Source organism: Moschus berezovskii, chromosome 9 (genome assembly GCF_049115385.1).
Source record: "Moschus berezovskii isolate FMDL1 chromosome 9, NW_MosBer_1.0, whole genome shotgun sequence".
Lineage (NCBI taxonomy): Eukaryota > Metazoa > Chordata > Mammalia > Artiodactyla > Moschidae > Moschus > Moschus berezovskii.
The window spans coordinates 77,571,402-77,638,739 of NC_142468.1; the positions used below are offsets into that span (position 1 = coordinate 77,571,402).

A 67,338-nucleotide genomic window follows, 5' to 3' on the forward strand; every position below is an offset into this window, starting at 1 on the left:
GCTCATTGTAAGACTATAGGCAGAGTTATGGTGACTTGAAATCAATATTTTGTAAGGATTTATACAGATGATTTGAGAAGAGAGAATTTGAAGGCAGGAAATTATTGAATTAAATAGGTATAGAGAGATCCCTTTGATTAAAGTATTAGCAATGTGTATGTTATTGGGATAAATAAAATAAGAATTCCAAGTAACTATCATTATGAGTTATTTATTAATTGAACAATAGGCTATCTTATTCTACTTAGTTCATCTCTTCAGAGACCCTCCATTGCTGTTCAGTTCAGTTCAGTTCAGTCTCTCAGTTGTGTCCGACTCTCCACGACCCCATGAATCACAGCAAGCCAGGCCTCCCTGTCCATCACCAACTCCCAGAGTTCACTCAAACTCATGTCCATCGAGTCGGTGATGCCATCCAGCCATCTCATTCTCTGTCGTCCCCTTCTCCTCCCGCCCCCAACCCTTCCCAGCATCAGAGTCTTTTCCAGTGAGTCAACTCGTCACATGAGATGGCCAAAGTATTGCAGTTTCAGCTTTAGCACCAGTCCTTCCAATGAACACCCAGGATCGATCTCCCTTAGAATGGACTGGTTGGATCTCCTTGTGGTACAAGGGACTCTCAAGAGTCTTCTCCAACCCCACAGTTCAAAAGCATCAATTCTTCGGCGATCAGCTTTCTTCACAGTCCAACTCTCACATCCATACATAACCACGGGAAAAACCATAGCCTTGACTAGACGGACCTTTGTTGGCAAAGTAATGTCTCTGCTTTTTAATATATTATCAAGGTTGGTCATAACTTTCCTTCCAAGGAGTAAGCATCTTTTAATTTCATGGCTGCAATCAGCATCTGCAGTGATTTTGGAGCCCAAAAAAATAAAGTCTGACACTGTTCCCATTGCTGTAAAAGGAGTATAATTCCCACTTTTTTTTTTTAACTAAAGCCTTGGAAACATGACTTATTTATTCAAAATAATATGGGCAGAAGTTTTGTGCCAGATGTGCCACATTTGAGCAGAAGTTTTAAGATTCAATGCATAATTCCCCTGTTGCTCTTTATCCATCTTCCTGGGTCCAAGGATGAAAAGATGATAGGGACCAGACTGTGCTCATAGATAAAAAGACACAATACTTTAAACAAGTTCATTATCTCCTAATTGTTGTATACATTTAGCATCATGCTAATCATTATCCCAGCAGGCTTAATTTATTATAAAATTAATATGAAATTTCAAAGAACTTAAGATCACAGAAACAATGTGAACAGAACAAATTTGCTAGGCTCACAAAATCTGTTTTCAGGACTTATTATAAAGCCATAGTAATCATTATTGCGGAGAAGGCAATGGCAAGCCACTCCAGTACTCTTGCCTAGAAAATCCCATGGATGGAGGAGCCTGGTAGGCTGCAGTCTGTGGGGTCGCTAAGGGTCAGACGCGACTGACTGACCTCACTTTCACTTTTCACTTTCACACATTGGAGAAGGAAATGGCAACCCACTCCAGTGTTCTTGCCTGGAGAATCCCAGAGACAGGGGAGCCTGTTGGGCTTCCGTCTATGGGGTCACACAGAGTCGGACACGACTGAAGTGACTTAGCAGCAGCAGCAATCATTATTGTGTTTGCCTAAAAAATAGATGCATGGAACAGAATGGAAAGTCCAGAAGAATTTCACATATGTGATAACTGATTTTCAAAAAAGGTACCAAAATAATTCAATAGGAAAGAAGAGCTCTTTTAGCAAAGGACTGTATAACAATTGTTTTTTGTTATTGGATATCTGTATGGAAAGGGGCTTCCCCAGTGGCTCACTGGTAAAGGACCTACCTGCAATGCAAGAGACACAGGAGATGCAGGTTGGATCCCTGGGTTAGGAAAATCCCCTAGAGGAGGGCATGGCAACCCACTCCAGCATTGTTGCCTAGATAATCCCATGGACAGAGGAGCCTGGTGGGCTACAGGGTTGCAAAGAGTCAGACACGACTGGAGAAACTAAGCGCGCATACACATCTACATGGAAAATAAATAAATAACTTCAATCCTTGTTTGTAACTTTATGCAAAAAGTATTTTGAAATATCTCCAGTAAATTAATAAGAAAAAATTTCAATAGGGAAAAAAATTGGCCAAAAAACCCAAAAAAAACTAAATAAGTAATTCCTAGAATAAATTATAGCTAATAACAAATAAACCTATGAAAAATATTTAACAAATAAACCTCATTAATGGCCAGGGAACTGCATATTAAAATAAAAATCAATGCCATTTTTTCTCATCAAATTGATCAAAATTTAGAAGAATATTTAAGGATATTTTGTATCATGGACAGGGCTTCCCAGGTGGTACTAGTAGTAAAGAACCTACCTGCCAATGCAGAAGACATAAGAGATGGGGGTTTGATCTCTGGATGGGGAAGGGCATGGCAACCCACTTCAGTATTCTTGCCTGGAGAATCCCCATGGACAGAGGATCCTGGCAGGCTATAGTCCGCAGTATCACAGAGTCAGATATGACTGAAGCGACTTAGCACACACGCATATCATTGATGAATGTATAAACTGCAGTGTTAAAAACAAACAAACCCAATATCCTGGCAATAACTTCTAAAATTAAAATATACTTTTCTTCAATGTCATTTGACTCATAAGTCTTTCTTTTGAGAATCAATTCATGGAAATAAAAGCAGTGATCCTTTAAACTATGACAAAAATATTTATTTTAACAGAATAAGCAGTGGGAAAAATAAGGGGAAAAAATCTGATTACCTATTAGTAGAGGAATTATTTAAGTTCCAGAATACCCTTACATTAAAAAATACAGCTGTCATGAAAAGAAATACTTGAATTTGAATACACTGCATTGTCTACAGTAAACCATCAAATGAAAAGCAAACTGGTTGGTCACGTGCATCATAGGATCTTAATTTTGTAAAAATCAAACAGTACAGAGTAGACTGACACTGGCCACATCAGGGATTGAGAATAAAGAAGTTTGATGCATTTCCGTCTTTATATGGATTTGGATATTTTTCACTTCTTACTAATTTTGTTTGCAGTAAAATACACATAATATAAAGTTTATCTTTAGTGATATTTAGTATATTCTGAGTATTGTGCAATTATCACCACCATCTAGTTCCAGAACATTTTCTTGTCAATGACTGGCACTATCCCCTTGCATGTTCCAGAACATTTTATCCAAAAGGAAAACCTATATTTATTGAGCAAACACTCCCAAATCTCCTTTCCCCAAGCCCTTACCATCAGTAATCTGTTTTCTGAATGCGTTTGTCTATTCCTGACATTTCATACAAATGGAATAATATAATATGCAGCCTTTTGTGTCAAAAACTTGTACATAAATGTTTGTAGTAACACTATTCACAACAGCCAAAATATGGGAACATCTATAAACTGATAAATGAATAAACTATATGTTGGATAGCCATACAATGGAATATTATTTGGCCATGAAATGGAATGAGGTATAAAATAGTGATACATGCTACAACCTGAATGAACCTTGAAAACATTGCAAGAAGTCACATGTCTTACTCTTGAAACTACAGTTGACCCTTGAACAACATGGGGGTTAGGAGTAAGAAGTCAAAAATTTGTGTGTAACTTGCTAGTAAGCCCTCTGTGTCCACCATTCAACATCCATGGATTCAACCAACCTCGAATTGTGTAGTGTTCTCATATTTACTACTGAAAAACATTCACATATAAATGGACTTTGACAGTTCAAACCTGTGTTGTTCAAGGGTCAACTATGTAACTATGTGAGTGTGTGTGTATAAAGAAATGTATATTGGAGGTGAACAGACAAAAAACAACTCTTCTAGGATATTAAGAGAGATGGGACACAGGCAAATCTCTGCCTCCAATAAGGAGAGAAATGCAGGCAATACAGGAGTCACCAGTTATAAGAGCAAAGACTCTTAGATAGAAATGGCCAGGTAACCAGGACAGGGTGGGAAAATCTGAACTGTAATTGACTAATTGTTGAGGCTCAGTATGGACAACTTTGAGTGTTAAAAACTAGAGGACCTGATCATAGGAGCAAAATTTTATATTATTTATCTCCAAGAGTTAGACTAGATTCTCACAGTATATCAGAGAAAAATCCCCTCCAGCTTCCAGCAGAGGGGGAGAGGGAAAAGAACCATTTTGAAATATGTCAGAGCACACATACACACGTTAACAATGTCTGCCCCAGGAGAAACCATTTAACCAGAGCCTAACCTGATAGGATATTATCAGAGCCCAGCTGACCTAGAGGATGAGGAATACCCCATCTCTAGTCAGCTTTGGCCTTCCGTATGGGAGAAAGGAAAATCCCAACTCTAGCTCACTCTAGACTTTCTATCCCACCCAAGCTGGTAGGAAAAAAAAAAAAGAGAGAGAAACACTTATGAAGTTCACCCAGAAGTACAGGCTTACTGAAACTCTGAGACCTAATCATGGGTCTATAGAAAACTTCCTCTCACCCCTGCATTTCACTACCACATTATTCAAGGCCTGTTTATGGTAGCTCCTTTTACCCAGGTTTGACCATCCAAAAAAAAAAAATTACAAGGCATTCCAAAATCAAAACAACAACTTTAAGAAAAACCCATAGTTTGAAGAGACAGAATAAGCATCAGAACCAGATACATTGGGAATATTGGAATTACCTGACTGGGAATTTAAAACAAATGTTATGTACATGCTAATGGATAAGGTAGACAACATGCAAGAACAGATGGACAATGTAAGCAAAGAAATGGAAATCCTAAGAAAGCACCAAAAGGGTAATGCAATAGATCAAAACACTGAAACAGAAATGAAGAATGCCTCTGATGGGCTTGTTGGTACCCTGGATGTGGCTGAGGAAAGAATATGTTAGCTTGAGGATGCCTCAGATATTAATAGAAACCTTGAAAAGTAAAGAGAACAAAGTTTATAAAAAGAAAAGAGAGAGAATATCCAAAGTCTGTGGACTGCTACAAAAGGTATAACATACATGTGGTGAGAATTTCAAAAGAAGAAAGAGAGAAAGTAACAGAAGAAACATCTGAAACAATAATGAGCCTAACCATAGTCAAAGCGCATTCCCTGCCCCAGGGAAACTGCCCCAGAAGTATTTTAGAATAGCCATGGGCCAAGTCCCACTATGTGCCTTTTGTTTCTCTTCTTTTTTAATTGGTGTGTCTGTCACAATTAACTGATCAGAGTCTCATCATTGTAGGTTGGGTGTGTGGAGAGTAGAACAGAGATGTCTTTTGATTCATATGAAGAAGATCTTCACCCAAGGAACCAACTACACACACATACACATATATGTGGAGCTGGTGCAGAAGAAAAGACCCTGGACTTCTAGCCAAATGGTTGAGAATTTGGGAGTCTTGAAATTTACTGGGCATACTTTTCATGCAGAAGACTGTAACTAATTGTAACCAGACAGTGAACAGAGATAGATTGGAAATCACAAGCAGAATATATTACATCTTCTTCAAATAAAAACTGGACATTTTTCCAACCCCATGGATCTTGGCTGGCCTTGAAAATTGCTTTGAGCAATAAAATTTGGTTACAGAGTTGTGTGAGCTCCAGAGACCTGTGCGAGTTAGCAGGGTTCCAGTTTTCATTCCACTGTACTGGGATACAGTTCCTGTGTAAAGAAGTTCAAACTATAGTAGGTTTCCAAGCTGTTAGATTTTTATCTGATATAAATTATTTTGCATATGATAGTTGATAAACAGTATCTCAGTGCAATTTAATGCCTTTTTTTTTTTTTTTTGGCTGCACCATGTAGCTTATGTGATCTTAGTTCCCCAACCAGGGATCAAATTCTGGGCCCACTACAGTGAAAGCACCAAGTCCTAACCACTGACCCACCAGGGAATTCCCTAATACATTTTCTTATTAAAGTTTGAACATCTTTTATATAGCTTGTACTTATTTGCATCATGCAAAATGCCAAGCTGGAATCAAGATTTCCGGGAGAAATATAGTAACCTCAGATATGCAGATAACACCACCCTTACGACAGAAAGTGAAGAGAAACTAAAGAACCTCTTGATGAAGGTGAAAGAGGAGAGTAAAAAGCTGGCTTAAAACTCAACATTCAAAAAACTAAGATCATGGCATCCAGTCCTATCACTTAATGGCAAATAGTTGGGGAAACAATGAAAACAGTGACAAACTTTATTTTCTTTGGCTCTAAAATTAGTGCAGACGGTGACTGCAGCCATGAAATTAAAAAATGCTTGCTCCTTGGAAGAAAAGCTATGACAAACCTAAGCAGTGTTTTAAAAAACAAAGACATCACTTGGCTGACAAAGGTCCATATAGTCAAAGTTATGGTTTTTCCAGCAGTAATGTACGGATGTGAGTGTTGGACCATAAAGAAGGCTGAGAGCTGAAGAACTGATGCTTTTCAACTGCGGTGTTGGAGAAGACTCTTGAAAGTCCCTTAGACAGCAAGGAGATCAAAAAAGTCAATCCTAAAGGAAATCAACCCTGAATATTCATTGGAAGGACTGATGCTGAAGCTTCAATACTTAAGCCACCTGATTCAAAGAGCCAACTCATTGGAAAAACCCTGATGCTGGGAAAGATTGAAGGCAGGAGGAGAAGGGGGCAACAGAGGATGAGATGGTCAGATGGCATTACTGACTCAATGGACATGACTCTGAACAAACTCTGGGCGATAGGGAAGCACAGGGAAGCCTGGCACACTGCAGTCCAAAGGGTCACAAAGAGCCGGACACAACATAGCGACTGAACAACAACAACACATTTGCACATCTTTCTCCGTTTCTCTGCATGGTTGGTGGTCTTTTTACTCGCTCACTAGCTCTTTATGTATCATTGACTCGTCCTTAAAGGTTAGATTTTTTTCTAAGTTTTCATTTGTGTCAGCTATGCTTTTGCGTTTCTGCCATGAAAACGTTCGTAATCAAAATATTCAATTTTCCCTTATTATTAATGAATTTTGAGTTACAGTTGGGAATGATTTCCTCCCCTAGATATAAAAAGAAAATCAGGTTTTACAAATAAATATGTGTCCAATTTTGAATAGTGGCAGGTAAGTTATGAGGAATTAATGCAGTTCTTTTCCAGGTGGCTATCCAGCTATCTCAAAATCCCTTGTAAAAAAGCATTAATTGCCCCCTACTCATTTTAGAAACTTCACTTTTTATATACTTTATTTCCATGTGCAATTAAGCCTATTCCTTGGTTTTTAATTTTGTTTTTCTAATTGATTTTATATTAATTCATCAATATCATTTGTTTTATTTATGGCATCTTTATAGCATGGTTTCATGCACTCTAGAACTCATCCTTTCCCATTGCTCTATTTTTTAAAATGTTTCCCTGGCTCCTCTTGCATGTTTGAATTTTATTTTTCCAAATGAATTTTGTAGTTAGTTTATCTAGATCAAAGAGGCCTGGTGTAATTTATATTTAAATTGCATTAACTCTATAAATTCATTTAAGGCGAACTGACATCTTTGTGATGTACATTCTAATTCAAGATCATGGTTTATGTTTCCATTTGTTCAAGTCTATATTTTAGTCTTGTAGGAGGGCTTTAAACTTTTCCTCATGTAGGTTCTGAACACTTCTTTTAAGAGTATGAATTTTTCTGGTCTCAAACAGGGAATCACATTCTCATTTATTTTTCAATGAACTGAGAGATAACATTTGTATCCCCCAAGCCAAATAATAGATCCTATTTGTCTTATCTTTGCTGTGGCCCAAGATAAGGATTCTCCCTTACATCTTTCCCATCATATTCACTCCATGTACAGAGAGCATTTAAGAATAATAATGACACTTTATGATCTATCTTTAACCCTGGACAAGATGTGTTGAATGTTCTAATAATTCCCTTGGAACTTGAACATGTGTTAGTTCCTCCAGGGAGTAACTGGTTCTTTTCATGCCATGAAATTTATTGAATCCACTCATATCAGTACAGATGTTAAAAATACAAAGGTCTCAAAGATTTGAGTCTCTTTTATCCAAAAATTAGGCAGCAGATTGACCTGAGGTCACCCTGGAGTGGTCGCCACTGCTTTCAGGGACTAGTTGAGTATCGGAAGGTTAATATGTCTGTGGAAAGAATTCTAAAACCATCTAGATCAACCCACTTCATCATTATCATATGAAGAATCAGAGGTACCCATTAATGCAGTGGATTATCTAATCTTGCATATCTAGGACAAGATTTGAATCCACATTGTCTCAATCCCAAGTCACTGCTCTTTCTGCTACACCAATTTAAGTGTAAGCTATACTGGAGGCATCCTCTTCAATATCAGGTATGTGAGTGCAGAAGCAAACCTAGTTTCTGAAATGGGTAAAGTCAGAACAGTGTGGAATTAGAGAAAGGGCACCAAACATCAAAACAGAAAGTCAAGAGTATGAGTACTTGCCTGTGTAGATTTGCTTAGTATTGGAACAATTTATTTAGAATACATACTTACAGCAGAGTTTTGAGAAGAAAAGAGATGAGAAAAACTTGGTTTGATGACAAGATGAAAGGACTTTGATGTGAATTCTAGGTATACATCATTTCAATTGACTTTCAGTGTATTTTGTAAAGTCTTCTTAGATCTCAGTGAGGATTTCCCTAAGCAGTCTAGTTTTAATGTTTACAGCATATATTGTTTTACGTAACTTCTTCTAGGTTCTCCATTATCTTTCTCTGTCTCTACAGGAATCTGTTTCCAATTTTTTCTAAGTGAACTCTAGAAATAGGAAGTTTCCTGCTGCCAACTGCTTTGGTGAAAATCTATAAAATCCAGCAGTTAAAAAATAGCTGACTTCAGGCAGCAGAGTGTTTAAGAGATTTTGTATTTACCATATACTTGGACCTATATGAAGGCTTCAGGCTTTAACCATATCACGTTCATGAGCTTTTGAGGTATATGGCATTGGTGGCATAGAACAGGATCATACATGCCTGCATAACTAAAATGGAGAACTAAGAATAAGAGGTTATTTAATTTTTATTCTGAACCATGGCTAATAGAAAATTGAAACAGACTGTTTCTCTGTATCCATTTTTTTCAGGTTGTATTCCCTTACCCCAGTCATTGCAAAAAAAAAAACCAGTGCCGCTGGGGAGGAACAAGATGGCAGAGGAATAGGACGGCGAGACCACTCTCTCCTCCACAAATTCATCAAAAGAACTTTTGAACGCGAGTAAAGTCCACAAAACAACTTCTGAATGCTGGCAGAGGACGTCAGGCACCCAGAAAAGCAGCCCATTGTCTTCGAAAGGAGGTAGGAAAAAACATAAAAGATAAAAAGCGAAACAAAAGAAGTAAGGACGGAGCTCTGTCCCGGGAAGGGAGGCTTTAAAAAGAGAGAAGTTTCCAAACACCAGGAAACATTCTCACTGGCGATTCTGTGGCGAGCCTTGGAAGCTCAGAGGGCCACATAACCCTCTTTTTTTTTTAAGATTTTTTTAAAACCCACAGATTACCCGCCAAACGGTAACTCCCAGCGGAGAAGCAGCGCAGACGCCTGCATACGCCATTAGCAAGCGGGGGCTGGGAAGGGAGGAGCCAGCTGAACTGCTTAGAGAGAGGACTGGGCTTGAATGCCGCGAGAACAATTTGAGAGAACTGGGGGGAGCAAAGCAGACTGTGGGATAGCTTCCCCACGAAAAGGCGGAAAGTTCTAACCTATGACTCCGCCAACCCCGCTCACAGAATAAAGGACTGAGCAGAGCGAGCCGGCTGCGGTCGGCCCATCCCCCATTCCCCGCCGAGACAGGCAGGGAGCGCAGCCAGAGCCGGAGCGGGCAACCGCGGCCCCAGAAATGCATCCGATACAAACTGCAGGCAGGCTTGTTGCTATTCAGGACTTCTTGGGCTCGGGCCGGTCGATATCCCCCTGAGAAGGTGCGCCGGTTGTACACCCAGAAAACTGAGTGGCGGGGACTGGGGAGGCAATAAGTCGCAGAGATCGCGCTCGCCAAACACCTGGTCCCCTGAGCTGCTCGGACCGGGGAAGGCACAAAACGCAGGCCCAACCAAGTCTGCGCCTTTGTGGAGTACCTGAGAACCTGAACTTGAGCCACTCAGACCTGGGAAGTGCATACAACCCGGTGCCGGCCTCGGACAGTTCCCGGCAGAGCAACCTAGAGCCTGTGCAGTGTAGACTGGGACAGCATACGTGCTGTGAGCGGGGACAAACCCAGTGTGGCCGAGACGCTGCGAGCACTCCCCACAGAGGCCAGAGATAATTGACTGCAGCGTTCCTCCCTTCCCAGAACAAGACTGAACAACTGAGCCTTAAAAAGTGTCCACCCACCCCCTAGTATCAGGGTGGAAATTAGACACTGAAGAGACCAGCAGACAGAAGCTAAAACAGAGGGAACCACCTTGGAAATGACAGATAGAGACATCTAGAGGCTACTCCAAGAATAAGACCAAAAACCAGAGGCAAGAGGCTTAAGCCTGAATCCTGAGAACACCAGAGAAGTCCTGACTCCAGGGAACATTAATCAATAGGAGCTGATCAAACGTCTCCATACCTACGCTAAACCCAAGGGTCAACAAGTTCCAGAGCAAGACATACCACGCAAATTTTCCAGTAACACAGGAAACTAGCCCTGAGCTTCAATATACAGGCTGCCCAAAGTCACTCCAAACCCACTGACATCTCATAACTCATTACTGGACACTTCATTGCACTCCAGAGAGAACAAATCCAGCTCCACCCACCAGAACACCGACACAGGCTTCCATAACCAGGGAACCTTGACAAGTCACCTGTCCAACCCCACACACAGCAAGGAAACTACATAATAAAGAGAACTCCACAAACGGCCAGAAGAGGGAAAGGCCACCCCAAGCAAAGCATTATAAGCAAGATGAAGAAGCAGAGAAATACCCAGCAAGTAAAGGAACAAGATAAATGCCCACCAACACAAACAAAAGAGGAAGATATAGGGAATCTACATGAAAAAGAATTTCGAATTTTGGTGGTGAAAATGATTCAAAATCTTGAAAGCAAAATGGAGTTACAGATAAATAACCTGGAGAAAAGGATTGAGAAGATGGAAGAAAGGTTTAATAAGGACTTAGAGGAAATAAAAAAGAGTCAATATACAATGAATAATACAATAGATGAGATCAGAAACACTCTGGAGGGAACAAACAGTAGAATAACAGAGGCAGAAGACAGGATAAGTGAGCTAGAAGATAGAATTGTAGAAATAAATGAAACAGAGAGGAAAATAGAAAAACAAATTAAAAGAAATGAGAACAATATTAGAGACCTCTGGGACAATGTTAAACGCTCCAACATTCGAATCATAGGAGTCCCAGAAGAAGAAGACAAAAAGAAAGACCATGAGAGAATACTTGAGGAGATAATAGTTGAAAACTTCCCTAAAATAGGGAAAGAAATAATCACCCAAGTCCAAGAAACCCAGAGAGTCCCCAACAGGATAAACCCAAGGCGAAATACTCCAAGACACATATTAATCAAATTAACAAAGATCAAACACAAAGAACAAATATTAAAAGCAGCAAGGGAAAAACAGGAAATAACACACAAGGGGATTCCCATAAGGATAACAGCTGATCTTTCAACAGAAACTCTTCAGGCCAGGAGGGAATGGCAAGACATACTTAAAGTGATGAAAGAAAATAACCTACAGCCCAGACTACTGTACCCAGCAAGGATCTCATTCAAATATGAAGGAGAAATCAAAAGCTTTACAGACAAGCAAAAGCTGAGAGAATTCAGCATTACCAAACCAGCTCTCCAACAAATGCTAAAGGATCTTTTCTAGACAGGAAACACAGAAAGGGTGTATAAACTCGAACCCAAAGCAATAAAGAAAATGGCTACGGGATCGTACTTATCAATAATCACCTTAAACGTAAATGGGTTGAATGCCCCAACCAAAAGACAAAGGCTGGCTGAATGGATACAAAAACAAGACCCCCATATATGTTGTCTGCAAGAGACCCACCTCAAAACGAGGGACACATACAGACTGAAAGTGAAGGGCTGGAAAAAGATATTCCATGCAAATAGAGACCAAAAGAAAGCAGGAGTAGCAATACTTATATCAGATAAAATAGACTTTAAAACAAAGGCTATGAAAAGAGACAAAGAAGGAAACTACATAATGATCAAAGGATCAATCCAAGATGAAGATATAACAATTATAAATATTTATGCACCCAACATAGGAGCACCGCAATATGTAAGACAATTACTAACAAGTATGAAAGGGGAAATTAACAATAATGCAATAATAGTGGGAGATTTTAATACCCCACTTACATTTATGGATAGATCAACTAAACAGAAAATTAACAAGGAAACACAATCTTTAAATAATACAATAGACCAGTTAGACCTAATTGATATCTATAGGACATTTCACCCCAAAACAATGAATTTCACCTTTTTCTCAAGTGCACATGGAACCTTTTCCAGGATAGATCACATCCTGGGCCATAAATCTAGCCTTGGTAAATTCAAAAAAGTTGAAATCATTCCATGCATCTTTTCTGACCACAATGCAGTAAAATTAGATCTCAATTATGGGAGAAAAACTATTAAACATGCCAACATATGGAGGCTGAACAACACGCTGCTGAACAACGAACAAATCATAGAAGAAATCAAAAGAGAAATCAAAATATGCATAGAAATGAATGAAAATGAAAACACAACAACCCAAAACCTCTGGGACACTGTAAAAGCAGTGCTAAGGGGGAAGTTCATAGCAATACAGGCACACCTCAAGAAACAAGAAAAAAGTCAACTAAATAACCTAACTCTACATCTAAAGCAACTAGAAAAGGAAGAAATGAAGAACCCCAGGGTCAGTAGAAGGAAAGAAATCGTAAAAATTAGGGCAGAGATAAATGCAAAAGAAACAAAAGAGACTATAGCAAAAATCAACAAAGCCAAAAGCTGGTTCTTTGAGAAGGTAAATAAAATTGACAAACCACTAGCCAGACTTATCAAGAAACAAAGGGAGAAGAACCAAATCAATAAAATTAGAAATGAAAATGGAGAGATCACAACTGAAAACACAGAAATACAAAGGATTATTAGAGAATACTATCAGGAATTATATGGCAATAAAATGAATAACCTGGAAGAAATGGACAAATTCCTAGAAAAATACAACTTTCCAAAACTGAACCAGGAAGAAATAGAAAATCTGAACAGACCCATCACAAGCACGGAAATTGAAACTGTAATCAGAAATCTTCCAGCAAACAAAAGCCCAGGTCCAGACGGCTTCACAGCTGAATTCTACCAAAAATTTAGAGAAGAGCTAACACCTATTCTACTCAAACTCTTCCAGAAAATTGCTGAGGAAGGGAAACTTCCAAACTCATTCTATGAGGCCACCATCACCCTAATCCCAAAACCTGGTAAAGACCCCACAAAAAAAGAAAACTACAGGCCAATATCACTGATGAACATAGATGCAAAAATCCTTAACAAAATTCTAGCAATCAGAATCCAACAGCATATTAAGAAGATCATACATCATGACCAAGTGGGCTTTATCCCAGGAATGCAAGGATTCTTCAATATCCGCAAATCAATCAACGTTATACACCACATTAACAAACTGAAAAATAAAAATCATATGATTATCTCAATAGATGCAGAGAAAGCCTTCGACAAAATCCAACATCCATTTATGATAAAAACCCTCCAGAAAGTGGGAATAGAAGGGACATACCTCAACATAATAAAAGCTATATATGACAAACCCACAGCAAACATTATCCTCAATGGTGAAAAACTGAAAGCATTTCCCCTAAAGTCAGGAACAAGACAAGGGTGCCCACTCTCACCACTACTATTCAACATAGTTCTGGAAGTTTTGGCTACAGCAATCAGAGCAGAAAAAGACATAAAAGGAATACAAATTGGAAAAGAAGAAGTAAAACTTTCACTGTTCGCTGATGACATGATCCTCTACACAGAAAACCCTAGAGACTCTACCAGAAAACTACTAGAGCTAATCAATGATTACAGTAACGTTGCAGGATATAAAATCAACACACAGAAATCCCTTGCATTCCTATACACTAATAATGAGAAAATAGAAAGAGAAATTAAGGAAACTATTCCATTCACTGTTGCAACGAAAAGAATTAAATACTTAGGAATATATCTACCTAAGGAAACAAAAGACTTGTACATAGAAAACTATAAAACACTACTGAAAGCAATCAAAGAGGACACTAATAGATGGAGAAATATACCATGTTCATGGATTGGAAGAATAAATATTGTAAAAATGAGTATACTACCCAAAATAATTTATACATTCAATGCAATCCCTATCAAGCTACCAATGATATTTTTCACAGAACTAGAACAAATAATCTCACAATTTGTATGGAAATACAAAAAACCTCGAATAGCCAAAGCAATCTTGAGGAAGAAAAATGGAGCTGGGGGAATTAACCTGCCAGACTTCAGGCTCTACTACAAAGCCACAGTCATCAAGACAGTATGGTACTGGCATAAAGACAGAAATATAGATCAATGGAACAAAATAGAAAGCCCAGAGATAAATCCACGCATCTATGGACACCTCATCTTTGACAAAGGAGGCAAGAATATAAAATGGAGAAAAGACAGTCTCTTTAACAAGTGGTGCTGGGAAAACTGGTCAGCCACTTGTAAAAGAATGAAACTAGAACACTTGCTAACACCATACACCAAAATAAACTCAAAATGGATTAGAGAGCTAAATGTAAGACCAGAAACTATAAAACTCCTAGAGGAGAACGTAGGCAAAACACTCTCCGACATAAATCACAGCAGGATCCTCCATGACCCACCTCCCAGAATATTGGAAATAAAAGCAAAAATAAACAAATGGGACCTAATTAAAATCAAAAGCTTCTGCACAGCAAAGGAAACTATAAGTAAGGTGAAAAGACAGCCTTCAGAATGGGAGAAAATAATAGCAAATGAAGCAACTGATAAAGGATTAATCTCCAAACTATACAAGCAGCTCCTGCAGCTCAATTCCAGAAAAATAAATGATCCAATAAAAAAATGGGCCAAAGAACTAAACAGAAATTTCTCCAAAGAAGACATAAAGATGGCTAACAAACACATGAAAAAATGCTCAACATCCCTCATAATCAGAGAGATGCAAATCAAAACCACAATGAGATACCATTTCACACCAGTCAGAATGGCTGCTATCCAAAAATCTACATGCAATAAATGCTGGAGAGGACATGGAGAGAAAGGAACCCTCTTACACTGTTGGTGGGAATGCAAACTAGTACAGCCACTATGGAGAACAGTGTGGAGATTCCTCAAAAAATTGGAAATAGAACTGCCATATGATCCAGCAATCGCACTCCTGGGCATACACACCGAGGAAACCAGAATTGAAAGAGACACGTGTACTCCAATGTTCATTGCAGCACTGTTTATAATAGCCAGGACATGGAAGCAACCTAGATGTCCGTCTGCAGACGAATGGATAAGAAAGCTTTGGTACATATACACAATGGAGTATTATTCAGCCATTAAAAAGAATACATTTGGATCGGTTCTAATGAGGTGGATGAAACTGGAGCCTATTATACAGAGTGAAGTAAGCCAGAAAGAAAAACACCAATACAGTATACTAACACATATATATGGAATTTAGAAAGATGCAAATGATAACCCTGTATACAAGACAGCAAAAGAGACACTGATGTATAGAACAGTCTTTGGGACTCTATGGGAGAGGGTGAGGGTGGGATGATTTGGGAGAATGGCATTGAACCACCTATGTTGTCATATGTGAAACGAATCACTAGTTCAGGGTCAATGCATGTTATAGGATGCTTGGGGCTGGCATGCGGGGATGACCCAGAGGGAGGATAAAGGGAGGAGGGAGATGGGAGGGGGGTTCAGGAGGGGGAACTTATGTAAACCCGGGGCAAATTCACATCAATGTATGGCAAAACCAACCAATATAATATTGTAAAATAATTTGCCTCCAATAAAAAATAAATTAACTACAAAAAAAAAAAAAACCAGTGCCTACCCTCCTTTGCATCATTGTGTTCCCACTAATAATCAATCATAATTCTCAAACATTGTTCACTCCAGTCTTTCTCTGGCATCATGATGTTTTGTTGCCATTCTTTTCCCATTCAAAACTTGGCAGCTACCTATGAGATTTTTTTGTGTTTCACAAACTAAGGAGTAATATTCAAATAACTGAATTTTTATTTATTTTACAAAGATTGGCATCATACTTTAAGCAAATTGCAAAATCATAAGAATTAACCTGAACTTATATTTTAATTAGTTAGTTAAAATATCTGGAAAGGTCACGGAGGAAATATTTGAGCAATGTGAACAGAAGAATAATACAACAGAAAACTATTATCTGCTGGAGGGAAACCCCTATATTATTTCATGCAGAAAAATCTCATTTTGTATTTAATCACTGTATTTTTCCTCATTCTCCTCCATCAGGAAGCCAGAGTCCTTCCTGAAATCAAACTGAATGGCCTGGAATAATCAGTCGGTCATAACTGAATTCACACTACAGGGTCTTTCCAGTTCTTGGGAACTCCAGATCGTCTATTTCCTGTTTTTCTCTGTAGTCTAGGCAGCCACTGTGCTGGGGAACTTCCTCATTGTGCTCACCATTGTGTCAGAGCCACGCCTGCACTCCTCCATGTACTTTCTGCTGGGCAACCTTTCCTTCATTGACGTGTCTCTGGCCTCATTTGCCACTCCCAAAATGATTGCAGATTTCTTCAGGGAGCCTAAGGTCATCTCTTTTGAAGGCTGCATCACCCAGATATTCTTCCTGCATCTCTTAGGGGGTGTTGAGATTGTGCTGCTGATATCCATGTCTTTTGATAGGTATGTAGCTATTTGTAAGCCTTTACGCTATTTAACCATCATGAACTGGAAAACGTGCCTTGGGCTTGTGACACTTTCCTGGACTGTTGGCATCTTCCACACTATGAGTCAGCTCGCATTTACTGTGAATCTGCCCTTCTGTGGGCCCAATGAAGTGGACAGTTTCTTCTGTGATCTTCCCTTAGTGATTAAACTTGCCTGCGTATACACATACATTCTAGGAGTGTTCATGATCTCAACCAGTGGCCTGATTGCCCTAGTGTGCTTCGTTCTCTTGGTGATTTCCTACTCTGTCATCTTGGTCACTGTTAGGCAACGTTCTTCGGGTGGGTCCTCCAAAGCTCTCTCCACCTGCAGTGCCCACTTCACTGTGGTGACTCTTTTCTTTGGCTCATGCATTTTCATTTACGTGTGGCCTTTCACAAATGTCCCAATAGACAAAGTTCTCTCAGTATTTTATACCATTTTCACTCCCCTCTTAAATCCAGTCATCTACACCCTTAGAAATAAGGATGTCAAGGATTCCATGAGAAAACTTAGCAACCGTGTCTTGAAGTCTAGCAAGACTGATCATAGCCCTTGATTTGCTTTTGCGCATACAAAAATGAGCATTTACTTTGTTGGTCAACATTGTCATGCTAGTGCAAGAAATCACATATTTCATGGCAGAACTGTTTTCATCATCAGTCTCATCAGTTACTGAGTTTTGGTCATATTAAGAGTTCCTCACACAGCATAATATTTACGATGGAACATTATCAAACCAATATCCAAAATTTTACCTCACAAGGACTCACTTTTTAGAATATTCAACCATTGTCAGATGTAGGTATTTATTTGAGTATTAAGACATTCACATGTTTCAGGAAAGAGTGGATTTCCTTACAGTCTCTTATGATTAAGAAAAGGAACAAATGTGAAAGTACCAACACTTGTACACTGAAATAATAGTGGAATTTTTTATTGTTGATGAATAACATTTTAGTTCAAAGGTCAGAAAAAATACTGCAGTTTCTTGGTGAGGATGTTTACTATTTAATATTTTGTAACCTATGTATGCAGGTCAGGAAGCAACAGTTAGAACCGGTCATGGAACAACAGACTGGTTCCAAATAGGAAAAGGTGTACATCAAGGTTGTATATTGTCACCTTGCTTATTTAACTTATATGCAGAGTACATCATGAGGAACGCTGGGCTGGAAGAAGCACAAGCTGGAATCAAGATTGCTGGGAGAAATATCAATAACCTCAGATATGCAGATGACACTACCCTTATGGCAGAAAGTGAAGAGGAACTCAAAAGCCTCTTGATGAAAGTGAAAGAGGAGAGTGAAAAGGTTGGCTTGAAGCTCAACATTCAGAAAACAAAGATCATGGCATCTGGTCCCATCACTTCATGGGAAATAGATGGAAAAACAGTGGAAACAGTGTCAGACTTTGTTTTTTTTGGGCTCCAAAATCACTGCAGATGCTGATTGCAGCCATGAAATTAAAAGACGCTTACTCCTTGGAAGGAAAGTTATGACCAACCTTGATAATATATTAAAAAGCAGAGACATTACTTTGCCGACCAAGGTCCGTCTAGTCAAGGCAATGGTTTTTCCCGTGGTCATGTATGGATGTGAGAGTTGGACTGTGAAGAAAGCTGATCGCCGAAGAATCGATGCTTTTGAACTGTGGTGTTGGAGAAGACTCTTGAGAGTCCCTTATACTGCAAGGAGATCCAACCAGTCCATTCTAAAGGAGATCAATCCTGGATGTTCATTGGAGGGACTGATGCTAAAGCTGAAACTCCAATACTTTGGCCACCTCATGAGACGAGTTGACTCACTGGAAAAGACTCTGATGCTGGGAAAGGTTGGGGGCGGGAGGAGAAGGGGACGACGGAGAATGAGATGGCTGGATGGCATCACCGACTCTGTGGACATGAGTTTGAGTGTACTCCGGGAGTTGGTGATGGACAGGGAGGCCTGGCGTGCTGTGATTCATGGGGTCGCGGAGAGTCGGACACGACTGAGCGACTGAACTGAACTGAACTGAACTGAACCTATCATCAATAAAAATAATAATGTTCTTTATTTCAGTCCCTATGCCCTCTTGTGTGGATTAAACAATTTTAAAACAGTACAGTAAACACTAAGAAAATTCTTATAATCATATTCATATAGAAAGACTCTGGAGTAATATGACCAAATCCCATCCACATTCTTGATCTACAGAAGATGAAACTAAGATCCACTGACATGGTAACTTTTCAAGGTCATGTTTTTTAAGGCAGAATTTAGATCACTCAGGTTTCCCTGGTGGTTCAGAAGGTGAACAATCTGCCTGCACTGCAAGAGACCTGGGTTCGATCACTGGGTCAGGAAGATCCCCTGGAGAAGGAAATGACAACTCATTCCAGTATTCTTGCTGGGGAAAACCCATGGACAGAGGAACCTGGCAGGCTACAGACAATAGAGTCATGAAAAGTCTGACACAACTGAGCCACTAACACTTTCACTTTCTTTCTTTAGATCATTCACCTACAAACTGTTTGTTTTCTAACCAGTACGCTATTTTGGTACCATGATATTTACTGTATCATTTTGTAATCAAATGCCATATTGTAAACATTAAGTTCCTAAAAGATCCTTATGCTTAAACACAGTATTGGGGGAACACATGTACACCCAGGGGGGGATTAATGTCAATGTACAGCAAAACCAATACAATATTGTAAAGTAAAAAAAAAAACAAAACAGTATTTGACTTAAGAAATCTATGAAACAATGCTCCTTCAACTTAGTTGATATACCTAATAACTAGAGACTTCAGAACATAGAAATAACCTAGTAATATCTATTCATTTTACTGATGATGAAACTAAGAATCAGGAAATAAGGTGACTTTCCCAAGTTTGTATACCTTTAAGATGATAGTGCATGGGGTCGCAAAGAGTCGGATACGACTGAGCAACTTCACTTTCACTTTTCACTTTCAGGCACTGGAGAAGGAAATGGCAGCCCACTCCAGTGTTCTTGCCTGGAGAACCCCAGAGACGGCGGAGCCTGGTGGGCTACCATCTATGGGGTCGCACAGAGTCGGACATGACTGAAGTGACTTAGCAGCAGCAGCAGCAAGATGATAGAGTCCTACTAAGAAAGTGCCTCTTCTCTTTCTGTCTCTCTTCTCCTCTATCTATTGGACAACAGCTAAATTGCCTTTAAGAGCAAATTGACTATTGTCATTCTGAGAGTTATACATAGGAAAAATGTTAATGCTTAAAAGTAAATACTTGCAACCATTTATAGTTTGTTTTCCAATTATCCAGTTGGCTGGCATTGTCAAAATTTGCCTAATATTGTATGTAATATTATATAGCTTGGGTTTAGATAAGGACAGATGTATATATTGATAGATAAATAGATTGTAAAGAGTTGAATATAAAGATAAATAAATTATTAGGTTAATGGATGGGCAAATAGATGGATATGTGTGTTTGGGTGGGTAGATGTATAGCAAGATACAGATGGATACTTACAATAATGAAGAAATGAATATACAGCTTAATATATTGACTCAAGTTTCTGTGTCTGTATGTTGAATGCATACAACTATAAATTGCAATTGTGTTATTTTCTTAAAAATTTATTTGAAAAGTTATTGGACCTGACAGAATTCAAAAGATATATTCTTACATATGTTTCTTATGATGAAGTAGGAAAAATTTATGAATAGGCTTAATGTCACTGGGGAGATGGACTAATGAATTATGTTAGTGAAAAAATATTTTTAAAACCCTGTAAATATTCTCTATGAACATTATAAATCTGTCTTCCCACCTTCTCAACTCTGTTATACCAAATCTACAAGTTGGATGAATATTCATATTTAATTCTGATCAATAGCATATGGTTGGCTAACCACAGTAAGGAATGCTCCATTAGTTGTTTTCTATGCCCAGGCTATGAATTTTGTTTTCCACTTTAACATTCTAACATGCACACTGCTAGAATTATAGCCAAATAAATGTCATAGGTTCCATCACATGAAACTTTGCATGTGCTCTAGAATAAGATCCCAAGCATTAGGAATGCTACATGGAATATTAACCCCAAAGACAAAATCTAGATAGTTGGCATAAGCACCAACCTAAGAAGTAAGAGTAAAGAATGATCCCAGTTCCCATTCTAAGCTCTCCACTGATGGTGGCTTCTCCCTCCTTGTCTCATATTTTCTATCACCAAATAGTTTTCTGAGGTGCTCTTCAATCTTTCAGTCTCATGACCATAGAGAAGAAACCTAACACTTAGTCCCAATAGTTCACTGTAAAAGATCAACCTAGCAAATGATTTCCAGAAATATTGAACCTAATGTATGATTCCATCTTCCTCTCCAAGAGTCATTAGCCTGATTCAAACTGTCTATGGTGCTGTTCCATAGAGTCATGGAATGTCACTTTTTGTTTCTCTTATTTAATTAATTGGATTCCCTATTGTCTATTTACTTCTATTGAGTTTAAACTACTTCACATGTTCATTCCAATTATAGTCTAATAAATAAAATCAGAAGTAAATGTATTTTGAAATGTCAAAATACTTAATATTGTTCAGAAAATTTAAACGTGTACATAAAATAAAATTGAGATTTGTGTTAGATTGGATGAGTGTCGAGCAATGAGCCATCGGCACCAAACTAGTTTCTTGGTCTCAAAATCCCTTTAGATGTGTTTTTCTCCCAGCAGAAAAGCCACTGCTCCTATTCAAAAGCCACACTTTCTAGTATTACTGTCAGAATTTAAGCAGATAAAATAGCATGTGAAAACAATCCAACAGAATAGAGTCTGGCACACTGGAGAAAAAGAAAAGTTAGTGTTCAAGATGGACAGGAATGCAAAATGGAACTGAAGACATAATCAGGATCCAGATGATTCATATCCTACTATACGCTGTAATTGTTGTATATTCCCCAACCATATTGGTTTTTCTTCTGTAACCCATTTAATGAAGCCTGTTATATTATAAGCTTTGGGGAATAAATATTTGAGAATAAATTCATATATTTAATCTTCATAAACAGTGGAATAACAATGTCAAAATCAACATCACCACTGGGGAGACAAGAGCTAAGTGGTATATGCCTCACCAGGGATGTCCAGGTTTCTTCTGTAATCCTTCTTGCTCCCCTCCAGGTATTATCTGACCTTAATGTAAAGATTTCACCAACTTCTGTGTCATCCCCTCAATGAACATGCACCAACATGCCATTCAGAGAGGCAGATCTTTTCAGGGTATGGGAGCTAAAGAGATTCTGGGAAATAGCTTCAAGGGGCAAGGTGATGAGAAAAGAAGAGAATAAGAAGGAAAGGGGAACCTTCTTTCCGGAAATCGCTGGGCCAACTTACTAGTCATTGGCAAGTCAACTTACCACACAACATAAAGTTCAGTATACATGTCAAATAAGAAGATTCAAAGATACAGGAGATACTGGAAAGAGACAAGAAAAACCAGGATATCTTTTCTTTTGCATCTACAACAAAGTATTCAAGCACAGACTGTATATTTTACACATCCTTTTATATACCAAAACAAGTGAAAATAAGTAAACTTCCATCAAATCACTTGATAAAACTGTAAAAAGTTCTCAAAATAGAAACTGTATGAAAATTGGCCTGTTGCTTCTAGCCTTCTCTCAGTTACCCAGTGCTTCCCCATTGTCTCTGCCATATATATCTAGCAACCCAGAGTTGATAAAAAAAAGTTATAATCAATCGATTAAGAAAGAAATGGAACATTTTACCTTAGCCAAATTAAGAATTATAACCGTAATGTGTGTGTGTGTGTGTGAGTCACTCAGTCTTGTCTGACTCTTTGCAAGCCCATGGACTGTAGCTCTGGAGAAAGCAATGGCACCCCACTCCGGTGCTCTTGCCTGGAAAATCCCGTGGACAGAGGAGCCTGGTGGGCTGCAGTCCATGGGATCGCTAAGAGCCGGACACAACTGAGCGACTTCACTTTCACTTTTCACTTTCATGCATTGGAGAAGGAAATGGCAACCCACTCCAGTGTTCTTGCCTGGAAAATCCCAGGGACGGGGGAGCCTGGTGGGCTGCTCTCTATGTGGTCGCACAGAGTAGGGCGTGACTGAAATGACTTAGCAGCAGAGCAGGACTCGCCAGGCTCTTCTGTCCATGGAATTCTCCATGCAAGAATACTAGAGTGGGTTGCCATTCCCTTCTCCAGGATATCTTCCCAACCCTGGAATCAAACCCAGGTCTCCCATATAAACCCTTATAATATCTCAGAAATCTTTGAAAACTGTTCCACTTGACCTCTAATCCATTAGAAGTCAAGGAACAGCTATATAAGCTTTTTGAGACAGTGGGCTGTACATTAAATGATACATTATTGACAATTTACACAATCCAGATCTAAGTGTCATCGTGTGTGTGTGTGCTCAGTCATGTCAGATTCTTTGTGACCCCATGGATTGTAATTCACCAGGCTCCTTTGTCCATGGGATTTCCCAGGCAAGAATACTGGAGTGGGTTGCCATTTCCTTCTTCTGGGGATCTTCCTGACCCAGGGATTAAACCTGTATCTCCTACGTCTGCTGCACTGGTAGGTGGATTTTTTGCCACTGAGCCAAGGGGGAAGCCCGTGTCATCATGGCCCCTTTCTAGATCAAAAAGGAATGTTATTTTTTATGGAGTTGTCTTGTTGATTCTAGGAGAATATTGCTGTTTATGGTTAAGCAGTCCTTTCTGCTGTTGGGGGAGGTTTGGTCGATACGCGACGCAGATACACAATGCACAGGAGAGGAGAGTAAGGAGACCAAAGAGCAAAGAAATTTTTTTAATGTTTTTTCACAGTTTTCTTGCCTTGCTATAGAATGTGAATTTTATTTCACACCAAAGATGGTTGGATGGCATCACCAACTCAATGGACATGAGTTTGAGTAAACTCCGGGAGTTGGTGATGGACTGGGAGGCCTGGCATGCTGCAGTCCAAGGAATTGCAGACTCAGACATGACTGAGTGACTGAACTGAACTGAACTGAAGCTCTGGCTGCACAATCCATTTCCATAACAACTAATATTACATCTTGTTCTCTAGAAATAGTAAACCACATTTAGCTCCTTAGTTCCCTGGCAATTTTTTAAAATAAATTAAAAAAAAAAAATTTGGCCATGCTGTGTGGCATGTGGGATCCTAATTCCCTTACCATGGATTGAACCCACACCCCCTGCATTGAAAATGCAGAATCTTAATTACTAGACCACCAGGAAAGTCTCCCCGCTAGGCACATTTATGCTTCTCTGCCTTTGCCTATGCTATTCCTTCCTTCTGACATACTTTCCTGCAACGTGGCCTTGAAATCTCAGATTCAGCACTACCTCTACAAACCTTCACTTCATGGGAAATAGATGTGGAAACAGTGGCTGACTTTATTTTTTGGGCTCCAAAATCACTGCGGACGCTGATTGCAGCCATGAAATTAAGACACTTACTCCTTGGAAGGAAAGTTATGACCAAACTGGATAGCATATTAAAAAGCAGAGACATTACTTTGCCAACAAAGGTCTGTCTAGTCAAGGCTATGGTTTTTCCAGTGGTCATGTATGGATGTGAGAGTTGGACTGTGAAGAAAGCTGATCACCAAAGAATTGATGCTTTTGAACTGTGATGTTGGAGAAGACTCTTGATAGTCCCTTGGACTGCAAGGAGATCCAACCAGTCAATCCTAAAGGAGATCAGTCCTGAATATTCATTGAAAGGACGGATGTTGAAGCTGAAATTCCAATACTTTGGCATCTGATGCAAAGAACTGACTCATTGGAAAAGACCCTGATGCTGAGCATTGAAAGCAAGTGGAGAAGAGGACAACAGAGGATGAGATGGTTGGATGGCATCACCAACTCAATGGACATGAGTTTGAGCAAGCTCTGGGAGTTGGTGATGGACAGGGAAGCCTGGCATGCTGCAGTCCATGGGATTCCAAAGAGTTAGAAACAACTGAGCAATTGAACTGAACTGAATTTTAACAATTTCCTGAACAGTACCATATCTTCATACAAACAGTTCTGTCTTTGTAAATCTATCATATTGCTACATGAACAATTCCCTTATACTTTCATAAGTCTGGGCAAAGTCTTTCTGTTGTTGAAACATTTAATAACATGCTATATATAAAATGAATAGATGATTGTCACCATTCATTCCCCAGTTAATATTTTAATACATCCATGTATATATGACTATAAAGCATTTCACTATTTTTTGGACAAAAGTTCAAGAGATAAACATGTGAATAACATTGTATTGCTTTTTAATCATATACATTCTATTTAAAAACATTATGGGGCGGATTCATGTCAATGTATGGCAAAACCAACCAATGTAATATTGTAAAATAATTAGTCTCCAATAAAAATAAAAATTAAAAAAATAAAATAAAAAATAAAAACATTAAAAACACTCTGTTTAAAAAATCAAATACACTCTATTTAAAAACAACAGCACACTGGCCTATTGAACGTTGTGTATTTATTATTTTTTCCCTTGCATGCAATCTTGGACTATATTTCAACTTAAATAAGAAAGCCCCAAAATATAATACCTCTTTTGAAAAACATAGATGTAAAGGGACAACTTTATTTACAGAAATACATCAAAGATTAATGATTGGCACAAATCCAATATTTTAACATTAGTTAATATTAAGTTAATTGACACATCCTATTACAGTATTAAAACCATGGCTTTAAGTTCAAGTAGGCACAACTATTTATATTTCAGTAACCCTGAAATTTTAATCATGTTTAAAACAACAGCAACAATAATAGTATAATTAGCTAGTATTCATAAACCCTTTCCAGTGCTAAGCACTGCTGGTTAAATGTATATGTGTTTTGATTTTCACAACATCCCAAGTGGTTAAATACACCATAAAATGTCCACATTTTATGATGAAGAAATTGAGTTTTAGAAACATCAAAAATACATGTTCAGGGTTACACAAGAAATAAACTGGTGGGACTGGAATTCAACCTACAACAGATGGAACCTATCTATTGCTAAATACATGTCCCTCAAAGACAGAGAAACAGATCTTGTACTTTAATGGATCTCCAGCACCCAACAAGGGCCTTAAGCAGAGTAGATATTCAGCAACTGATTATTGAATTAAAATGAAAGTTTTAGACCTGAGGTTTATATTTAAAAATAAAGATGATAATTTTTGCTAAAGAATGTATATGAGGCAAAAGTATATTTCTACCTTAACCGTTCTTCATTTGTCTAACTGACTTTTAAGCAAGAAGGAAGAATTTATGATTTGGTTAAAATTAACAGTATTTCAAATTAAAAATGTGATTTCTTACCTAGTCCAAATGCTACATTTGTCCCTAAAGTGCACATCAGTTAACTTCAGATATTAAATATTTGGCTTGGTTTGTGTTGAAGCATGTCAAAACATTAAAAGTCTGAGATAAATGAAAGAAACTATTAATGCCACTTCTTTCTTTGCAAGGCAGGGGCTTGTGTTTTTCTCCTGGAACTTACAAACTGTCATAATCCACCATGACAGATTTTTTCCTGAACTCTTTTCATATACCTCAGTCAACTTAAGGAGATGCAACCTGTCGGTATATTGTTATTCAGAGAAATCTCAAGGTATTAGGGAATTGTATCTAGTTTTTCCATGCCACCCCCTTTTAGCAGTGGAAAACTGGAAAGTGTTTTATTGTTTTTCTGCTGTACATCTTAAGCCGCAATATTACAGACATCCTAAAACTGAATATCAAGTTTTGTGTTTGACAAATAGTGGTTGCTGCTGCTGCTGCTGCTAAGTCACTTCAGTCGTGTCCGACTCTGTGTGACCCCACAGACGGCAGCCGACCAGGCTCCCCCGTCCCTGGGATTCTCCAGGAAAGAACACTGGAGTGGGTTGCCACCTCCTTCTCCAATGTGGTTATACTTACACAATTGTTCTTCAAATACATACTTATTAAAAATGAAGTACAGTTTAGATAGAAGTCTACCTTGGTGAGAAGAAAAAATGAAATGACATTTTGAGAAACCATTCTGTCCATTTTCTACAAAATCATTACAATGGGCAATTACATTTATTATCTTCATGTTACAGATTAAAAAAGGAATAAAGAGGTAAAGTGGCTCTCCAGAATAATACAACTAGGAAATGACAAATCCAAGATCTAATTCTAAGTCTCATGTATGTTTAGAACAATGAGCTTTGCCCCTTAATGGTGATTCAGCCTCTAGCTTCATGGATTCTCTAGACTTTAGGTTCTGCACCTGTGAGGGAAATTGTTTGACCAGCTGATTTTCAAAGACTTTCTTGTAATAAAAAAAAACATATTCAGCATAATATTTAATATACCAAATTAGGAAGAATTTTGCAATATAGTTCTTAAACAATTACCATCTTTTCTTCCCACAGGCTACCTTATATTGTATACTCACACTGAGACTAATAATAATTGGGGAAAGTTTATTTGGAAATGAAATTTATCACGAATTTAATAGTTTATAATTTTTCAAACATTTAGTCTGGGGTATTAATAAATTCATCAGATCTAAGATAGCAAACCAGGTTTTGAAAGCCAGTCAGATTTGAGTAGTTTACTTTCTATGGTTTAAACTTTACAATTGATGTTTGATTAATTATTTGCTATATCAAGTGTGATAGTGATCTACATACTTATTGAGAAAAGGTATTATTAAATCTTGTATCCTCTGAACTGTTCTCTTTTGTTCAAAGTTGACTCAGAACTCAAACAGTTGTATCCACTGAATCAAGTTTGTTCAACAATATTCGAAAGAGCTTCTTCATAATATAAATTTTCCACAAAAATATTCCAATGCCATGAAAAGACCTGTTATGTCCAATATTCTTAATTTAAGTTCCGCAAGTGGACAGCATCAGAATACCATAACACTTTGAGTGAGAATGTTCTGGGTTAAAAGACAAAACAATATTTTATTCCAGGCTTCTCTAAGAACCTGGATCTATGTTTCTAGAATTCAGAAGTCTATGAATTCCTGAATTTATGTTCACAATTTTGATAATATGTGCATTTTTCCATACAGATAACCTATACATTTCAACAGATTTTCAAATGGATCCATAATTGCAAAAGACTGGCAAACAATGTACTAACATTTAGGCATGATCCTTCACATCTCTCAATTTTAACTTCTGATTTTCATGAATTTAGACTAAATGACTTGAAAGATTCTAACTTTAATTTTCTATTGTTCTGAGAACAAAACTGATGATACTAAATCTCAGGTAGGAGCTCTCTGCTCATTGTACTGAATATATTGGAGTAGATTTCCCAAGAGTTAAATATTGGTTACTTAGTTTCTTCTTCACAGCTGTTTTCACTTCCTGGTTTCTCAGAGTATAGATAAGTGGATTCAGAAAAGGGGTAAAGATGGTGTAGAAAACAGAGAGAACTTTGTCCACCAGGAAGTCTGTGAAAGGCCACACATAGATAAAGATGCAGGGCCCAAAGAACATCAACACAACTATGAAATGTGCAGTGCAGGTAGAAAAAGCCTTAGATGATCCAGTGGAGGAGTGGTCCTTGATAGTGACCAGAAGAGTGATGTAGGAAGTGAGCAAAAGCAGAAAACTTACAAGAGCAATCACACCACTGGTTGAAATCATGAAGATTCCAAGAACATATATGTCTATACATGCCAGCTGGATGACCAAAGGAAGGTCACAGAAGAAACTGTCTACAACATTGGGACCACAAAAGGGTAAATAGAGGGTAAAAGCTAACTGGCTCATTGTATGCAAGAAGCCCACTGTCCAAGAAGTTGCCACAAGCCCAACACATACTCTTTGGCTCATAATTGATGAATAATGGAGAGGTTTGCATATGGCAATGTACCTGTCAAAAGACATGGAGATGAGCAGCACAATTTCAGTCCCAGTGAAGAGGTGCAAAAAGAAGATCTGAGAAATGCATCCCTCAAAGGAGATGGTCTTGTTCTGAGCAAAGAAGTCCACGATCATCTTTGGAGTGGCAAAGGAAGACAGACACATGTCGATGAGAGACAGGTTGCTGAGCAGGAAGTACATGGGGGAGTGAAGGTGTGGGGTGGACAGTACCGTGAGCAAAATCAGGCAATTGCCCAACATGGTCATTAAGTAGAAAACAGAAAACATCACAAAAAGGAAAATCTGGAGCTGAGGAGAATCAGTAAGTCCAAGTAACACAAATTCAGACACTCTGGAATGGTTGATTCTCTCCATTGATCTGCAGGCTCTGGTCTATAATGACAAAATGGTACACAATGACAGAGTTAGAAAATGCAATGCTTCTACAATTACACATGAAGGAGTTATAATATCAGTTAATAATTAACTAGAATATTGATTACCTAAACTCTAACTACTAACTAGCGCAGTAAATATTTTTCTTTTTGGAACCACTGAACAATCTGTGTCAGATATCACTACAAATGGAAAACTTCTTGGTTTGATCACCATCAAGTACATGCTGGATTATACTCATCACATACCTATACAAAAATATTCTTTTCTGGATACTGGCTGAGGAGTTACATAATCCATAGTCACAGAGGAAGAGTACACTCAGTAATTGGGTTCTACTTAGCAAGTAAGGTAAATAAAAATTTTCATGGGGGTGAACCTCTCAAAGTTTTCTGTTAAACAAAAAAAATGAAATTTATGTTTGATCCACTATTGTTAAAACCCTGGATTTAAATAACAGTTTAATGTATTGATTTCAGGAAGCCTATTTCTTATCCTAGGAGGATGATAAATGATTTTTCCTTTAAGTAAATTTCTGTTTTCGCAGCTACAAAAAATTCCACTTTCTTTCTAATTTCATTCATACGTTTTCAAACTGTTTTGCTAGGACTGGCAAGTACTATTTTAACTATTAATATATAAATGATTAATTTCTTAATTCTGTAAAATTACAGATGATCAAAACGCATACCTATAACATATGAGTTACTCTCAAGTTTTTGTCTTACGATCGCACAGAAACACTTGTTTTAAAGGAAGAGAAAACCCTCCCTCTATTTCTCCATATGTTACTCAAACAAAGCTAATTTTTTAGACTAGAAAAAGGAGAAAGAAAAAGTCTAGGCCAAATCCAGGAAATACATGGATACAAGATGAGAATCAAGGCTTTTGTAGTACCAGCATGTAAGATCCTCAAAGCCAAACAAAGCAAGCAAACGAAAAAACCCACATTGATGATGGTATGTCAAAGTGATACCAGAGGCAACTGAAAGAAAAAAAAAAAAGATTATTTAAAGACTCAGACTCATTTTTCAAAATTGAATTTTTGATTTACAGCAGATTGCAAATTCTACAAATATCTCCTGTGACCTTCTGTTTTGCCATATTGGAAGAAAATCTGGCTTCATCCTCATTTATGTGCAAATATTCAAATTATCCTGTCAGTGTTGATAAATATTTTAGATTTGTCAGAGAACAATATTCCACAAATCTGAAAACTGAACTATGGGAAAGTTGTTAAGAGGGTTAAAGTGTTCTTAACCTGCGGTGTGACTTTGCTCATACCTTAGTAGCCTTTCTAAGATTTTACCTCTTTACCTATGAGAATTCAATTAGATAGTCTTTATATTGGAGAAGGAAATGGCAACCCACTCCAGTGTTCTTGCCTGGAGAATCCCAGGGACGGGGGAGCCTGGTGGGCTTCCGTCTATGGGGTCACACAGAGTTGGACATGACTGAAGTGACTTAGCAGTAGTAGCTTAGCAGTCCTTATAAAGCATTAAGCATATGTCCTGGGCAACATTCAATAACTGTCTAGTTTTCAAAATTCAATACTGCTCATAAATAATTAGCTTATTTTATTTCATGAATAGTAATAATAATAATTTCAGTAAAAATATTATCCTAGTATCAATTCAGTGATTTAGAAAGATACGGGCTTCCAAAATCATTTCATTTTTTTGAGGTTAAATTACTTCTTATAAAACTTATCTAAGTATCTTGATATATTAAAGACTAAAATTTCTCAGTCTCAGATATTTGAATATTTCTTCTATTTCCCTGATTTAATGATGTAATTAGTCATGACAAACACAAAAATTATTATACTTAATTTAGATTTATATACATATATAATGAATATGTTATGTATTCATTGTCTGGGAAATCCCACGGAGAGAAGGAGCCTGATGGCCTCTCTAATACCTGATTGGGGGCTTCACTTGTGGCTCAGTCACCCATCTTTATGTCTTCATATATATATGTGTGTGTGTGTGTGTGTGTGTGTGTGTGTGTGTGTGTGTGTATTTCCTTTGCTACTCTATTATTTTGACTTCAGTTCAGTTCAGTTCAGTCGCTCAGTCGTGTCCAACTCTCCGCGACCCCATGAATCACAGCACGCCAGGCCTCCCTGTCCATCTTACACAGTTATTAAATGAAAATTGTCTGCTACCTGAGGAACACGAATTACAATTGCTTCTCAAGGTCCTTATATTATTTCTGGCTTTTAATCTACCAGCCATGCATCAGAAACCAAAAATATCATATCCTTCAAGATTCACAAACCTACTGAATCGCCATATTCCTTAGGAAGCATGAGAAGCCTAGAAGTGTGTATATATATTTTCTCCAGTCTTGCTACAAAAGGCACTAAAAATCAGAGGCATCTAGGAAGATCACAGATTAGGCACTACAATCTGCTTGCAGTGGGAGTTATTAAAATGCTGAGCTGACTTTTCCCAATGTTGCAAAAAAAGCTGTGAAGTCTATCTTTGCTATTTAGTGTGGACTGACACTCATGATGAAGCAATTTTCATTAGAGAAAAAACACAACTGGGACCTGTCTTTAGAAGACCTTTGAGCAATCATTTAAGGAGCAAAACATTGCTCCTTTAATTACAGAAATATTCTCACCTTTATGCCCCAGTGTTCAATATCCCAATGTTGGAAAATCTCTCTTTTGAACTAAGGCACTTTGTCACCTGCATACTCTTGCTTACTTGAAGAATGATATAAAGAAAGAATCCTGCATTAAAGTTTCTGATGGGACATTGAAAATTAGTACAGGCTAATAATATAATGATAGCTGCTACTCAGGTAGATAAAATTTGGGGAAGGAGAAATTGGAAAGCTCAAAGTAACTGGAAGAAATGAAGGCAGGTACCTTGCAATAGCCTAGAAGAATGGTGTAAGAATTAAATTACACAAATAAACATAAAGCATTCAGTAGAATGCCTGGCACAGAGAAAATGATGAATAATATACGGTGGTAAGAATAGCAGAGGTGATTGTAAATATTAACATAATTTTTTGAAATGTTTATGACATAGAATTCAGGATGATACTAGTTGTGGAATCTCAACCCTAAACTATAACTGAGGGTCTGGTTATATTTACTTGAAGGTCAATCACTCATCTGTAGTTTGCTCTTCAAATACAGTCATCTTTCCAAATTTCTTTAGTGATTTGAACTGTTCACAATTACCATAGCTAGCCTACATTCCTCCTAAGACAAGCAATGGAGCCCAAGAGAATCTTCCCTAGCTGACCACATTCCTTGCACCCTTTGAAATACAAAAAAAAAAAAGAAGAAGATGAAACTTTTTTTTAAAGATATTTTTGTTCTCTTTCTGTTCTGTAAAAAGAAATAAAGAAAATGACTTAAAAAAAAAAAAAGCCAACCAACATAACAGTTGCAAAGATTCAGTAAATCCAAAATGTCTGCCCTGGTTTAAAACAAAAGAAAAGTGTATATAATAATTACTGGCTTTATCCTGGAAAGGATAAGAGGATTAACAGAAAAAATAATAGAAAGAAAACTTAGTTTAGGGCTTCCCAGATGGCGCTAGTGGTAAAGAACCCACCTGCCAATGCAGGAGACGTAAGAGACAAGGAGATCAATCCTGGGTGTTCATTGGAAGGACTGATGCTAAAGATGAAACTCCAATACTTTGGCCACCTCATGCCTCGAGTTGACTCACTGGAAAAGAGTCTGATGCTAGGAAGAATTGGGGGTGGGAGGAGACGGGGACGACAGAGAATGAGATGGCTGGATGGCATCACCAACTCGATGGACATGAGTTTGAGTGAACTCCGGGAGTTGGTAATGGACAGGGAGGCCTGGCGTGCTGTGATTCATGGGGTCGCAAAGAGTCGGACACGACTGAGCGACTGAACTGAACTGAACTGAAGACACAAGGGTTCGATCCCTGGATAGGGAAGATCCCCTGGAGAAGGATATGGCAATCCACTCCAGTATTTTTGCCTGGTAAATCTGATCAACAGAGGAGCCTGGCAGGCCATAGTTCATTGTGTGGCAAAGAGTCAGACACGACTGAAGAGATTTAGCATGCATGCCGAAAGAGCACTGGAGTTTGGGTGCATAATGAAAGTTTTCTGTATCTTGGTTGTTTTGGTGATTACATGAATCCATATCTGTTAAAACTCATAGAACTGCATACCAAAAGGGACAAAACCCAATTTTACTTTAAATCATTGGTAAAGTAGAATTTTGAAAAGCAAAACCAAATAATTCTGTACAGTGACTCGTTACAAAATAAAGGAAACCAGTATCTTTCTTATAACAATTACTTGTTAAAGTATGTCATTAAAAAAGAGTCTATTTAGATGAGCAATAGGATATATAAGGTAAATAGGAATAATATTGGAGAAGGCAATGGCAAGCCACTCCAGTACTGTTGCCTAGAAATCCCATGGATGGAGGAGCCTGGTGGGCTGCAGTCCGTGGGGTCGCTGGGGGTCGGACACGACTGAGCGACTTCACTTTCACTTTTCACTTTCCACTTTCACACATTGGAGAAGGAAATGGCAACCCACTCCAGTGTTCTTGCCTGGAGAATCCCAGGGACGGGGGAGCCTGGTGGGCTTCCGTCTATGGGGTCACACAGAGTTGGACACGACTGAAGTGACTTAGCAGCAGCAGCAGCAGCAGGAATAATATTAATTAGAAATGCATCTCTATTGCAAGAGCCTGTGTTATTGGAAAGAGAAACTCAATACTCTTTAGTACATAAATTCCAATGAACTCTAAGTTTCTTTGACTTAAAATATTATTCAGAATTTTTCTAGAGGTAAATCAGGTGAAAGTAGTCAGGAAGTAGAAATAGTATTTCTAACATGCAAAGTATGATAAAATGATGGTATTTAAATAACATAGAAAAAGCATGGAGTACAACAAATTAATGTAAAGGATCTAAGAGTATAAAAAATAGATAGATGCCTGAAGATATACAAAAATTTATAATATTATAATCTTTACAATATTATAACCTTTCTGGACAAAAGTGACTTTATATTTTACCTAAACTTTTAGAAAACATTTTAAGGAAAAAATGGATTTAATTAATAGACATTGATGGCAATAGTACACGTGGAAAGCTATAATAAATATGATACTTTTGTTTTTTCCAAATAGTAAATCTGTAAAAGAAAGTGAGTCCTTTACTCTTAGAAACAGCAAATAAATAATTCCATATTTTGTTGGCAGAAAATTAAATCACAAGAATTTCACTATATGTCCAAATTTATACTTTGTGACCTAGTAATTGTATTTCTATAAATCTATTCCCAGAATATGCTCCATAAGAGTGAAAGGTAGTATTTAAAATATTTTTTATATAAAATCGATTTGTAATAGCAAAATTCTAAATATACAAATGTAGATTATTTAAATATTAACAAATGGTAATTGAATAATTCACAGTCATTTGAGTATTGTAATCTATATTTACTTATTTAAAACATGCCTATAATATTAAGAGAAAAGGACAAATTATAAACTATATATATAATATGACCCAATTTTTATAAAAATAATAATGTGTTTATACATGTAAAACTGACAAAATTTTAATATTAGATGTTTCTACATAATGGAACTACATGAATTTTTCATATTATTCTTTAATTTATTAGTTTGATATTTGCAAGCACCTTCTTTGTGCTAGTCAGTAGTCAAAACAAACCAATTTTTGCCTTGATGGATCTTACATACCATAGTGGTAAAAGACAGACAATAAAATAAGCGTGTGCAACATATGTCCTGTTAAAAGGTAATAAGTACTACGAACAAAAGTGATGCAGGAAAGATGGGGAGGGACTGTTCTGGGAGTGGGTGCTCAGGGAAGGTGTCACACAAAAGGTGGCCTTCAAATATGAGGAAATTATATAGGAAGGCTTGGCAGTATCTTGGAAAATTACATTCCAGACAGAGGAACCATCAAGTTGAAGTTACTGGGGTGGGACTGGGAAGGGTGGTTGGGCTGACATAGCCCAGGATCAGGAGTCCAGGACAACTGAACAGAAGGATTGAGATGGGATGCATTAGAATAAGGGGTCAGAGAGTAAAAAGGAGTGGGAGTTGGGGCTTATGGATAGGGTCCTATGGACTTTTATAGATCACAAGGAAAGACAGCTCTTTAACAGCAGAGTCATCGAGGGTTTTGAGAAGACAAGGATGTGACTATATTTTAACCAGATCATTCTGGACGCTCTGCTGACAATAAAATAAACTGGGACAAAAACAGAAGACCAATAAAGAGGCTACAGCTATAATATAGGCAAGAGATGATGGTGGCTTGGGCGTAGGTGGTATAATTTGAGGGAGAGATGATGTCATCTGGCAGTTTCATGATGACAGCGCTAATCCAGGCTTGTTAATAGATTGGATGTGGAATATGAGAGAAAATATTTCTAAAATATTACAAATCTTAGATTTTTGGCCAGAGACTGGAAAAATGGAATTACAGTGAATTCCATTGGGTTGTGGGGTGGAGAGAGGGGTGCGGTGAACAGCAGGAGTCAGTCTGGGATGTCATGTATGAGGTGAAACAGGACTTGAAAGCAGAGCTGTGGCAGGGTCATAGGCTTCTGGAGAGAGGAGCCTAGCCATTCATGAGAAAGATAAATATAAAGATTATCAATAGATAGATGGGATATAAGCCAGGAAATCTGGGTAGCTAAGAAGCTCTCAAAGAAGAATAAAGGAGCAGCTGGTGATGTTCGGGGGAGACAAGAAAAATGGAGGGCCTGGGAAGGCAGTGATTCACTGTGTAAGATTCTATTAAGAGGTCAAACACGATGAGACCTGACTAACAATCATTGCTATCACTGGTGATCGTGGAATGACTTTTTATTGGCATGACTGGGTGAGTTGGAAAGGAAAAACATTGGAAGCAGAGAGGATGAACAGGACAGCCTGAGAAGATTAAAACTACATAGTGTATGTTTCCAACTGTGTGACATTCTGTACACAGCAAAACTATAGAGATTGTAAATGGGTCAGTGGTTATCAGGGGCTTGAAGGAAGAAGGAAGAGAGGCAGGGATGAATAGGTGGAACACAGGGGATTTTTAAGGCAGCAAAACTACTCTGTTCAGTTCAGTTCAGTCGCTCAGCCGTGTCCGACTCCATGAGACTCCATGAATCACAGCACGCCAGGCCTCCCTGTCCATCACCAACTCCCGGAGTTCACTCAAACTCATGTCCATCGAGTCAGTGATGCCATCCATCCATCTTATTCTCTGTCGTCCCCTTCTCCTCCCACCCCCAATCCCTCCCATTATCAGAGTCTTTTCCAATGAGTCAACTCGTTGCATGAGGTGGCCAAGGTATTGCAGTTTCAGCTTTAGCATCAGTCCTTCCAAAGAACACCCAGGATGGATCTCCTTTAGAATGGACTGGTTGGATCTCCTTGCAGTCCAAGGGACTCTCAAGAGTCTTCTCCAGCACCACAGTTCAAAAGCATCAATTCTTTCGGTATGGCATTGGGTTTTTTTTTTTCTTTTTGCAGCCTGAGGCAGTTGTAAAATAATGTAGCTTTTTACAACTGTGTATTCTATAGTATTTTTTCATTTGGTGAAATTTTAACTTAATATTTTTGGCACTGTGCTTTGTACCATTTATTAAATAAAAATTTTTGAAAAAAAGCATCAATTCTTTGGTGATCAGCTTTCTTCACAGTCCAACTCTCACATCCATACATGATCACGGGAAAAACCATAGCCTTTACTAGACGGACCTTTGTTGCCAAAGTAATGTCTCTGCTTTTTAATATACTATCTAGGTTGGTCATAGCTTTCCTTCCAAGGAGCAAGCGTCTTTTAATTTCGTGGCTGCAATCAGCATCCGCAATGATTTTAGAGCCCCCAAAAATAAAATCTGACACTGTTTCCACTGTTTCCTCATCTATTTCCCATGAAGTGATGGGACCAGATGCCATGATCTTTGTTTTCTGAATGTTGAGCTTCAAGCCAACTTTTTCACTCTCCTCTTTCACTTTCATCAAGAGGCCTTTGAGTTCCTCCTCACTTTCTGCCATAAGGGTGGTGTCATCTGCATATCTGAGGTGATTGATATTTCTCCCGGCAATCTTGATTCCAGCTTGTGCTTCTTCCAGCCCAGCGTTCCTCATGATGTACTCTGCATATAAGTTAAATAAGCAGGGTGACAATATACAGCCTTGATGTACTCCTTTTCCTATTTGGAACCAGTCTGTTGTTCCATGTCCAGTTCTAACTGTTGCTTCCTGACCTGCATAACGGTTTCTCAAGAGGCAGGTCAGGTGGTCTGGGATTCCCATCTCTTTCCGAATTTTCCACAATTTATTGGTACACACAGTCAAAGGCTTTGGCATAGTCAATGAAGCAGAAATAGATGTTTTTCTGGAATTCTCTTGCTTTCTCCATGATCCAGCGGATGTTGGCAATTTGATCTCTGGTGCCTAAACTACTCTGTATGATACCGTAAATGATGAATAGATGAAATTGATGAATAGATGAAATGTATTTGTCAGAATTCCTAGAACTGCAGAGAAAATGCAAACTCTAATATAAACTATGGATTTTATTTTAAAATAATGTATCAGTATTGGTTCATCAGTTGTTGCAGATGTACCACACTAATGCAAGATATTAATGGGAAAAGTATGTATATATGATGCGGGGCAGTTGAAACTGTATTTTCTGCTCAACTTTCCTATAAATATAAAGCTGCTCTTTAAAAGTCTATAAATATTTTTAAACCACTCTTGAGCTTGGCTCTAAAGGGGAAGAAAAAATGAGACAAGACGTGGAAGGAGAAAGCTGACCAAAGATTTTATTTAAGGTCAAAGAAACATATGCCAAGGGGATGCAATAGGAAGGAAAAAGTTAATGGTTCAGAAGAGAAAAAGGAGTAATGGTCCTTTGTAGGAAAGATGGAATGGAGTCTGATGCACAGATGGAGGAATCAGCTTTTGTAGGAAAAGCATCAGGTCACCCAGTCTCAGGAGAGATGCAGGTATGTGAGTAGATACACAGGTAGCTGTGCTGTGTTGTGTTTAATTGCTCAGTGTTGTGTGATTCTTTGTGACTCCACAGACTGTAGCCCGCCAAGCTCCTTTGTCCGTGGGGGGAGGCATACTGGAGTGCCTTGCCATGCCCTCCTCCAGGAGATCCTCCCAACCCAGGTCTCCCGCACTGCGGGCAGATTCTTTACCAGCTGAGCCACAAAGGAAGCCCAAGAATACTGGAGTGGGTAGCCTATCCCTTCTCCAGCGTATCTTCCTGACCCAGGAATCAAACCGGGGTCTCCTGCATTGCAGGCAGATTCTTTACCAACTGAGTTATCAGGGAAGCCGTGATAGAGAGTAGGATTGAGAAGGAGATATTTCAGAAAAGAAAATGCTCTTTTCCATAATATGCATATTTTACCATGTACATGATTTGTGTTTATTTTATCATATTTATATTAAATCATAAACATTTTAATTTTGATTATTTTGAAATAAAATATAAAAAATTAATCCCATGCATTTTGGTTCCAGGTTTGTTTTGGATGCTACCCATTCAGTTGGTTAAGCCATTGACAGAGAGGCAGTACCAGGAGAGGCTTCTGTTATCTTGAGGAGATCTGATAAGTACAGAGTGGCTGTGGATCAACATCTTGACCCTGGTCCTAGGCTAACATGGTGGTATTTTTCAGACAACAGGTGACAAAGGTTGTAGCAAGAACAGCTCTCTTTGTAATCTAGGTCTCCTGTGCTGTTCTGGGAGTCATCTCTGGATATCCAGCTTATAATCTGTTCTTCCAAGCTTTGAAACTGTTTCATAAGCATGTAATTCTCTATATTAAATCATATTTAAGTAATTAGAATGCAATAGATTCCTGATTGATACACCAAAGAACCATCAGGATCACACTCAGTGTGAAGTCAATTACAGATGAGATCAATAAACAGTTGTTAAGTCACTTCAGTCGTGTCCGACTCTGTGCGATGCCATAGACGGCAGCCCACCAGACTCCCCTGCCCCTGGGATTCTCCTGGCAAAAACACTGGAGTGGGTTGCTATAAACAGTTAGGAGTCATAAATATCTGATAGGACTAATTATGAAGTCATGGCAAAAAAGACAGTGAAATAAGTAATTAGAATGCAATAGATTCCTGATTAATACACCAAAGAACCATCAGGATCACACTCAGTGTGAAGTCAATTACAGATGAAATCAATAAACAGTTAGGAGTCATAAATATCTGATAGGACTAATTATGAAGTCATGGCAAAAAAGACAGTGATGTTTCCATGACTTTTTTTATATGAAAATGACCTGCTTTATTTGCCTTCCTCTATGTGATTATTGAAGAAAAATTTGGAGTTTAATTCCTTTTGAAGATGTACACATAACATTTCCCTTTTAATAATATTTTCAACTCTTTGATGTCTTCAGAATCTTGAGTTTACAGCCCTGAATCACTTTTGAACCTTACTAGAGAAATTGCTCTGCTGTTTAGAGTGGATTCTTATTGTCATTATTTTAAATGAAGCTCTTTATATTCACTTCATAACCCTGTCTATGTGCTGGACATTGTCAGTATCTCCAACGTGAATGCCAACCGCTTATACAGTCACTTATTACATCCCAGGCAATTTGACCTTTGCTGTGATCATCAAATATACCAAGTTCATTACTGTCTTCAGATTTTTGCCGTACCTGTTCCATCTGCCTGGAAGGCTCTGCCTGCCCATGTTTGCACAGTTGGCATATTCAGTTTATCCAGATATCAGCCAAAACATCACCTCCTTTAAAGGACCTACTTCAAGACTAAAAGCAAATTCACTACCCCCATCTCACACTTGCTATTGAATATTTTGCTTTTATTTTTAGTACCTTCAGGGATACATATCTTCTTGAAACTATACTGTTTATTTTCTACTTTATTGGCTGTCTATTCCTACTAGATTGTAACTTCAGACAGCAGTGACTTTACCTGCCTCAGTAGTAGCTCTTCCTCCCAGGGCCTAGTACAGTCTCTACAAATAGGAGATGATCAATAAAAGTAGTGTTTGGAAAGAGAATACCTTAATTTCACATGAAATTCTCCAGTCATTATTTTCATATTAATTTTTCCCACTTTTTATCAGGCTAAGTGCTGACTAAACAGCCTTTTCACAGATGCTTTTACTTCCTGGTTGCGAAGAGTATAAATCACAGGGTTCAACAGGGGAAAGATCACTGTGTGGAAGAGAGAAACCACTTTGTCAGCTGGGAAGGCTCTGAAGGGGCGGGTGTAGATAAAGATGCCAGGCCCGAACATGAGAAATATAACGATGATGTGGGTGGTGCATGTGGACAGAGCCTTGCTCTTCCCCTCGGAGGAGGAACCATGCACACGGCAGAGGATGACTGCATAGGAGGCCAGAAGCCCCAGGAAACACAGCAGGGTCATCAGGCCACTGTTGAAGACCATCAGGAGCTCCACCACAAAGGTGTCAGTGCAGGCCAGCTTGATGACCTGCGGCACATCACAGAAGAAGTTGTCCAGTCGGTTTGGACCACAGAAGGGCAAGCGCAGGATGAGGGCCACTTGGATAATGGAATGAACAAAGCCTCCAAGCCACAGAGCCAACAGCAAGGCATAGCAGGCTCTAGGGTTCATGACAGTTGAATAGTGTAAAGGACGACAGATGGCAATGTAGCGGTCAAAGGCCATCACGACAAGAAGCAATCCTTCCCCTCCTCCAAGGAAGTGCAAGAAGAAGAGCTGAGTGATGCAGCCTCTATAGGAGATGACCTTCTTCTCAGAGAGGAAGTCCACCAGCATCCTGGGAGCCACAATGAAGGAGTAGGATGCATCCAGGAAGGCCAGGTTGCCCAGGAAGAAGTAGAGGGGGGCCGTGAGCCCGGGGTCTGACCTGATGGTGAGGATGATGAGGAAATTTCCAGGGAGGATGATGAGGTAGAAAATTAAGCCTAGCACAAACACCAGAAGCTGAATATTTTGAGACTGGGTCAGACCAGCAAGGATGAATTCTGTCACCACAGTACTGTTCTCAGTCTCCATCCTGTCTGCCTATGGTACATAAAGAGCAGAGTTTCTTGTTATTATAATTTCTCACATCTAGACTCATGTTGTTATCTACCTACAAATATCTGACCTATTCACCACTTCAGTTATAGACAATGTTTCAATCCTTTCCAATATCCTGAGGAAACACTGAATGTTTCCCTCCTCTAGATTTAAAACAAACAAATCACCTTCCTCAAAGCTACGGTCTTGTTCCCATTCAGCCATGCGCTTCTCCAGCCCTGCGGTCCACTCTCAGGGTCGAGTGTCCGATACCTTCTTGGGATTCCTGCCTTCTTGAGTCATAGGAAAAATTTCCTGATTGAGATATAACAGAACTCCAGATATCAAGATCTTTGCATTTTGGTGGTTGTACTGTGCTTGAGACTTAGCAGCTTGCTTGGAATTACACTTTTTTCTCCTCGTCCACCAACACAAACGTTTGTGGAATTCCCATTTTCTGCCTGCTAGCAGCTCTCTGCCTTGCTCCCTGTTTTCTCTTATTGTCGTCCTCTGACCTGGTGTCCTTGTATTGCCCTGACTCCAAGCTGGTGACCAGTTTCCAACAATAACTCTACTTTCCTCATACTTTAGAGGTGGGTTCCCACTGTATCCCTGGTGAAGCATTGTTATGCAGCCACTCCATCCTTGAACTACACGACTTCATTACACTCTCTGAGTCTCAATTCCTTATTGCTGTTGTTCTTCGCAAAGCCATGTCTCGTTTGCAACCTTGTGGATTGTAGCCTGCCATTTTCTTCTCCAGGGAATCTTCCCAACCTAGGGATCAAACCCACATCTCCTTCTTGGCTGGCAGATTCTTTACTACTAAACCATCTGGGAAGCTCCCAACTCTTTACTACATTCTCCCAATCTCCTTCTTTCTCTGATACCAGCATGATGCCCAAGGGAGAGCCTGTCAACAAACAACAGGTCACAATACAAACTTTCCTGGAGACGTTTTCTAAATTAGTTATGTTAACACTGAAAATCACAGCACACAGGGGAGGAAAAGAGCAGTAAGATCCTACAGTCTCAACCATTCCTTTTCAAGACAGAGAACTGAAGCTCCTATGGGAGCAGCACTGAAGTTTAGAATGGGTTTTCTTTATTGTTACGATTAGTAGAAGAATGTAAGTATGTACTATTCGGTTGAAATATATAAAGAAGTTATTAGCACACATTTAATAACTGCTCTTTTTCACATACTTGAATAACTAAAAGAAGCTTAGAAGCTTAATACTGTATAATTAAAAGAACACTAGTCATTGCAGGAGAGGGGAATCCAGTTTTAATGCTCAGTTTGTTTAGCGGTGTAGGCTCATTCCAGAAAGGTCAATGTGATGATCCAATGAAGAGTGATAATAAAAGAGCATAAATATGTATTATATGTATATACTTATGAATATATATACACATATCACTGGCTTTAAATTTTATATTTTCAAAATCCTGCATTTAATATGTATTATATATTAACATAATGGTATATAAACTTTATAAATATATACACATATATTTATGGCACATGCTCAAAAAAATTTTGTTGTCGAAATAAAATGTTTTTAAACATGAAAATTGCTAATCTACAGAAAAATACAATGTAATATATATTCATATTCTGCATAATATTTAGCAAGCACAGTTGTCTTAAGTTCTGTGAAATATTGGATATAAAGAGGAGTATAAAAACCTTGAAAGACAAAGCTAGTGACTCAGTACTTAGAAAAGAAAGATAGATGTGAATAAAAAAAGAAAAACAAAGAAAAGTGAAAAAAACAGTAAGTCTATACAGTGCATTGTACATATTTTAGGAACATTAGAAATATCTGTTTTAAGTCTCTCTAGAGCTGAATACAATGCTAATATACAGGTGTTATGACTATAGATGAAATTTATTAAAGTCTTATTTTAAAATATCCGCATAAATATGTATACAAACACCGCATACACGTGCACACATCCACATTCACACATGCACACACAGACACACACAGGGGCAAAATGGGACCCACATAGAATTATAATACAAAATATTTTGCACACTCTCAAAATTGTAATAAAAATATTTGGTAACTTCTGAGCTTGCTTCTTAACTTTTCTCCGCCTTAGACAAACACCTATCTCAACATTCATTCCATCATCGGCCTGTAAAAATACATCCAGGAAAACCAGGAATATAAGTGAAGAGCCCCTTCTACTTATTCTTAGGTTTTGTGCATCTCACAAACTCACTCAGAATTGGTCATTTTATGATGTGTCTGTGTTTGGTGATATCTTAAGACATGAGAGGATTTCTGAAGGTTTCTCTGATTGAGGGTTATAGGCTCTTCTGCTCTGCCTATTTCCTATCATTCATCTTGCCTTTTTCACTGTTACCCAGCAGACAGGATTCCACAGTACCTGACACACGTCATCCATTTTCTTTCCTTGTCCTATTTTCATCTATATATTTTCTGGATCTATTATTCTGAAATTGTGGCTGGCATAGAACCAGAGACTATGTATCAGATGAACATTCTTCTAGGTAAGATCAAATACAATTGTGAAAAATATCCTACAAAATATGGCCCTTTTCAGAATCAAATAGTCTATGTTAGCCAGATTAGTGGGGAAAGTGTTGTCAGAAGAGGCTGAAGAAATCTAAATTCTCACCACTATATCCTTAATCTTCCTTGGCACTTCAGCTAATTAAGAGATGTGTCCAACTCTGGCAGTGATGATACAGTAGAGGATTAGGAAGGCCAAGGGGACAGCCTCCCTCACTCTTAGGGCAGAGACACAAACAGCATCAGGCAACGCTGTGCCTGCCTGGAGGGCAAACTGTGGTCAGACCAGCTCCTGGAGCCAGGCGTAGAGACAGCTTACTTTTCCATCTCTTTGAAACATTCCTCCATGTTTCCTTCCTTATTCTCTTTTCTCTTTCTCTCTCCTTTCAAAAGGAAATCTCATTGCTGTCATTCCAATGGAATGAATATATTTAATAAAGTGTCCAAAATTTTGAGCACAATGTCTGTAAGCATATTGGTTAAAGCTTATAAATTAAATGCAAATTAACTTTTTACATATTACAAAAATGTGAATTAGGTTAAAAACATCACCAAATATGTGATTGATACTGCCACTGATGATGAACATACAAAGCACTAAATGAGTGTATGGGTCTTCAGCCAAGAAATCCATTCATTAATAAAATAATTAATGGACAGTGGTGATATGAAGATCAAAACTGAGGTGATGATGGTAATAATAACTCATGCAAGTAACTTCAAATCAAAACTATCCCTTCAAATATTTTATTAAAATAAATATTATTATATAGATGTGTCTAATGAAAGGGCATATTGCACTAGAGCCTTTGTCAGTGTCTTTAGGATGAACCCTGGGTGATGGTAGCTACACAAATCCAAATGTCTCATTCAGCGAAGCAACTAAAGATTAAATAGCTTTCATGTAAAGTTCCCAATGCAGTCAGCTGTTCGTGTATCAAGATTTTCTCAGTTTCACAACTTCCTATCTAACCATCAAAGTCCTATGTTGATGAATAATAGAATAGGGAACGGTTGAAACTATTAAATATGTTGAGTATGGAAAATAAGAGATCTGGGCTGATGTTCTGCAAAACTCATAAAATCTTTAAATTATTTCTCTGGAGCCTTAGCCTTTTCATCTCTCTATCTTTCATCTAAGTTTAAAAAGAAAAGAAAATATATCAGTAATTTGCATGCTTGTTGGGTTTTTTTCCTTTTTAAAACATTTTATTTTATATTTGCATATAGCTGATTGACAATATTGTGATAGTTTCAGGTGAACAGCAAAGCAACTCAGCCGTAGTTATATACGTACATATTACATTTATCCCCAAACTGCACTCCCATCCAGCTTACCACATAACATTGAACAGAGTTCCCTGCACCATACCATAGGATCTTGTTGGTTATCAATTTTAAATATGTTCCTTGGTTTTAAACCACATGTCAGTTCTCTGAAAGCTGCTGATCATTTCAATTATGGTAATAGAATTAAAATGTCCACCATTAAAGTATTTCTAAGCATCAAGAAGAGATGGAAGTCTATTGGGGAGAGGGTAGAAAATGCCACACTCATGAATTCAGACCTAAGCCTTGGACCATTCCTGCTCAAACTCTGACCTCTACTCCATTGCATTCCAAGGCAGCTGATGAACCAGTAGAATAGTTACAGTATTTTTTCTATTGTCCTCATCTTGTTTCTCATAAACATGAGTAGTTCCCAAACTCCAGATTTGAAACTCCAAGTTTTATGTTGCTCTCACAATGTTGCCAACATCCACATTCCCATAAAACATTAACTGACCATCCTTGTCATTGTTCATAAATATTTGTCATCACATAGAGAACAATAGATTTTGAAATCTCCTCGAACTCTTTGTGATGCACTGGAGAAAGTGCTTTGGAGATTTGAGACTGCCACAACCCTGCTGACTATCTCCAAAGCGAGTTATTATGTCAACTAAATTTGGCAAAGAAAATACCAAAGCTTTGTAAAGGGCAAATATTTTAGAGTAAGTCATCTAATGCCCCAGGGGGTTAATCCTGAATTCTAACACCAAAATCCTATTAGTGACTGAGATAATACAACTCTGTTGGAACCCTGTTAGTTAGGTCAAAAGTAAATAGAAAGTCAAGAAAAGTTTATTTTCATCTTAAAATAAAACCAAAAAGAGAAAAAGTGTAAATAAATGATGAGAGATTGTTGATATATATACCGAGGAAGCAAGTAAGAGTCAAGATGAGGGTGAGGCAGGTGAGGTATTGCCTCTGGCACAAAATTTATCCTGATACCAAATGCCTTAGTAATCAAGATGAGTGCTATTTTAATGCAATATTTAAAAGTCAAAGTTAGTGTAGAAGTTATGAACAGAATATCACTTTTTCACAATAAAGACATCAACATTACAGACTTTTTTCTTGTGCCTCAGGTTCCAATATGGCTCAAAATGATGCTATTACTAATTCAGACTTTATCTAAATTTAGTATTTATTTTATCATGGTTTTTAAATTATTTTTTATTTTTTAAAATATTGATTAGACCCAAAAATATTATTCTTAATAAGTCAGACAAAGAAAGACAAATATTGCATGATATCACTTATATGTGGAATGTAAAAAAGTATTACAAATGAATGTATATGCCAGAGACAGACTCAAGATATAGAATATAAACTAGTGCTCACCAAAGGTGGGAGGAAAGAGAAAAGGCACATTAGTGGTATGGATTAAGAGATACAAACTGTCATGTACAAAATAGATAAGCAATAAGAATATACTGCACAGCACAAGGAATTATAGCCATTATATTGTAATAACTTTTAATGGAGTATAATCTATAAAGGAAATCAACTGAATATTCAATAGAAAGACTGATGGTGAAGCTGAAGCTCCAATAATTTGCCACCTGATACAAAGAGCCAACTCATTGGAAAATATCATGATGCTGGGAAAGTTTGAGGACAGGAGGAGAAGGGGGCAACAGAGGAATAATTGGTTGGATGGCATCATCGACTCAATGGACATGAGTTTGAGCAAACTCCAGGAGAGAGTGAAGGACAGGGAAGTCTGGCGTGCTGTAGTTCATGGGGTCATGAACAGTCAGACACAACTTAGCGACTGAACAACATATCTATAAAGACACTGAATATATAACACTGCAAGTGAACTCTTCTTCAATATAAAAAATATACATAGAAGATAAATAATAATATCTAACTATACTTTGCCTAGTGTTTCAGAGAGTTAAATCCTTTTCTTCTATATAACAGGTAGAATGAGGATCTAATCTTTAAGATTCTTTCAAAGGGTAATTGAGCTGGAGCTTGAAATCATCTTTAATTATATGGAATTTAGCCAAGAGTAGTTTTACCTTCAGTATCTTGCCACTGCTACCAAAGAAGCTTTATCTTCAATTTTGCCAGAACTGAAATGAGTTTGAGCCACAATTCTTATAGTTTTGTTGCCCTTATGACAATTCTGTAGGCATCAACATCAAGTACTATAATGATGGCTGAGAATATGTATCAGCCAATGTGAAGTGAAAGTCCCTCGGTCGTGTCCAGCTCTTTGCAACCCCATGGACTGCAGCACACCAGGCCTCTATCTCATATGCACCTAATAATTTTTTATATGTATCAGTTCAGTCACTCAGTTATGTACGACTCTTTGCAACCCCATGAACCGCAGAACAGCAGGCCTCCCTGTCCATCACCAACTCCTGGAGTCCACACAAACCCATGTCCCTCGAGTCAATGATGCCAGACAACCATCTCATCCTCTGTCATCCCGTTCTCCTCCTGCTATCAATCTTTCCCAGCATCAGGGTCTTTTCCAATGAGTCAGCTCTTCCCATCAGGTGGCCAGAGTATTGGAGTTTCAGCTTCAGCATCAGTCCCTCCAATGAACACCCAGGAATGATCTCCTTTAGGATGGACTTGTTGGATCTCCTTGCAGTCCAAGGGACTCTCAAGAGTCTTCTCCAGCACCACAGTTCAAAAGCATCAATTCTTCGGCAATCAGCTTTCTTCACAGTCCAAATCTCACATCCATACATGACCACTGGAAAAACCATAGCCTTGACTAGATGGAACTTTGTTTGCAAAGTAATGTCTCTGCTTTTTAATATACTATCAAGGTTGGTCATAACTTTCCTTCCAAGGAGTAAGTGTCTTTTAATTTCATTGCTGCAATCGCCATCTGCAGTGATTTTGGAGCCCAGAAAAATAAAGTCAGCCACAGTTTCAACAGTTTCCCCATCTATCTGCCATGAAGCGATGGGACTGGATGCCATGATCTTACTTTTCTGAATGTTCAGCTTTACGCCAACTTTTTCACTCTCCTCTTTCACCTTCATCAAGAGGCTTTTTAGTTCTTCTTCACTTTCTGCCATAAGGGTGGTGTCATCTGCATATCTGAGGTTATTGATATTTCTCCCGGCAATCTTGATTCCAGCTTGTGCTTCTTCCAGACCAGCATTCCTCATGATATACTCTGCATGTAAGTTAAATAAGCAGGGTGACAATATACAACCTTGATGTACTCCTTTTCCAATTTGGAACCAGTCTGTTGTTCCATGTCCAGTTCTAACTGTTGCTTCCTGACCTGCATACAGGTTTCTCAAGAGGCAGGTCAGGTGGTCTAGTATTCCCATCTCTTGAAGAATTTTCCACAGTTTATTGTGATCCACACAGTCAAAGGTTTTGGCAGAGTCAATAAAGCAGAAATAAATGTTTTTCTGAAACTCTTGCTTTTTTGATGATCCATCGGATATTGGGAATTTGATCTCTGGTTGCTCTGCCTTTTCTGAAACCAGCTTAAACATCTGGAAGTTCAAGGTTCACGTATTGCTGAAGCCTGGCTTGGAGAATTTTAAGCATTACTTTACTAGCGTGTGAGATGAGTGAATTAATTTCTCATTTATATAAATATCCTTAACAGTATTTTTACTTTAATTTTATGCATGAATGGTCCTTTATACCATCCTAAGTTAAGGAGAAAACTTCTGTAATTATGCAGACACGAACTCACACATCCACATGGAATGGGCAGATTTTCATCACTCTTTGCCTTTTGACCATACATATATTTTTTAACATGTCAAATGTAACCGTTTTTCTTTTCATTTTCTATTTTAATGTCAACTTGTCTTCTCACCTCTAAGATTATAAAACTATTATCCTGTGTTTTACAAGTATTTTTTGCATTGCTTCATTTTTTTTTTTTTGCAAAGAAGCTGTGAACATACTAACAGGTTCTTCTAGGATTATCGCATTTAGATTTCCAAATTCTGATTATCAAAAGTACTCATGTATCACTTGAATTGAGAAAAAATAACTGAAAAGAGAAGCAATAACATGAAATATGTTCCTTTTAGTTAGACGCTGGCAAAGTGGCTTCTGTTATCCCAATTGCCTCATTACCGCATGGATAGATCATTCAGCAGATTGATTTTATAGTGCACTTATGGAAATCACTTCTGGATGCTCAGAATTAACAAAATTGTCTTCCAGTCCTTGGAGAAGGCAATGGCACACCACTCCAGTACTCTTGCCTAGAAAATCCCATGGATGGAGGAGCCTGCTAAGCTGCAGTCCGTGGGGTCGCTAAGGGTCGGACACGACTAAGCGACTTCACTTTCACTTTTCACTTTCACACATTGGAGAAGGAAATGGCAACCCACTGCAGTGCTCTTGCCTGGAGAATCCCAGGGACGGGGGAGCCTGGTGGGCTTCCGTCTATGGGGTCACACAGAGTCGGACACGACTGAAGTGACTTAGCAGCAGCAGCAGCAGCAACTTCTTATATTAAAGCCTATTTTAGGTAACAACAGAGATTTATGTAATCTCCAACAAAATCAATAATACTAAATAATGTACACCCAGGGTGGATTCATGTCAATGTATGGCAAAACCAACCAATATAATATTGTAAAGTAATTAGCCTCCAATAAAAAAAATAAAAAAATAAATAACTATCATTGCAATAATCAGATGGAAATCAATTGAGAATAAGTTTTAACATCCAGGGAAGATTTGTAAAACCCGTTAATCATAATCAGGAAGCTCTGAAAACAATCAAGTGAAATAATTTCATGACATTTTTTTTCCATAAGACCAATTATTTTCTTTTCTTATCCTGTTACCACATTTGGGTGAAGGAGGAAAATATATGTATTTCAAGAATATCAGGCTTTTAAATTGTTCAAAACAGGACTGTAACATAACATATGACTTGTGATGTTTCCTTGTCTTTAATGGTCTTTGCCCAGAATCTTGATAATGTTATCCTAAATCATAAAAGAACAATTGTGAATGCATCACTCACCTGCTTAAAATATTAAGATTAATTCTTACTTCAAATAGAATAGAATAAAACATTTTTTGGTGTAAAAAGCATTATTTATATGACACTATAGCCATATATAACTTAAGAACTAAATCTCTCACACTTATTCCTTACTCCAACCAGGCTGGTGTTTCCTTTATGTTCTTGAATAACATAGCATGTTTGTTTTCTTGTTACTATAACTTTCCCTCACTGACTACAATGGTACCTGACAATGGGAAGCACTCAATGAAAAACAATATCTTTTAAATAAGTGAATGATTTTCAGCCAGAATTTCCCCTTCATGACTTCTTATTATAAAATCTACTCAACAAACCATGCGTTGACTCAATATCCTCCTCATGGAAGCTTTTACTTCCTGGTTGCAAAGGGTATAAATCACAGGATTCATCAAAGGAAAGATCACTGTGTGGAAAAAGGAAACCACCTTGTCTGCTGATAAGGCTGTGAAGGGACGAGTGTAGATAAAGATGGCAGGCCCAAACATGAGAAATATAACAATGATGTGGGTGGTGCATGTGGACAGAGCCTTGCTCTTCCCCTCGGAGGAGGAACCATGCACACGGCAGAGGATGACTGCGTAGGAGGCCGAAGCCCCAGGAAACACAGCTGGGTCATCAGGCCACTGTTGGAGACCATCAGGAGCTCCACCACAAAGGTGTCAGTGCAGGCCAGCTTGATGACCTGCGGCACATCACAGAAGAAGTTGTCCAAGTGGTTTGGACCACAGAAGGGCAAGCGCAGGATGAGGGCCACTTGGATAATGGAACGAACAAAGACTCCAAACCACTGAGCCAACAACAAGGCATAGCAGGCTCTAGGGGTCATGACAGTTGAATAGTGTAAAGGACGACAGATGGCAATGTAGCGGTCAAAGGCCATCACAGTTAGGAGTAGCATCTCCCCTCCCCCAAGAAAGTGCAAGAAGAAGAGCTGAGTGATGCAGCCTCTATAGGAGATCACCTTCTTCTCAGAGAGGAAGTCCACCAGCATCCTGGGAGCCACAGTGAAGGAGTAGGATGCATCCAGGAAGGCCAGGTTGCCCAGGAAGAAGTAGAGGGGGGCCGTGAGCCCGGGGTCTGACCTGATGGTGAGGATGATGAGGAAATTTCCAGGGAGGATGATGAGGTAGAAAATTAAGACTAGCACAAACACCAGAAGCTGAATATTTTGAGACTGGGTCAGACCAGCAAGGATGACTTCTGTCACCACAGTACTGTTCTCTCTCTCCATGGTCTCTGCCTGTAGTACATAAAGCAGCAGAGTTTATTGTTATTACAGTTTCTTACATCTAGACTTGGATTGTTCTCTAAGTAAAAATATCTGAAAAATTCATCACTTCAGTTATAAACAATATGTCTTAAGTAATTTTTTGGAACATGTACAAAGAGACACAAAAACCTTGACAAAATGCTAGTGACTTAGTCAACAGTAAAGAAGGACACAAAGAGAGAGGCATGAGTGAAAAATAAAAGGAACGTAATACAAAGGAAAAAACAAAAAAAACAATATGTAGAGTGGTTTGTTATGGTATATATTTTAAGAAATATTAAAAATATCTGCTTTACATCTCTCAAAAAGTGAATGGAATGACTAATATACAGGTACTACCATCCACAGATGAAATTTTTGAAAATCTTCCTTTAAAATATCAGCATACATATGTATAGAAACACTGCATGCATGCATGCACACACATACACACAGAGCCAAAGTGAGACTTAAAATTGCAATAAAAAATATCTTGTATGGCCTCCAATTAGCCTCTCTGCTTACTTCTTGTCTCTACTTTCACAGACACTTATCTACTTATTCATTCCATCTCCTGTCTATAAAAATACACCCAAGAAACCCAGGAATGTAGGTGAAGAGTTCCCTCTATTTCCTCTTAGGTTCACTGCATCCCACAAGCTCACTCAGAGTTGATGTGAGTGATGTGTCATTTCATGATGTGTCAGCATTTGATGGTATCCCTAAGACATCAGAAGATTTTGAAGGTTTTTATAATTGAGAGTTATAGACTCTTCCACTCTGCCTATTTCTTGTCATCTCTGCTTTTTCATTGTTTTGCAACAAAAGGATTCCATGCTACCTGACATACTCGATCCATTCCCTTCCCATATCCTGTTCTTGTCTATGTATTTTCCTGACTGTGATTCTGAAACGGTGCTTCACATCAATCCAGAGACTATGTATCAGATGAACATTTCTCTAAGTAAAATAAAATACATTTCCAAAAAAAAAAAGGCATACAAATTATGACCATCATCAGAATCAAAAATTATATGTTAGCCACATTAGTGGGAAAACTGTTGTCAGGCTGAGGGTGCCCCTGGTGGTTCAGTGGTAAAGAATCTGTCTACCAATGCAGGAGACATGAGTTTGATCCCTGGTCCAACATGCTGCTGTGCATCTAAGCCCATGTACCACAGCTACTGAGCCTGTGCTCTAGAGCCTAAGTACTGCAACTACTGAGCCTACATGTCACAACTACTGAAGCCCAAATACCCTAGAGCCTATACTCCACAGCAAGAGAAGTCACCACGGTGAGAAGCCCATGCACCTCCCTTAACTCAAGCAGAGTAGACCCTGCTTGCCACAGCTAGAGAAAAGCCCACACAGCAATGAAGACTTCACACAGCCAAAAATAAATAAATAAATAAAATTAATTTAAAAAGAGCACAAGAATCTTGAAAAAATGTATTTAAAAAACTAAAAAAGGAAGAGTCTGAAAGAGAAATCTAAATTCTCACCACTATATCCCTAATCTCCCTTAGCACGTCAGCTAATTAAGAGACGCATCAGACTCTGACAGTGATGATACGGTGGAGGAACAGGAGGCCGGGAGGCAGCCTCCTGCACTCTTTGGGAAGAGACACAGTCATCACCAGGCAGCGCTGTACCTGCCTTGAGGGCGAACTGTGGTCAGACCAGCTCCCGGAGCAGAGCACTCCCCGTCTTTGAACATTTCTTCATGCTTCCTTTCTCATTTCCTCTCTTTTGTCTTTCTCTCCCCTATTATTCATCAAGAAGCCTTTCATTTCCTAATATATTTTATGAGCTCGATTGTGGTTTGTTTTTCCCCTGTTTATTTATTGTCTCTCATTTTCTCCTAATTTTCTTTCCCATTTTATTTTGTTTTCTTTAAATCTCACTTTTTATCATTTTCTCTTCTTTCTCCCATTCTTTTACTCAGATGCTTTCACCCTGAAATGTGTTCACTCTCTCCACTTCTCATGTTCATTGTTACTCCATTATAGGTCATGCCTGTCTTGCTATTTTATTTTAAAGAGCATCACTGTTGTTTCCTTTCAAACAAGAATGAGCAATGTGGATGCTTTCCATCATCCTCCATTCTAAACATTTGGTCTACAAAAGAATACTTCAATATGGAGTACTAACCATTTTCCCAGATTGCCGGAAGAAATATCAATAACCTCAGATATGCAGATGACACCACTCTTATGGCAGAAAGCAAAGAAAAACTAAAGAGCCTCTTGATGAAAGTGAAAGAGGAGAGTGAGAAAGTTGGCTTAAAGCTCAAATTCAGAAATCTAAGGTCATGGCATCCGGTCCCATCACTTCATGGGAAATAGATGGGGAAACAGTGGAAACTGTGGCAGACTTTATTTTTTTGAGCTCCAAAATCACTGCAGATGGTGACTCCAGAAATGAAATTAAGATTCTTACTCCTTGGAAGAAAAGTTACAACCAGCCTAGACAGCATATTAAAAAGCAGAGACGTTACTTTGCCAACAAAGGTCCATCTAATCAAGGCTATGGTTTTTCCAGTGGTCATGTATGGATGTGAGAGTTGGACTGTGAAGAAAGCTAAGCCCCAAAGAATTGATGCTTTTGAACTGTGGTGCTGGAGAAGACTCTTGAGAGTCCCTTGGACTGCAAGGAGATCCAACCAGTCCTGAAGGAGACCAGTCCTGAGTGTTCATTGGATGGACTGAAACTGAAGCTCCAGTACTTTGGCCTAGATGGGAAGAGGTGACTCATTGGAAAAGCCCCTGATGCTGGGAGGGATTGAAGGCAGGAGGAGACGGGGACGACAGAGGGTGAGATGGCTGGATGGGGTCACCGACTCAATGGACATGAGTTTGAGTGAACTCTGGGAGTTGGTGATGGACAGGGAGACCTGCAGTCCATAGGGTCGCAAAGAGTCGGACATGACTGAGTGACTGAACTGAACTAACCATTTCCTCTTGAAAGAAGAAATGTCTTTTCAATTTACCAAACTTGAACCACTGATTAATTACTATCCATTTCCTCATATATTTTTTCTGCATATAAATGAACCTGATACAAAAAGTTGATTACCTTTCTTAAGAAAAATAAATCTCATTACTATCATTCTAATGAAATGAATATATTTAACAATATTTCCAAAACTTTGAGTGCAACATCTGTCATCATATTAATTGAAGCTTGTAAATTATTTAAACATATGTTAACAAGTTTACATATTCTGAAAAATGTCACTTAGGTGACATGATCAAATGTTTAATTGATACTTATGCTAATAATGAATATACAAACAAACAAATGAATGCACCTTCAACAAGGAATTCCCTCATCAATAGAACAGATTGATTATTTAAATTACCTTTAATATCCTTCAAATGCTAGCTTTCTAGACAATGTCCTAACTGAATTTGATTTGGAATCATTTTATCTGATTATGATGACTCTGCTCAGCAATTCACTAACTCTTCACCCTGGACAAGTCACTTAGATTACAAAAGTCTGAATTTTCATTCAAGAAATAGAATAATGTGTTGACTCTTTCTGACAGGGTTTAAATATCAGAATCAAATTGAGCTGATGATTGTAGTAATAGCTCATTGAAGTAAGTTTAAAGAAGAGCTAAAAACCTGGAAAATATTTAGACATTAAATGGTACCTCCAATGAATGGACACATTGCCACTAGAGCCTCTGTAAATGTCTTTAGGATGAACCCTGGGTGATGGTAGCTGCACAAATCTGAGTGATAAATAGAGATAAGAAACTGTGGAGGTGAAAAAGACTTCATATAAAATTCTCAATGTCATCAGTTGTTTTTACAGGAAACTATTCTCTGTTTCACAGCTTTCTATCTAAGCACCAAAATCCTGTGTTGAAAAATAACAGAACCACAGGCAACACAAGAAGCTCTCATATATGTTGAGCATGGAAAATAAGATCTGGGCTAATGTTCTGCAAAACATAAAATCTGTGAAGCTTTTCTCTGGAACCCTTGGCCTACCCTCTTTGCATCTTCTTCATCTGTACTTTAAAAAGAAAAAAATATGTATCAGTCATTTGCATGCTTCTTGGTTTTAAATGAGATGTCAACTCTGAAAGCTATTGATCATTTCACTTAATTATGGAAATAGAATGAAAGAGTTTGCCCACCATTAAAATAATTCTAAGTATCAAAAATAAATGGAAATCTACTGGGGAGAGGGTAGAAAATTCCACACTCGTGAATTTAGACCTAAGCCTCTGACTATTCCTGCTCAAACTCTGACCTTTAGTCCATTGCATTCCAAGGCAGCCGATGAACCAGTAGAATAGTTATGGTATTTTTCCATTGTTCTCTCCTTCTTGTTTCTCAAAAATATGAATAGCTCCCAAACTTCAGAAATCTGAATCTCCAGCTTTTACACAACTCTCATAATGTTGCCTTCCTCTCCATTCCCATAAAACATTAACTGACCATCCTTGTCATTGTTCATAAATATTTGTCATCACATAGAGAACATTAGATTTTGAAATCTCCTCTCTTTATGATGCAGTGGAGAAACCGCTTTGGAGATTTGAGACTGCCACAACCCTGTTGACTATTTCCAAAGGGAGTGATTAGATTGTCAACTGAATTTGTCAAGGAAAATACCAGAGCTTTGTAAAGGGCAAATATTTTAGAATATGTCATCTACTGCCCCAGAGGGTTAATCTTGAATTCTGATACCAAAATCCTATCAGTGACTGAGATAGTATGACCTTGTTTGGAAGTCTATTAGAGCAAAAGTAAATAGAAAGTTAAGAAAAGTTTATTTACATCTTATAATACAATCAAAAAGAGAAAAAAATGTAAATAAATGATGAGAGATTGATATATATATACCAAGGAAGCAAGCAGAATCAGGTTGAGGATGAGACATGTGAATTATTGCCTCAGGTGCAAAATTTACCCTGATACCAAAAGCCCTAGTAATCAAGGTAAATAAAATTTTAATGCAATGTTTAAAAATCAAAGTCAATGTAAAGATTATGAACAAGAATATCAATTTTTCAAAGTAAAGACACCAACATTACAAATGTTTCCTTTTATCTCAGTTTCCAATATGGCTCAAAATGGCACTATTACTAACCCAGCATTTATTTAAAATTTACTGTTTATTTTGTTTATCATAGTTTTTCAAAATTAATTTTGTTTTTTTACAATATCAATTAGACCTAGAGAATATTATGCTTAGTGAAATGTCAGACAAATACTGTATCATATCATTTATATGTAGAATCTTAAATACTAATGAATGTTTATGCTAAACAGAAACAGACTCACAAATACAGAACACAAACTAGTGTATATCATAGGGACAGGGCAAATTAGGGGTATGGAATTAGGAGATATAAGCTCATATGTATAAAATAGATAATCAACAGGATATATGGTATAGCACAGGGAATTATAGCCATTATCTTGAAATAACTTTTAAAGGTGTGTCTCTGAATCAGTATGCTATACACCTGAAACTAACAAAATATTGTCAATCGACCCCACTTCAAAAATTTGATTAGAATATTGTTTATTACTAAATTTTTGTCACTCCCTTAGATTTTGCCCTCATGGCATAGGCATCACTCATTCCTCTATCTTCACCATCATTCTGACCCCAAAAGCAAATAATGTGGTCAAGTCAGTAATGAGTATGTAAGATTCAGCATGTTGCTGGTTGCTGGTGATGCAGACATAGCAGACGGAATATGAACAATGCTCATGAAGATATTCAAAGCCTAGTACTTCTTAGAAAAAAGAACTGTGTGGGGTAAAATGTATCACTTCCTCAAAGGTAAGTGAACTCCTAAATTGGATATGAAAAAATGTATCCTGATCTTGGTATTTGTTGTTTACTCACTTTTTCTTTCCTCAGCTAAAACAAGGAGTGGGGAGGTGTTGTTTTTTTCATTGACTATTACCAAAATAAAAAATTAATAACAGTTCAGAGTAATTAAATGCAACTTAATTTAATCTTTTTATATCTGGTTGTTGTATTCATAGTTTTGCTTTAAAAGGAAATCTGAGTTTGTGGGTCACTTCAAAACCAAATCACTAAACACACATTTTTGTAAACTAAATAAAATTCATAATCAAATACGTATTTATTCTAATCTGTTTTCATTCAAGAACATAGTGTGAGAAATAAAAAAAGAGAAGAAAGAAAAAATAAAGAGGTACAAGGTTAGAATGACCAAAACAGACCAAGAAAACAGGGAAAAGAAAGACTCATGGAGACATATGGAAAGACAATTATAAAATTTTCGAAGGTCAAGAGTCAGAGAGACACTGGTCTGTAATACACGTTCCACAAATCCACAAACTACAAAAGTAAACCAGTGATAAAGTGGTCTGTATATAGGAAAAAGAAAATACACCGGGTTAGATATGCACTTAGCTGGAGTAAGAGCCCCACTTTGAAGCAGGTTAAAGTTCTGCCCCCAAAAAGTCTTTGACTTTGAAAACTGTTTTTCCATAATTATAAGCATAATCTGAGGCTTTCCTCATTTCTTAACATTCATCCCAATAAGTAAGACAAAATTAATATGAAGATCTAAGCTAGTTCTTATAAGAGAGTCTTTTTAAAATGGGGTATTTTTTATTTTAAGAAATATTGATATTATTTATCTCTATTACTGAATTTTTTGACACATCCTTAGATTTTGCCCCGAACTCAATTAACTTATTGGGTGTCTCCCCTGAGCCTGACAGTATTGTGTCAACAGTACAGTACAAACAAGACAAAAGTCTTTTCCTTTAGAATTTTACATTCTAATTCAGGGAGACAGACAATAAGCAAACAAGCAGGAAAGAAAACATCAGATAGTAATGAGTGTGTGAAAGGAAATATAGCAGAGTGTGAGTTAGAGAGAGCTTGGGAAAGAGATTGCTGTTTTAGAAAGGATGGTCAGAGAGGATCTTTCTGAGGAGGTTTCATTAAAGTAAAATCTGAGTGTCTAAAAGAAGCCATTCCAGTAAGTGGTCATCAAAAAGAAAGATCTGTAAATCAAACAATAATATCCACCTTTTTCTGAAAAGGCTAGTAGTCTTCTCTTTTCCAGTTTAAAAAGAAAGGAAGATCTGGTGTGTTAAGGAATAAAACAGGGGTCAGAGTACCAAAAGAGTGAAAAAATTTATACAGAGAGAAAATTCCTTCCCATTTTTTATCCCCCACTCAAACTTCACAATAGGAAATAGCTATTACTGTTTGTGCATCTTCCCCGAAGCATTATGAATATAAAAACTAAAGTCATTATACAGTCTTTTCTCTCTATTAATAAAAAAAGTGATAAATATGCAAAAGTAGGGTTTGTTTAAATGAATTTTAATAGCTGCATACAACTCAATACTTTATAGGCGTTTAAAATATAAAAGGCATGTATAACATATACATTCATGCATAATATAGCTTCCAGAGTATTTTTTAAAAAGCAATTTAAAAAACAACATATATAATGCATCCTTATATTTAGACAAAAAAGTTTAAGTATGTACCAAAAATGTGGAAAAAATATTTTATGTACATTCTCTGACCTTTATATTGCTGTTGTTCAGTCACTAAGTCATGTCTGATCCTGTGACCCCATGGACTGCCACACACCAGGCCTCCCTGTCCTCCACTATCTCCCAGAGTGTGCTCAGATTCATGTCCTTAGAGTTGATGATGCTATCTAACCACCTCATCCTCTGACACCCTCTTCTTTTGCCTTTAATCTTTCCAGCATCAGGGTCTTTTTAATGAGTTGGCTCTTCTCATCAGGTGTTACATATGTTTCATAAATTCCTTTCTACCACAAACTCAGTTTTTAAAATTATTATTATTATTAACATAATCACATTAAGCAAAACTCTATATTGGTTTCTATTTAAACTTTTCAAGTCAGCTTTGTACAATAAGAAATCATAATGCGTGCATTACTCATTCACTTCTTACTAGCCATTGTTGAGAATCTATCAGAGCAAGTCATTGTGATGAAACACAAATTTAATAGTACAAACTCTAATTTCAAAGAAGGTAAAAAATTTTAAACAGACACATATAAAATGATGGTAAAATCTTTGTAAAAGAACTGTGCTTAGAGTGTCATGAGAGCAAAGAGGAGTAAACACTGGTGTGGGCACTGGAAATGTATCAAGAAGCAGGAAGCACTACGGTTCAGTCTTCACTGAAAGGTTCATCAGCAAGAGGTAAAGGAGAACAGTGTGCAAAGTCACTGAAGAATCAGACCCCCTTCCTGTGCTGAAACAGTGAGAGGCAAGATTGGAAAAGTGGGTAATTTCTAATAGATTATATTTGATTAAATTTATAACTCATTGGAAGAAATTCAGGAGATAATCCATGAGACTGCTATTTCACACCACACATAAAGGATATATCTAACTGATGATACAATTGACAACTTCTCGGCTATGTTGTGGAGAAGGCAATGGCACCCCATTCCAGTACTCTTGCCTGGAAAATCCCGTGGACAGAGGAGCCTGGTAGGCTGAAGTCTATGGGGTCGCAAAGAGTCAGACATGACTAGGCGACTTCACGTTCACTTTTCACACTCATGCATTGGAGAAGGAAACGGTAACCCACTCCAGTGTTCTTGCCTGGAGAATCCCAGGGATGGGGGAGCCTGGTGGGCTGCCTTCTATGGGGTCGCACAGAGTCAGACACGACTGAAGCGACTTAGCAGCAGCAGCAGCAGCTACGTTGAGCTATTGTTGCTGTGTCCTGTAGATATATCATGAGAATTTTTCAATATTTTTCAAAAGTATACTCTTATGTTTTCAATTCAAAACTTAATGATGGCATTCAACATGACAGGTATTAATCTGATAGATTTATTCTGGGACATAGGACAAATTTCAAACTTTTAAAAACTGAGATCATATTAAATATGTTCTTAGACTACAATAGAATTAAACTAGAAAGGTATTAGGCATATTCTCAAAACTTTGGGGAAAAACACACTCTGAATAACCCAAGAGTAAGAAAATCAAAGTCAAAATTAGGATATATTATTAATGGAATGCAAATGAGAACACAACATAAAAAGTATGCAATATGTAGATAAAGTAGTGCTTAGAGGGAAATTTGTCAGAGAAGGCAATGGCAAGCCAATCTAGTACTCTTGCCTAGAAAATCCCATGGATGGAGGAGCCTGGTAAGCTGCAGTCCATGGGGTCGCTAAGGGTCGGACACGACTGAGAGACTTCACTTTCACTTTTCACTTTCACACATTGGAGAAGGAAATGGCAACCCACTCCAGTGTTCTTGCCTGGAGAATCCCAGGGATGGGGGAGTCTGATGGGCTTCCGTCTATGGGGTCACACAGAGTTGGACACGACTGAAGTGACTTAGCAGCAGCAGCAGCAGAGGGAAATTTGTAGCATCAACTGATTTCATTTAAATGGTTTATAAGAAAGAATTTAAATCAATAACTTAACCTCCAAATTTAGGGAAAAAACATGAAATTAAATCCAAAGAAAGAAGAAACAAAATAATATAGGTAAAGGAAGAAATATATAAATTTCTTAAATAGAGAAAAATAAACGAATCCAAAAGTTAGTTCCTTGTAAAGAACAATAAAATTCATAAAAATTTAGACACATTTTCAAGGGGAAAAAGAGATTACACAAATTAGTAATATCAGTAGTTAAAAAGCATTTATTATTAATATTACTGAAATTAAAAGAATGCTAATGGAACATTCTGAGCAGTTTCATGCCAATAAATTTGATAACTTAGCTCTAATGCACAAAATCTTAAGACCATTAATTACCAAAAATAACTCATGAAGAAACAGATAACTTGAATAGCTGTATATTTACCAAGGAAATTTAATTTGTACTTTAAAATCTTCCCACAAAGGAAGCTTCAGACCCAATTGTTCATCTGATGTATCTGCCAAACAGTTATTCAAGAAATAATCACACTTCTAGAAGATAGATTATTAAAGGAAAATATTTTTAATATCCCCTGTATTTCCTTTGGGTATACATTAAGTTATTAAAAGCATGTGAATATATTTGCACATATTTGAGGAATATGTTTCTCTTCTCAGTCGTTTCCAATTTAGATTCATTGTGGTCAGAGCATGTATTCTATATGAAATACAGTGAGACTTTTATGGGCTAGGCTATGATATATCTTTGAGAATGACTGATGCACTTGAGAAGAACATTTGCTTGTCACTGTTGAGCACAGTAGTCTATAAATAGCAACTAAGTCAAATTTGTAGATAGTGCTGTTCAAATATCCTGTAAGCCTTAGTCGCTCATTTGTGTCCAACCCTTTGCGACCCCACAGACTGTAGCCCACCAGGCTCCTCTGTCCATGGGATTTTCCAGGCAAAAATACTGAAATGGGTTGCCATACCCTCCTCCAGGGACTCTTTTCAACCCAGGGATTAAACCCAGGTCTCCTGCATTGAAGGCAGATTCCTTACTGTCTGAGCCACCAGGGAAGCCCATCTCTACAGACAACAGCTCACACATACTGTCAATTTTTTAAAAATTAATCTCAGTATTAGCTGTTGGATTCTCTATTTCTTTATTAATATATGTTTAAATGTCTATAGCCCAGCACGTATAATGGTCTCCTACTCCATAAAAGATTTTATAAGTACCCAATTTCCCACATTAAACCCCACTATACTGAAAATAACTAGAGTGGTTTATGTAATCTCCAACAGAAAACAATACCAATAAGTATCATTTTCGTAATCAGATTGAAATCAGTTGAGAGCAGATTTTAACATCCAGGGAGGATTTGTAATAGCTCATTAGTAATGATCAGGAAGCTCTGAAAAACAATCAAGTGAAATAATTGCATGGTATTTTTCCATAAAACCAATTATTTTCCTTTCATGTCAGTCTACCAACATTGAGGGAGGAAGAATATATATGTTTTCAAGAATTTTCAAACTTTTCAAGCAGCTCAAAACAAGTCTGCAGCATAACATTTGGCTTTTAATGATGTTTTGCTGGTTATTGATCTCTGTCTAGAATCCTGATGATATTCCTCTAAATCATAGAAGAAACTATTTCAGATAAGTCAACTCTCTTGCTTAAAGTATTAAAAGTGAATTCTTACTGCAATTAGAATAAAATAGAACTTCTTATCTTAGCCCGAGACCTCAGTTATTTGACCCTTACATATAAATTAACACCTAAAATCTCTCACACTTATTCATTATACTGCAACCATTCTGGTGTTTCTTTTATGTTCTCTAAACACACAAAGTGTATTCTCTTGTTATGCATAACTTTCCCCCACTAGTTACAATAAAGTGAAGTGAAGTCTCTCAGTTGTGTCCGAGTCTCTGCAACCCCATGGACTGTACCCTACCAGGCTCCTCCATCCATGGGATTTTCCAGGCAAGAATACTGGAGTGGGTTGCCATTTCCTTCTCCAGGGGATCTTCCCAGCCCAGGGATCGAATCCAGGTCTGCCACATTGTAGGCAGACACTTTTACCATCTGAGCCACCAGGGAAGTCCCAATAGTTATAGTAGTACATGAAAAATGGAAGGCATTCAATGAAAAGCAGTATTTGTTAAATGAATGAAAGATTTGCAGCCAGAATTTCCCCTTCATGACTTCATATTATAAAACCAATCCAGAAAAACACATGCTGGCTCAATATCCTCCTCATGGAAGCTTTCACTTCCTGGTTGCGAAGGGTATAAATCACAGGGTTCATCAAAGGAAAGATCACTGTGTGGAAAAAGGAAACCACCTTGTCTGCTGATAAGGCTGTGAAGGGACGAGTGTAGATAAAGATGGCAGGCCCAAACATGAGAAGTATAATAATGACATGAGTGGTGCATGTGGACAGCGCCTTGCTCTTCCCTTCAGAGGCAGACCCACTTACACGGCAGAGGATGACTGCATAGGAGGCCAGTAGGCCCAGGAAACACAGCAGGGTGAGCAGGCCACTGTTGAAGACCATCAGGAGCTCCACCACAAAGGTGTCAGTGCAGGCCAGCTTGATGACCTGCGGCACATCACAGAAGAAGTTGTCCAGTCGGTTTGGACCACAGAAGGGCAAGCGCAGGATGAGGGCCACTTGGATAATGGAATGAACAAAGCCTTCAAGCCACAGAGCCAATAGCAAGGCATAGCAGGCTCTAGGGGTCATGACAGTTGAATAGTGTAAAGGACGACAGATGGCAATGTAGCGGTCAAAGGCCATCACGACAAGGAGTAATCCCTCCCCTCCTCCAAGGAAGTGCAAGAAGAAGAGCTGAGTGATGCAGCCTCTATAGGAGATCACCTTCTTCTCAGAGAGGAAGTCCACCAGCATCCTGGGAGCCACAATGAAGGAGTAGGATGCATCCAGGAAGGCCAGGTTGCCCAGGAAGAAGTAGAGGAGGGCCGTGAGGCCGGGGTCTGACCTGATGGTGAGGATGATGAGGAAATCTCCAGGGAAGATGATGAGGTAGAAAATTAAGCCTAGCACAAACACCAGAAGCTGAATGTTTTGAGACTGGGTCAGACCAAGGAGAATGAATTCTGTCACCACTGTGCTGTTTTCTGTCTTCATCTCCTGTGCCTGTAGTACCTGGGAGAGTAGAGAGTTTATTCCCAGTTCTTCTCCCACAAAACCTGTGAATTCTACCTCTGTGCTACACCATTACTCTCCCACAAATGAAGAAAGCTCCTCTACTCTTCACCTGCATGCGTGCTACCGCTTCAGTCGTTTCTGACTCTTTGTGACCTATGACTGTAGCCGGCCAGGCTCCTCTGTCCATGGGATGCTCCAGGCAAGAATACTGGAGGGGGTTGCCATGCGCTACTCCAGGGAGTCTTTCCTGACCCAGGGACTGAAGCCGCGTCTCCTGCACTGCAGATGGATTCTTTACCCATGAGCCACTGGGGAGGCCCCTTCCACCCTTTATCCTTCTATAAATCATTAAGTGCCAACACCGAAACCTTGGCGCCACACTGCTCTCTTCTGTCCTGTGCTCCTGTTAACTGCTCTCTCCTGCAGCACTCTGTCCTGCCCTGCATTTGTTTGTGATTCACATGAGGCGTATGAACTTTTTACAATTCTTCAAATTTTTATTTGAATGGGGGGAGGTGGTAAGATGGAAATTGACAGCAAAAAGGAATGGCAGAGTTTTTTAAGGCAAGAAACATTCCATATCTCGTCTGTAATGGTTACAAGTGTCTTTTTTCTTCAAAATTTATTGAACTATTAAACTATACAAAAATTAATACATTTACTGTACTTAAATTATACCTTAGGGAATGTTTGCCTAAAAAGTTTTTAAAAACCTGCTTACTTAAAATATTTCCTTTTTTTCTATTAACCCATCATCCTGGTCTAGATAAAAATAATCCTGGTTGTTCTGGAGAAATTGAGATCTGTGGCTTATCTGTACAATTGTCTCTAAATTGGCAGTGTGCTTATCCAGTGTACAGGATAATTTATTGCTATGAAAATTTGAAGGCCCAGTGTAGACCACCTCAAAATGTGCCTCACTAGCATACTGATTATTTTGAATTAAAGTAACTTAAGAAATGGTCAATGCAAGGGAGACACTCTGATCCTTCTTTCTGTCTCCCTGAAAGCAGGAAAAAAATCTCTTCGTGTGAAAAGTGCACCACCTGCATCTAGGGGTGAGGGGACGCCCTTGTCCTTAGAGACAGGGATTCAGACGGGAAACTCATAGAAACAAAGCTTGTTACTTTTTATTTTTCTACCCCAAGCCCAGACTCCATTTAGATTCTTTACTAATTGACCATCAGTTCAGTTCAGTTCAGTTCAGTCGCTCAGTCGTGTCCGACTCTCCGCGACCCCATGAATCACAGCACGCCAGGCCTCCCTGTCCATCACCAACTCCCGGAGTTCACTCAAACTCATGTCCACAGAGTCGGTGATGCCATCCAGCCATCTCATTCTCCGTCGTCCCCTTCTCCTCCCGCCCCCAACCTTTCCCAGCATCAGAGTCTTTTCCAGTGAGTTAACTCGTCGCATGAGGTGGCCAAAGTATTGCAGTTTCAGCTTTAGCATCAGTCCCTCCAATGAACATCCAGGATTGATCTCCTTTAGAATGGACTGGTTGGATCTCCTTGCAGTATAAGGGACTCTCAAGAGTCTTCTCCAACACCACAGTTCAAAAGCATCGATTCTTCGGCGATCAGCCTTCTTCACAGTCCAACTCTCACATCCATACGTGACCACGGGAAAAACCATTGCCTTGACTAGACGGACCTTGGTTGGCAAACTAATTGACCATATAAAGCCTAAATTTCTTTGTCCTATCTGTTACAAAGTTATTGTTTTTTCATCTAAAAAGTGTTAAAGCACCTACTTTGGCCAGTTGTTTAAATCTCATTTCTATGAGGCCTTTATGCTTGTGATTAAATTGCCTTGAGTAAATTTTATTATTAGTCCAGCCGCAAGAACTCAAGATTGATAGAGTAGAAATTTCCCCATCCTACACAAAAGCAATAACAGTAGAATTTCTATGTATATACGATGATATTCCATTATTTGCAATTCTATGTTTGAAAGTGTCATAATGAAAATGAATATTAAAATGTACAAATAAAATACACATGCTGTTTGCACATGCTAAAAAGTTATTTTTAGGATGAAACATTTTCAAAACTTGAAGACTTGAACTGGATGATAACACTGCCCTGTAATATAGAAGTATATCTATTCAAAATGTAAAAATGTCTGATTCTGTGTGTCTAGACCCAAATAGATTAATTAAAAGCAGATGTTTTTGTATATAGCTAAAATCTGGAATTATGAAAGAGGTAGTTTTCATCACATAGACACATAGATGTGTGTACAAATGCACGTATGCACACACATGCACAAGCACGTGAATTGTTTCCTAAGCAAAACTGAAGCACCAACATTTACAAACGGCACAATCCAAGTTAACTTTCCCGTTCTGTTCTTTTCTTCCTTTCTTTTTTCCTTTCTCACTTCCTCTTTCCCTCCTTTCCTTCCTTCCTTCTTTCCTTTTTTCCTAGCATTCATTGGCTTAAATATTTATCACTTTTTTCTGTGTATAATAAAACCTGCTGCTAGAAAAGTAAGTCAGGACTCTGTCTGTACTTATTCCTAACTTATGTGCACCTTGCACTCTGTTATACAATTGGTTATTTCATACTGTTTCAAACATCAGGACTGTCTTTAGGACTTAAGGGAAAACTTTACGTATTAAAGTTTAAGGGTTTCCACGGTGCTTGGCTTTCCTGTCACGCACTTACGTTCTTCTATTGACTCCTTAACAGATCGTATTGATTACCATCGAACATCCCTCACTTCTTTCTCTAGTAATATGATATATAAATTTAAGACCAAGAAAAGTGGTATCTTAATAAAAGTTTTATGTATTCTCAATATAATTCTAAATATTCAGAGGAACAAGAGTTATATCATTAAGAACAGATAAAAGACGTTACTGTATTATTGAAATCAGATTTCAAATAATAAAAAAAGTTTGTTTCTGCTATAACAGCTCACCATTGCATTATGAGATAGCAGATGTCCCACCAGAAAAGCTGTAAAATGTTTCCATTTATTCCTTCTTCCTATTCCTTATAATATGAAGATTGACAAATATATTTACCTCTCTAGCAATCCAACATTGCTCTTACACAGCAAACTCCACCTCTTAACAGAAGGGACAATAAAATTTTATTTCCACCGTTGTTATTAAATTTAATTTCTCTCGAAGACAGACCTCTTAACATTTGAAAACAACAACAAATTTGTGATGCAACAGAGAATGCACTCTGGGAATTCTAAGGCTAACCAAACTATAGAACTCTTATAAAGGGAATTTTTAGAATGCCAATGAAATTGAAATATTAGGGTAGAGATATCTTAGGTGCAAATACTCAGACATCAGTTAGAGAGACATGGCCTCTCTATTGGAATCTAAAATTAACATTCTATCAGTGACAGAAATGATGGAATGATGAGAATCTTTATT

At 38.1% G+C, this 67,338-nt stretch overlaps 3 protein-coding genes and 2 pseudogenes across 3 annotated transcripts; 1 reads left to right on the top strand and 4 right to left on the bottom strand.

The window, feature by feature from the left end:
* Positions 1-16,446: 16,446 nt before the first annotated feature.
* Positions 16,447-17,470, top strand: LOC148776532 (olfactory receptor 4K3-like; annotated as a pseudogene).
* A 10,727-nt stretch (positions 17,471-28,197) lies between these two features.
* LOC148776533 (olfactory receptor 4K2-like) lies at positions 28,198-29,157 on the bottom strand. Its single transcript, XM_088840325.1, has one exon. It carries the CDS (start codon positions 29,155-29,157, stop codon positions 28,198-28,200), a length of 960 nt encoding a protein of 319 aa, XP_088696451.1.
* An 11,155-nt stretch (positions 29,158-40,312) lies between these two features.
* On the bottom strand, positions 40,313-41,826 carry LOC148776534 (olfactory receptor 4N2-like). Its single transcript, XM_088840326.1, has 2 exons — positions 41,818-41,826; positions 40,313-41,245 (listed from the first exon to the last, which is right to left on the bottom strand). The coding sequence occupies exons 1-2, from the start codon at positions 41,824-41,826 to the stop codon at positions 40,313-40,315; spliced, it is 942 nt and encodes a 313-aa protein (XP_088696452.1).
* Positions 41,827-50,424: 8,598 nt separating this feature from the next.
* Positions 50,425-51,350, bottom strand: LOC148776535 (olfactory receptor 4N5-like; annotated as a pseudogene).
* Positions 51,351-62,975: 11,625 nt separating this feature from the next.
* Positions 62,976-63,959, bottom strand: LOC148776536 (olfactory receptor 4N2-like). Its single transcript, XM_088840196.1, has one exon. The coding sequence runs from the start codon at positions 63,918-63,920 to the stop codon at positions 62,976-62,978; it is 945 nt and encodes a 314-aa protein (XP_088696322.1). The 5' UTR covers positions 63,921-63,959.
* Between the last annotated feature and the right edge of the window lie 3,379 nt (positions 63,960-67,338).

What these genes read in the sequence shown, in the direction of transcription:
- LOC148776533 (XM_088840325.1), bottom strand. Translation starts at nt 29,157, where the DNA reads ATGGAGAGAATCAACCATTCCAGAGTGTCTGAATTTGTGTTACTTGGA.
- LOC148776536 (XM_088840196.1), bottom strand. Translation starts at nt 63,920, where the DNA reads ATGAAGACAGAAAACAGCACAGTGGTGACAGAATTCATTCTCCTTGGT.